At 41.1% G+C, this 51,080-nt stretch overlaps 1 protein-coding gene and 1 long non-coding RNA gene across 5 annotated transcripts; both read left to right on the forward strand.

Annotated features, from left to right (window-relative positions):
• Positions 1-5,840: 5,840 nt before the first annotated feature.
• IFT52 (intraflagellar transport 52) lies at positions 5,841-27,234 on the forward strand. 4 transcript variants are annotated; one of them, XM_078862620.1, is made up of 14 exons: positions 5,841-5,897; positions 7,627-7,751; positions 10,917-11,004; positions 13,631-13,760; positions 14,995-15,070; positions 16,081-16,152; positions 17,197-17,323; positions 18,420-18,506; positions 19,196-19,264; positions 22,447-22,601; positions 22,989-23,076; positions 24,599-24,707; positions 25,072-25,217; positions 25,559-27,234. In XM_078862620.1, exons 1-14 carry the CDS (start codon positions 5,871-5,873, stop codon positions 25,595-25,597), a joined length of 1,338 nt encoding a protein of 445 aa, XP_078718746.1. In that variant the 5' UTR covers positions 5,841-5,870; the 3' UTR covers positions 25,598-27,234. The 4 variants fall into 4 exon arrangements, with proteins under 4 accessions (XP_078718746.1, XP_078718745.1, XP_078718749.1 ...); XM_078862619.1 differs by having other exon boundaries at positions 25,072-27,234; XM_078862623.1 differs by lacking the exons at positions 5,841-5,897; positions 7,627-7,751; positions 13,631-13,760 and having other exon boundaries at positions 10,935-11,004; positions 25,072-27,234.
• An 18,260-nt stretch (positions 27,235-45,494) lies between these two features.
• Positions 45,495-49,302, forward strand: LOC144935734 (uncharacterized). The gene is made up of 3 exons (XR_013637335.1): positions 45,495-45,561; positions 45,966-46,089; positions 48,215-49,302. It is a non-coding gene; the product is annotated as an uncharacterized LOC144935734 (long non-coding RNA).
• Positions 49,303-51,080: the final 1,778 nt, after the last annotated feature.

Genomic DNA, 51,080 nt, shown 5'->3' on the forward strand with positions numbered 1-51,080 from the left:
GTGATGTCTCAATGGGCTCTTAACTCGTGACATCAAGTATGCAGCTACAGTACTGTAGTAGATGCCATACAACCATAATAGGTGAATTATATTGTACAACCCTTTTTGTCAGTCCACTGCTGGATGAGGGCTTCCCCATGCCATCTAGGTCGCGGGGGGATGTTTTACCATACTTAACCACGCTGGTATTTATGGGTTGCTGAAGGCAGGGAAAATAAACGGTGGAGCATAGAAGCAAAGTCCAACAATGGATTATGGTCTGCTGCCCTCTGTTGCCCAACACACGGCCCCACGGCAGCCTATAACAACCCGTTCCATGCGTAGTGTCACCCATTCAAGCACGATCCAGGCTCAAATCTTATTATTCGAGGATAACGAGTGCATTCAAAGTTATTTGGTCTTGAGCATGAGCCACGTAAACATGAAAATGTAAATTTAAAAATATCGTAGACTTTATGGTACATTGCAGAGGTGGGACAAAGTCATTGTTATGCAAGTCCAAGTCGAGTCGCAAGTCATCAAATTCATGACTCGAGTCTGACTCGAGTCCAAGTCACATGACTCGAGTCCACATCTCATAGGTGGGACAAAGTCATTGTTATGCAAGTCCAAGTCGAGTCGCAAGTCATCAAATTCATGACTCGAGTCTGACTCGAGTCCAAGTCACATGACTCGAGTCCACACCTCTGGTACATTGTAAATAAAAAGTGAATTCTTGACTTAAAGCTTTCGTGACAGCAGGAATTCATATTCTTTGGGTCTTTCGGTAAAGTCGCGTAGATAGAAAAAAGAATTAAATAATATTTTATTATTATATATAGAAAAAAGAATAATAAAATAATATTTTATTATTATATAAAAGTTAAATAATAATTTTTTTTGTTATTATTTTTTCTATCTACGTGACTTTACCGAAAGACCCAAAGAATATAAAAGGTTAATAGAAATGAAGCATAAACACAAATACACATTTACAACGAAGCTAACATGGATATTTAGCCTCGATAGAAAAAAGGCAGTCAGTTTAAAGCTTTAAAAGTATCAGTGGAGGGGTGAAAGAGATTGATTGAGGATGTTGTGAGAAAAGCCAGTATTTGCTGAGGGTTGGGTAAAATTACATGAGAGAGGAGCAGATCCATAAGGGATGTATTAACAGTGAGAAAGCTACTGTAGCTGATGTTCAATTAGACAGATATAGGATCAGGTGTGACCCCAGGTATGAGCTTTACATTTAAAAAAAATGATAATTCGAAGTGTGTACCCAGCATAAAAAAGACACACAGAGGTGAAAAGTGTTCTACGTGATCTTCTTGGTTCTTTCGGTAAAGTCACGTAGAAGGAAAATAGTTAAACATTAAAAAAAATGTATTTCCCTTCCACATGACGTTATTATTTTAAAATATTTTATTATTTCCCTTCTACGTGACGTTACCGAAAGAACCAAGAATATGAATCCCTGCAGTCACGAAAGCTTTAAATAAAAATGTGGCCATATAACAGCAGTTTAATAGGCCTGATTCTGCTGATGAAACTGAGAAGTGTGAAACTGATTCAGTTTTTTCTTATAGAACATTAGCCATGAAGGCCCATTGGTTTATGAACTGGAAGACAGTATGTTTAACACGTATGCTTTCGCGACCAATATATAGGTTTTACAGGTGTTTGGGTTAGATCGCGTAAATATATAAATGTGCCATTAAAACCCGCCACCACCCGACACAGCCAACTAGTAAACAGAACATGCCAATTCGTGTTGGAGCCAAGCCCCAACATTTACAATCTGAGTACGACGTTTTGCCAGTAATTACAACTAGCTTCATCAGGCGACAGCCAGATTTGTGGAGAAGTCCACCTGTTTCGCTCCTTATATAGATGTGGTGATCACGCGTCTGTGCTCTTGCGCAAAGTGGGGGGGGGGGATGAGTCGACGTTCATTATGCAAGCGCATTATGCGAGCCCTTTGATCTTGTCTTTTCTGTCTATTGTGTGTATTAAAATAGCCGTACCAACGGTAATCCCTATTGAAGTATGGTGCCCTTTATAGGCATGCATTTAAATAATGTGTTCTTTGATGATTTGCGTCCATGCAGCACTAAGGTGGTAGCTTTCTGAAAGGTTACAATGATTTTTTTATTTTAATTTCGATAGATTCTCTAATTAGTCTTGGCCAGTAGAAGCTAATCTTGCACAGGACTTCAACATTATTAAAATAAATTTAGTGTCCTTGTTGGCACGCGTGTTCTGCTACTGCTGTATTCGGGAGAATTCAATATTTCTCTGATATTATTTTAGTCTCATGTTGATCATTCCTCCTGTTTGCCCAACATAACATTTTCCACACACACTGCAAATGAACGGTTACAATGATGCACAAATCAACAGGGCATTGAATGTCAAAACCAAATCAAATAACGTACATTGCGGGAGTAACTGATAAACTAGCCAGATGTTTGAAAAAACAAAACATCCGTGTCAGATTTGGCACGGTACATAAAATACAAAATTTATCTCTAATACAAAAGATGTATTACCGAAGGTATCAACAGAAGGTGTGTACAGGATAAACAGCACGTGTGGAAAATGTTATGTTGGGAAAACAGGACGAATTATAATGTACGTTGACTCAGTAATACGTCTCCACAAATCTGGCTGTCGCCTGATGAAGCTAGTTGGAATTACTGGCGAAACGTCGTACTCAGATTGTAAATGGTGTGGCTTGGCTCTCCAACACACCGGTGTGCTGTACTAGTGATGAATTGGCCACGTTCTGTTTACGTGACAACTCTGACTAGTTGGCTGTGTCGTGTGGTGGCGGGTGTTAATGACACATTTATATATTAACACGATCTAACCCAAAAAAACCTCTTTAATGGAAGACAGTATATATTTTTACGGGTGAAGAAAGATTTTGTCATTCATTACAGGTATTTGGGCTTAGATCGCGTAAATATAACTGTCTTTAAACCTGCCACCACCGACACAGCCAATTGGTAAGGTTGTGGTGGGTAGTGGCGGGTTTATATTTACGCGATCTAACCCAAAAACACCTGTATTATGGATCAACCTGCATTGACCAGCATGGTGAGGTACGGTCAAGCAACCTCCATGACCAAAAGGCATCATTTACTGTGTTTGCCACATATGCCATAAATCAACCCCGCACTGGAAGGACAGAATGTGTCAGTCCACAGCACAATAAACGGCTGTAATCCAGACCATCCCTCCTCGTCCACAAGAATCACACACAAAGGCTATCCACCCTGCAGCATGTCCTCAATAGTGTCTGTTGCTAGAGTGAATGTTTATCTGTTATTCATGATGGAATTATTTTCCAAGCCTGCAGCTAACTGCTTTCACATTCAAAATGTCGCCCCATGGCGTGCATGTAGGCAACACAAACCCAAATTCAGTGTCTCTTCATCAACTTTGTGTGGATTAATTGGTAATTCATTCATCACTCACCTAACAATGAATGGCTTGCGGGCAGTTTTGGCAAATGTAGGACCTTCCAAGCTTGGCAAAGGGAGTTAATTGGTTTGGTTACTCATTATATTTTTAATGAGCACACAATGAAGACCCATGGCATTTAAAAAAAATCAGTTAATAAGTATGCAGTATATATTAATGGATAATTTTATTCTGATGGCGGTACCCCGGGGTACCAAATAATACAAAATGGCCAAGGCAATTAAATATAGTATTTCTGGGACACTATTTTTTCCAGGGGTCTACTTAACTCCGCGACTGGGGTACCAATCAATCCGAAATCAGTGCTACTCCGCGATGTTGAAACGCCAAACATGAGCATAAAAAAAAATCTGTTATCAAAAAATTATACTTTGAAGAGTGCATCGTGTACAGCTCGTCGAGATGAGTCGATTGCCGCATCGCCGACCATCAACAGACTAAAAATGACTGCATCACGGACATGATGCGAGAGCCGGGGCACTATGGTAACCCCCGGGGTACCGCCATAAGGTTAATTTGTGTACTCTTGAAGATTATGGCACTGTCTACTTTGGGGTTTCTGTCTACTTTATAGCAGACTCAGAGAGTATATATTTTTAGCATTTTCATTACAATTTTCCCCCAATTTTATCCCGATTGTGCAATTGGCATCAGGCTGTGAGACGGCACACGGAAGTGGCTATAACAGAGCCATCTCTGAGATTCCTAGCGCTAGTGCGTTTGCCGCTTGTCGCATAGGTTCATGGTTTGAATCTAATGCCAACCATGAGTAATACTGCATATGTTGTGACGGTATTCACAATTTTCCTGAATTATTTTCCAAATGTAAAACAAATCACATGCAAATGACTCATTGGCGATTATACAGTACATACCAATTATATCTCTACTGTCAATTTTTGGCACCCTTTCCTGGCTGTCTTCCAGTTTGTGGTTTCCTGCCCTAACGACCGAGATGGACTGAATGGCTTCGTCATGTTCGTAACATTTCTGAAGTTCTGATTTTTTCCACCCACTCTGTAAATGAGAGTAATGTCCATTGGTTATACCGGTGGCATACCACGGGAATGGGAGTAGAGTCAGGATACAATGTATGGAAAAAGAAAAAAAGGAACAGGAAAAGGAGGAGAGAAGAGAAAGAATGGGAAGTAAGAGGAAACTCGTGGAGAAGGAACGGAAAAACGGGACCCAGGGGTCAGTAAAAGATGATAGGAATGGATTACAGAGCAGCGTCTTTTTTCACAGGGCGGCGGGCAGAGGGGATTGGTTCTGAGTGAGGGTAGTGATGCACAATTTACTTCATTTACAGGAAGCTTCAGCTGATTTAGATATATAGATGTTCGCGACCATATTTAGAGCATAAAACACACTGCTACATGGCACAAAACATTTACTGTGTTTTGGATGTGTAATTGAAATTGATTCTGTAAGCTGGATGAATTGGTTATATGCAAAGTGTTCATTATTAAGCGGCAATGCTTTTTTTGCTGAGGGTGGCTAGACAATCGAGGGGCCATTATGCCTTCTAGACATGTCTCCTGAACCCACTTATCCAACAGATAATGGCATTACATTTTCGCCAAATAATCTTATTTCAGATAACATGAAATATAATTTTGAGCCAAAATGACCATATTATTATTTAGCCTTCTGGTATTGTACTCTTAGATATATCATACGTCTGGCATGGGTGCTTTCATACAGCAGTGGAATGACTGTGGCTTAATATGTTGGTGATGGGTGCTTTTAGATTGGCGTTTTGCGTCTCAAATCATGGCATTAATGTTTAATTAGGACAACAAGCTCATGAAATGTAATGAATGCCTTCTAACAGAGCACAGTAAGAATTGACGCCTGCTACTTTACAGCAAATTGGATGGAAAAGCCACGATAAGGCAACCGCACGAGGCGTGTGGTACTAAATGAATATTAATTTGCTGCAGAATCTGGTCAGCAAATTTATATTTGTGACCTTTGCCAACAATGGCTCAGCGGTTACGCAGATGATGAATGGCATAAACATTTTTATAAGCGACGTTTCGGGCAATGAGCCTTCTTCATTGCACATACATAATATATACGCTTTACAGCTTATACTTTATTCAGTAATTGGCTTAAACTCTATACCGTAATGAATATTCATGAGTTACCGTGGTGACCGCTTGATTTTTTATGTACGCTGTTGCTAAGCGACGAACATACCCTATTTCATAGCTAACATTAGCAGAAGCCGAACTATCCGCGCATGCGATTGGCTAATATTGGAACTCGGTGGCGATTGTAACCAATCACACGCTGCTTTGAACGTCTCTTGCGCGAGCACCGACCAATCACAAGCGCGGCTTTGGCTGACATGCTTATTCGTAGTAGGATTTGTGACAAGGGCTGCGGGCGCGTCAGACATGAACATGGCTCCGAGCGGCGTTCAGGTGGGGGAATGCCATAAAGAAGCAGAAGTGTAACGATAAACGAACATTAACATCTAATGCTAACAATGCCGAACATGTGTTCTCACGGCAAACGTTTATGTTGAAGTTTCGTTTGTGGAATAAGTCCGGTGAAGCTGCACAGTGGGCCTCGGAACGGTACGCGGCCGAGTGCAATTTGTGATATAAACACTTAACTATTACACGAAAGAGAACACATTATTAACACAATATAAGGTTTCTGTTCTTATGCTGTGCATTCAGCCCATCGGTTGTCTTCACTAGAGGCTATCCGGCACAGCTTTGAGGGGGTTCGTGCGTGAGGTGGCTACGTACGGTGCGAAAGAAATTCAACGCACATACAAAATATTAAAACATGTTTTTATTTTAATATATAAAGTTACGGTCATGGCGTCATGATCTGATTTTTTGTTTAGTTTGTTTAGTTTATTGGTCTTGCCCCGCGCCTCCGATTAGCACGGCTGGTTACGTACGGTGCGAAAGAAGTTCAATGTAAAGTACATCTATTTTTTCGATTTAAAGCTTTCGTGACTGCAGGGATTAATATTCTTGGTTCTTTCGGTAAAGTCACGTAGAAGGGAAATAATAAAAAGTAACATGTTTTATTACAACCAAGAAAATGTAAAGTACATACTTAGAAGTCTTGTGAAGTCACCAATTCGGTTTAAGGTCCATAATACAGGTTTTTTTTTTACAAAACATGACGATTTCTACACAAATCTGGCTGTCCGCCTGATGGTGCTAGTTATAATTACTGGCGAAACGTCGTACTCAGATTGTAAATATTGTGGATTTGCTCTCCAACACACCGGTGTGTTGTACTAGTAACGAAATGGCATGTTCTGTTTACGTGACCAACATTACTAATTGGTTGTGTCGGGTGGTGGTGGGTTTTAACCACACATTTATATATTTACACGATCTAACCAAAAAACCTCTATTATGCACATTGTTCTTGTACCTCCCGTCGTTTGTGTGCAATAAAATATTACTAGTTATTGTATGCACACAGGTCATCTCCATTGATGTATGGTGACCTGTATAGGCATGCATTTAAACAATGTATTAAACTTTTGATTCATATTCTTGGTTCTTTCGGTAAAGTCACGTAGAAGGGAAACAATTATTACGTATTAAACCTTACTAATTGGCTGTGTCGGGTGGTGGCGGGATTAACGACACATTCATATATATATACGCGATCTAACCCAAAAAACCTGTATTTTGGATGATATTGGTCGCGAAAGCGTATGTGTTAAACTGTTTTTAATCTGCCGCAGTGTGCTGCGAATTACGGGAGCTGTCACAAACCGCCAATAATCTGCGAATTGCAGGGATTCGTGGATAATTATTGGAGTGCGGCTTATTGGATTTCTATATAAAGTAACCTCAATAGCGTTTTTCGTTCTAGAAATGGCTTGTGATATTTGGTGGTGAAACCATAGTTGCTTTAAAATCGGGTTTTACTATTTAAAAAATTGAAAGTTGTAAATGGTAAAGATTTGATCTTTATTGAAATAAAGGTGTTTTTAGTAAAATGGATATATGAGGGCATCCCACCCTTGAATCTGAATTAGCCTGGTATTTACAAGCAGTTTAGTAACTGTTGAATTCAGTAACATAGTGTTATTGGTGACAGCAGTTGCGTGTCAGACACATGCAATATACCAATGTCGCTGATGGAGTCTTTGTGTGTGTTTGCACTATTCAGGCCACTGAAAGCAAGGAGCAACGCAACACTGTTATCTTCAATGCCTCAAAAAGGGAACTCTTCTCTGCCAACTCGGGCTACAAAACGCTGCAGAAGCGACTGCGAACCAACTGGAAGATACAAACGTAATGAACACGACACTTTAACTAGTTATAAGTACTTGTAGTGACGTGGATTTTCTGGTGAGTGGGCCAGACCACAGAACCACTTTGCACAATGGATGTATGATTAGATCTGGAGTAAACTGCCTGTAAAATAGATTTACAAATAATTTACTTGGATATAAGCATGCTTAAAAAAATCAGACCATTAAAAACTTAATCTATTTTCTAAAAAGACTCACTCCATCAAACGCCTTATGTTAAAAAGTACATTATAATATAATTTTTTTGTTATATATAACAGTCATTTTAAAATGTACCAACAAACTATCTAATTTGCCAACGCATGTTGCAAGATAATAAACGCTGGGACATTTCAGTAAGGAGTCACTACCTACTGCATGTTTTTGTACAATACAGCACACCTATGCATTTTAAAAATGCCAAGTTTTTAAAAAACTTTAAAGGTACTAACAAACAATCGTATTTACCAACGTCATATATTTCAAAGATTGTAAACACTGGAAATTTTCAGTAAGCAGTCACTACCGACTGGGACCCCCATATATTTATTTATTTATCAAACGTGCCTCATATGACTATAAAAATAAACTTAAGGAAAGACAACCCATGTAAACACATATAGAAAAATGCACCATGCCATGTTCTATATGTGCATTCAGTGACAAAATGGTCTAACAACAGTGTTTTCAAACATCCCCATCAAATTAACATATAAAGCATTGTATAATGTTCATGTGGTTTTATTTAGAATGCAGTGATTTCTGTACCTTTTTAAAATGTCAGCATGACTGTAAAACCATTTGCTCCATTACTGTTTGGCAAAATGACAAAGTATTTGCATCCCAATTGAATCTCACCTCTTTAAATGAAGGGCATTTCATTGAATAGTCAAGTAGTAAGTATACTAGCAACTAAGCCTGCAGTGTCATTGGTGCAGTGGAAATTTTACAGAATGCCATGCTAACAGTAAAGCTGACCTCAAAGATTGTGATATCACATGTAAGAGCCAGTCACCGTGAATCAGTGTAATCGCCAAAATCTCAAATTTGAATGTTACCTAGCTTGTAAAAACTACGACTAAAACTACGGTTACATTAGGTATATTTTGCCAAAGCAATTATACTTCACGATGGGGGCTCACTTAGTTTTCAATTGTGAAAACTGTCCCTGTGGCAACCTGAATAAAGTAGATTATTTTAGTCACTAAATTATAATGTGGTCAGTTAGTCATAGTGTTGTCAGATGTATTGAAAGCAAATTTGTGGAATTTGGCTACATTTATGACATTAAAGGTATGTGCTACCTGCTGTACATATTGGATTCGATGGCCTTATTACCTTAAATCAGGGGTGGGGAATATCCGGCCCGCGGGCTGTATAAGGCCCGCGAAATCATTTGGTCTGGCCCTGCCAAGGTAACCGCAGGCGGGACTCGAAATTCAATACATCTAGGAGCAAACCTAGAAAAGCAGTTGTGAGTAGCAACATCATCAATACCAGCTAACATCACACGCCTCACCAAAGAGAAGCAGTTCCAGCCATCACATTAGGGGTGAGTTAATTAAATGTTTGACGAAATATAACAGGCTAATTTTTAAGTTGATAATTTTGTATGGGCCGCGAATTATGTGATAAATATCCAAATGGCCCTTCGCAGAAAAAGGTTCCCCACCCCTGCTTTAAATCAACAGCGAAGTTCTGAAGTCCTCTGTAGGCCCCACCCCTTTATTAGGCCCCACCTCTACTTTATCAGGCCCCATCTTTTCCTTTTTCAGACCCACTTCTTGTTCATTAGAACTGATCACAGTCTTCCTTATAGCACGGCTTGTCATGCTGGTTTATTATGTCATAATTTGTGTGTATTTCCATTGCTTAAGGGCTAATAATCAAACTGATAGTGTTTTTTGTAGCAAAAAATGTAACAAGTATATTTACTTATGGTGTTTGTGTGCCAGGGGTTGAGGTGGATATGGAGTCAATTGAGAGATCCAAACTCTAGGGGTTAATTTTCTTCCATGTAAAACTGATGTAGTATATCAGCAAAATATAATTAAACAACGTATCTCTTTCCATTTAACGAAATGGCAAAATGCTATATGCAAATATGTAAAAAAAAATTAACCAATCTATGTAGTAATTACAAACCATACTGTAAACGCAAATGTTAATACAATATACAGTATATAACTTTCAATTAAGCCATTGAAATACTTCACAAGGCAATGGATCATGTCTTACTAGTAGGTAAAGTTAAAAGAATCATGAAACAGCAATATTTATAATAAATAGTGAGAGTACTTACACATTTGTAAATAAACCAATGTGTGCATCAGATTCCTTCGCAGTGCAGGATGGAAATATAGTAATTCCTACACAATTGCAAATAAGAGGTATTTCTTAAGGTTATTTAGATGTTCGGACATACGCATATTTAATTCTCGAAAATTGCCAGACTTTAACGCAATCAATTATTTCTACAATAAGCGCAGAGATTGCCACGTGTTCTAATCCAGCCAATTCTAAATTGCTGAGCTATTGTGCACCAGGCGAAATATTGCAGACCCCCTTAGTGGAAGTGGACAGCTGTTTTTGACTACCTTATTCCTGCCTGAACTTGTGTGGTCACTTTGAAGGTGTCTGTTTTATTTTTTGTTGGTATGCATTACACTGAACACTAATAAATGTTGACACGTGATGTTTTGAAAACAGATGCCACCTAACGAGCCCAGTGTGTACACCACACGCATTAATTTAGCAAGCAGCTTGCCTAGTAACATACGTATGCACATCACAAGAGCTGGTGGCATTGATTAGAAGGTTATGCAATAGCATGAAACACCTTGCTGTCACCTGCCCTTTCACCACTTGGCAAGTTTATACTGAGTTAATGGTTTGATTTCCTAGAGTAGTCTCGTAATATATGTAAGGATTTTCCATAGCATAGCATCGTCTAAAACGTGTATATTCATGATCATGTAATTTCATTCATACGATTTTTTGTGGAAGAATAATTTCCAATCACTCCAAACCTTATAAAAATGTAAATGATTAAATATGAATAGTCCGAACACCTACAAAGCACAGCATATTACCTTGACAGGTGTGAGCATGTATGGTCATTTGATGCTATGAATTCTGTGTCCATTTGACTCTTGTGATGGCTCAGCTTGAAGGATGAGGTGTCGGAGGAGAAGCTTTTGGGAGCTCGTGTGTGGATCAGTGGAGGCCCACGAGAGAAGTTTACAGCAGCTGAGGTACACCATTTAAATGATAAAAACGCTGACAAAACTCTACGTACAGTAACAGCTTTATTTCCGTTCATGAAGTTGGGTGGCTCAGTATATATTTGTGGTGAGTTATGTTTTTATATGGATAGGAAGCTTGACACTCAATCCAGTCACCATCGTTGCACTACACTAACATCATGCAATTTATACACTATGTAATATCTGATACAAAACTAATACAATTGTAAAGACAGTACGGGGTAATGTAGGGACAGTACGGCTCCCCGGAACCATGGTTACTAATTAACGGAACAGGGTCATGTTAGGGTAATGTGGGACCTAAGTGGTTGCTAATGATGATTGATGGGACAAGAGTTGATAGGGTTACGTGAGGGTAAGCACGGGACCCAACGGTCTTAAAATGTAATAAGGGCAGATATTGATATGGTGAGCGAGAGTTCTGGAATAGGGGCGTGGCCGGGTCGTGAGAGGGATAAGAGCCGGCGAGAACCGGACCTCGCTGCTGTTGTTGTGGGGAATCGTCGTCGCCTTGGAACAGGTTGTCCTCATCATCCTGGAGTAGGCACCGTGTAGTCTTGAAGGGCTGGAGTTACGTTGTCTCAAAATAGAGTTGTATAATTACCCAAGTGTATATAGTCACTCGTAGTTACTCGTTAAGTTGTCAGCGGACTTTATTCGTAATAAATATACATCAAAGAACAAGACGGTGTCTTTGAGAGCTACATTACACAATTGTCTAAAGAAGTACTCAAATAGTAAATGTTGTGGATTTTCTCTCTAACACATGGGTGGGCTGAAGTAGTAGCTAATTGGTGTTTTGTTTACGTGACAAAATCCCTTACTAATTGGCTGTGTCGGGTGGTGGAGGGTTACGACACATTTATACTTACTCGATCTAACCCAAAAACCTTTTATGAATTTTGTTTGAGAAAGCCTACGTGTTAAACAGAAGTATCACTGTTCATTCTAATTGTCCTTTCGTGTCATCCAGTACCTGCACATAACCAATACCTATTTTAGTGCATAGCTTGTTGTTGCATAATTTCAGAATTGGAGCACGGACTGCATTCAATTCAAGTCAAAATGCTATTTGTGCCAGAAAGAGTATAAACTTAGTTGCCAAGACCAAATCACATGGAATGCTCCCTGTGTTGTCATATCTCAAGATGCTAAGCAGTATTGAGCCTGGGTAGTGACTGGATAGGTGACCAACATGCACAAACAGGTTGTCTTAGGGCTGCAGGGCTATGTGGTGGGCAGAATAGGGTAGTGCAGCAACGTATCTTGTTTTACTGTAAACATGCTCCCTGCCTTCACAAACCCGCACTGACTTACGTATTGAAGTATGGTCAAATGTTCCCTGCCACCTGTATAATGTGGGGAGACACTCATCCAGCAGTTGATGGACAAAAGGGACTGGATATAAATTTAGTGAAATGCATGCTGGGAGGTATTTGGCTACAGACATGTAGTCTGGAGTTTCAATGGGAACAATGTTAGTCTGATGGCCTTGGGAGTTGGGCTTTTGCCAGTTTTTCATACATTTACTGGTTTTCACTAAACTGATGGGCAACACTACACATTTCACCCACCTCTTTGACGAAACAATGTAATGCAGTCAGCCGCTATGACGTTTAAAGATGTTAATCCTATACAGTTGCGTGACCAGTCAATAAATGGGCTTCACTAGTTTTTTCATATAATTTTTGGGACTTAGGCTACTGGCCTTTATTAAACCAGGTGATATCCCATTGAGGTTATAGAGGGACAGTTATTCTTTCAGTTTCAAGTAATTTAGAATTTTATGACGCACATTTAGTCGCACGCCACTGCAAATTATATTACACGGGCTGTTATGTCTACTTTACGACAGACTTCCCACAGTAGTGATACACCATTTGATGCAAGACAGTATTTCACCTAATTTACTTTTATTATTATACTTTCTAAACTGCCAGAACTCTTAATTTTCACAGCTAATAATTTAAAAGAAAGCACTCGGCCTAATTGCATTGCACATCATTTATTTGTGTTTTGTCTCTGCAACCAGTTAATTGGTGATTACATTATTAACAGCACACTGCTCTCACTACGCATAAAAATACTTTGTTGCTCGGGGAGGCATACAGTTTGTGTGTGCCAGTTTCAAAAACACTAAAGCTTATGTCCTCTGCAGCTAATGAGAACCCACATCATCTGGATAAGCATGCAGGCTGGGACAAAAAGTCAAACAGACTACTTATAATGTATCATGTATGCTGCTTCTCACACATTTATGCAGCGACTAGCTTGGCCATGTAGGTATTTACAATTATATTTGAGGCATTTACATCGATCAAATCTTTATTTGTATAATGTTGGGTACTCTTTCACTTTTTTTAGCCTACATGGCTAATGTGAAAGAAGCTAAATTCAAATTGATGGGACTACATTGACAGTTGTAAAGCGCAGGTGGAAATATATTTGTACCATCATTGACAACCATTGATTTGTGACTGGATAAAATACACGCTAACGTTCTGCCCAATGTATGTGTGTTGAACTTCTTTCCCACCATAAGTAGTCAGTGGCCCTTGTTTAAAATAATGAAACATATGTAATGATGCATTTTTATTATCCCTTAACCTTTGAGATTGAAGCACTGAAGAGGTACCTGGACAGTGGGGGCACGGTGCTGGTGATGCTGGGTGAAGGAGGCGAGGCCAAACATGATACCAACATCAACTTCCTGCTTGAAGAGTTTGGGATTATGGTGAACAATGGTATTAATTCATCTGCCAGAGTGCTTGCGCGCACACCACCTCGCAAGACATTACATCTGTTCTCTTTTCTTTGCATTGGCTACCAGTCAAGTATCGAGTAGATTTATACGATTCTGCTGCTGACCTACAAGGCTCTCGGTGGGTTAGCCTCACAAAATTTGCAGGAACTAACCGATTTTTTTCGGCAATGATGTCCCTGAGATCTTCGGAATGCCTTCTAAGTACTCCGAGATCAAGGCTCTGTTCCTGGGGTGAATGGCCTTTTGGCAGTGCAGCTCCCAGAATATGGAACGCTTTACCTTTGGTAATACGAGTCTTTAGGGCTATTTAAGCCCTATCTTGAAAACTCACCTCTCTAAATTGGCCTTTACCATTTGGGGAGTACCCCTAAAATTTAAGAAAATAAAATAGAATAAAATAGAAAATTGCACTCCCAAAGCTATAACATACAACTTGCTTTTAGTTATACTCTTAGTTTTTTCGGTAAAGTCACGTAGGTAAAAAAATGAAATTAAAATTAATAAAAATAAAATTGCTTTTAGTTGCATTACCATGCTGCGTTGAAAGATGCCAGACAATTGCAGTTTAGTACTGTACAGTAACTCCTGGTGAATTCCTTTTTATGAGTGTCATGCATGTAAAAGGCCACCAAAATACCTGGAGAAAACCTACATATAGGATAACACTCAATAATATATATGGGCTCATGTACCAATTTACTGTACTGCCATAATTTGGCCTCCTGCAACTCAACTAATTTGGGAGTCTTACAAATCCACAGTTATCCACAAATATTTGCAATTTACTCTGGTTCTGTTCGTTTTCTGCTTTCCATACACGGTGCATTGGGATCTACGGATGAAATGCACCTCATAAATGTAAATTATTATTGTGACCTATAGTAAATGGAACAACAATGTCAACTACATGATTATTCACAACATCACAGGAAAATTGCACTGTTTAACGTAATAATTGCAAGACTCTTTGCATTTACTTGAAGTACACGTCTGTCATTAATAAAGCCTTTTTCCAAACTTGGAATTTGGGCACAAACTTATGTAAAAACTAATCATTATCACCAAATAAAATGATTTGCTCTTTGCCTGGATTGCAATGGTGCAATTGAGGTATAATTGGTAAAAACGTATTAAAATGTAATTTAAACATGTTAAATTATTGTGCAATGTAGATTGTGTAATTTTAATATAAAACGGTTCTGTTTTACCAACAGATGCTGTGATACGAAATGTTTACTACAAGTACTACCATCCCAAGGAGGCCCTCATATCAAACGGTGTCCTGAACAGGTAAATTACTACACTTGTCTGCTTGATAGTTGGAGATATATTGCAATGGACAGATATCTTTATGAAAAACAAAGAAAGTACTTAGTCATGCTTATGTTGACTAATGAGAGGAGTTTCTTTTTTTTTTCAAGGATGGATCTTGCATTGAGTGCCCAGAATGTTTTTACAACTCTACAGATTGTGATCAAAATAATGTTCGCGGATATACCGTGTCCTGCATATAAATTTACCATTTGGGGAGTACCCCTAAAAGTTAAGAAAAGAAAATAGAAAAAAATAGAAAATTGCACTCCCAAAGCTATAACATACAACTTGCTTTTAGTTGCATTACCATGCTGCGCTGAAAGATGCCAGATAATCGCAGTTTAGTACTGTACAGTAACTCCTGGTAAATTCCTTTTTATGAGTGTCAAGCATGTAAAAGGTCACCAGAATACCTGGAGAAAACCTACATATAGGATAACACTCAATAGGTTCTATATATGGGCTCATGTACCAATTTACTGTACTGCCATAATTTGGCCTCCTGCAACTCAACTAATTTGGGAGGCTTACAAATCCACAGTTATTCACATATATTTGCCTCCAGAGCACTGGATTTCAGATGTGGCTACAAGACATGGTGTAACAATAAGCAAATTAACATTCTGCTTTAACAGTACTCACGGGAGTAGCATTGTGGTACTGTACTGATAACTAAGCCTTATTAATTATGAAACAATTAAAATATTTAAAAAAATGCCCTAAAGGCATTTTACTTCCATTTTATTACCATGTGAAATATTAATGCCCAGTAATAAAACATCTACATAACCTTAGAACAAATGTATCCATTATTGATCACATTGGTTGAATGTCACGTATGAAATGCCTTGTTACTAAATTTTCCCCTGCCGATTTCCCCCCTCTATTTGTCACCCTGAAATGTTATGCTTGGTTAAAACTTTGAAGGGAAATTAGATCTACTGCTGAATCATGTGTTTTTGCATTGTATGCTTGGCTTGTTTTAGAGAGATAAACCGGGCAGCCGGCAAGCCGGTTCCTGGAGCAGGGGATGATGAAAACGGCAGCCATATCTCACAGTGAGCCGCAACCCTTTCCTCAATCATTGTGTTACTTGTATGTAAGTGAGGAACAATGTGTGAATTGAAATTAGATTATAAGGTTGACATTCCATGTTCTTATTCTTGGTTCTTTCGGTAAAGTCACGCAGAAGGGAAACAATTAAATAAAAAATATATAAAAAATAAAATTCTCACGACGTTTCGATTGCAACACAAGCAATCGAAACGTCGTGATAATTTTATTTTTTATATTTTGCAACACAAGCAATTGAAACGTCGTGAGAATTTTATTGTTTTATATTTTTATTTTATTGTTTCCCTTCTACATGACTTTACCGAAAGAACCAAGAATATGAATCCCTGCAGTCACGAAAACTTTAAATCAAAATTCCATGTTATATTTACCTATTTTTGTGCTTTAACCCATGGTAAATTTGGGCCAAAAGTGCAGAGATGGTTGACTTTACCGAAAGAACCAAGAATATGGTGGCTGATGCTTTACCATTTTTGGAAACAATTCCTAGGCTAGGTTGTCATATTTGTGACTTGATGGCGTTTGCTTGGCAATGACATTAACTTTAAAACCACTTGAAAGCCCCTTCATGTGCAACATTATTTTGCCAGAGAGACCTTAGTAATTTGACTTAAGAAGACGTAAAGTTGTTATTATTAAGTAATTAGAGTGCATTTTTAAGTGTGATATTTGTGTTCTGGCATAGGCATGTAAGATTATGAAATGTAAATACCATTGAAATTTAGAGTAATTACACAATTGAACACTGAGCTGTATATATTTTGCATTGCAATGCAAAGATACAATTGTTTTAATGATACATTTTTGGGCAGCCCATAGCATTTGTGTCACACGAAGAAGTTCAGAAGAAGTTCAAGTGCTTAAAATGATATCATGTTCTCAAGTACATTTTGGCAAAACACAGTCCTAGTTCATGGACATGACAGCGCAGTTTTTGCTAACCTCTGCTTGTGATCTGTCTGTATCGAATATGTTTTTGAAGCGGTTGTATTACCCACCCACTCACTCACCTCCCTTTCCACCTCTAGGGGTTTAACATTTGTGTACCCATACGGAGCAACCCTGAATGTCATGAAGCCGGCAGTGGCAGTGCTGTCTACGGGCAGTGTGTGCTTCCCACTTAATCGGCCTGTGCTTGCCTTCCATCACAACAAGGTGAGCAAGAGTCTAGAGCAGGACCAATGGGAGGATATATTGTAGTGTAGTTAGTACATGTTCAGCCATTTGTCAATTCACTGCTGGATGAGAGCCTCCCCACACCGTACAGGTTGTGATGTATATCTGCCCATACTTCAGTGCATGTTGACAGTGGGGAGCATAGACATAGAAGCATAGAAACAATACTGCTAAGGGTTTTCTGCACTGACTCTTGCTACTCATAACATAGAACTGCAAGTGTAGTTCATAGCTGCACATAAATCTGTAGCTTTAATCAAAGACTATTTCATAGTTACCGCATTATGAACATTGCCAGTTTCAAACAGTACACAAAAGCGTGTAAAAAGCAGTCTCTTGTTCTTATGGAAAAACTATCAGCATTTTCTGAATAAGTGCATTGTGGTCCATCAAAATTAATTTGAACGAATGTGACCAACTGACAGGCAGCAGTGACACAGATAGACAACAGTAGACCAGTTTTGTTCTTATTAGAACTCAACAGCACAGTTCAATCGTCACCAATACTCACGACTGCAAAGTCTGCCTTTGCAACCATATTTGTAGAGTCCCCACTTCTACACTATTGAGCAGATGAGCTTGGCTAATATAAAATAATAATACCTGCATATGAGAGAAACCCATAATAACAGAAAAACTGTGCATGCTGGAACATTATGGTTTTCCAGCCAGCACTTTTATTGATTTGAAGCTTTCGTGACTGCAGGAATCTGATGATGGACGCTTGTGTTGCGCCCGAAACGTCGTGATTTATTTTATACCTACGTGACTTTACCGAAAGAACCAAAGAGTATAGCACTTTAATTTTTTTGTGATGGGTTTATCTCATCCATTACATATTAGATTTTTTTTATAACATTGAAATAGATGCTAGAAGTAGCTATAGGTGTCTCATGAGCGTATTTGCTATACCTGATAAATGTAGTGTTTGATCATATTAATGAATGTCCCAGCGATAATTGTATTAAAATTGCGAAGCTGTAACTTAACTTCAACATATATATTAACTGGACATGCATCGACATTTAAATAATTACAAAAACTGAACCTGCATAATTTGTTTTTCTTCAAACAGCAAAGTGGAGGGAAGCTTGCTGTACTGGGCTCATGTCACATGTTCAGTGACCAGTACCTGGACAAAGAGGAGAACAACAAGATTCTGGTAAACACTCTCCCCTGACAGGTGTTTGGGTTCAATAATAATGGATGATAACGCTCAGAGGCAGGATTTTATTGAATGGCATTAGTCACAAGACAAATCTCTTTCAGATTACAATGCTGCCATCTGCTGCATGACCCAAGCCATTACACTTGTGATATATGCATTAAACACTGTGAGAATTATTTACGATTTATGCAATGAAATAAGAATAATTTGACTTTACGGTTAGGTGTATAAAGTAAACCGACCTGTATAAATGTGAAAATATGTAGATAAGATGGTAAAAAATAAGACGAAAAATATTTGATTCTTAAATTGTTACCTTGAAACATACAATTTCATCAAATTACTTAGGCGAGGCTGTGGGGGTAAATAGTTATATGCCTACTTACAGTACTGTCACAAAAATAGAATAAGTACACGTCTTTAAGCAGAAAAGGTGCATTGTCTGTTTTGCAAGTGAGGTCTTGCAAATGTTAGTTTTTTCAGAATAAAAAAATGTAATTTGACTATAAAAATACCATTATGCCTATAAATCCATTTGACTGATCCAGTACAAGTTTATAACCATCAACAGTGCATAATCACTATTCATAGGACTTCTAAATATATTACTGCATAGATCATGCAAATCAAATAATGTGTTCATGATTTTTGCTGTTTCTTTCGATATTTAAACCCTTTAACAGGATGTTTTGATGCAGTGGCTCACAACGAAAGATGTTCAACTCAATCAAATTGATGCGGAGGACCCAGAGGTATTGACATTATACTCCACTAACACAGAAACCGCTACGTTGCACTAGTTACTTAGATCGTGGCAGTGAAATGGACATGATATAAATGTTGGCGGAGAAAAACATTGATTAAGAAACTTTTTTTTCCAACCAGTACACTGGTGGGGGGAGCGCAGTTCACAAAGACCAATACAAACACATTTCCTACGACCATGGGAGTGCACTGCGATGTCACCATCTCGCGATAGCCAATGTCGCATTGCTACCTGCTCAGCTTTTTTTCCCGCTATTGTGAGTGAGTAGAACACATTTTTACTCTGCTCCTTCAAGCATATTGACTTTATTGGTATTTTATCTATTTTCTCTACAGTTTTTCGGTACGGGGATGAAGCCGTTATTTTTTTCACACTGCAGGGCCCTCTTTGTAGGCAAATGTAGTAGTTATTGGTGGCTGTAGATGTAATTTCAGAATCACTTGATGATGGTGGAAATTTAAAAAGGCAGGAAAGGCAATCTATGTTAGATTTTCTGCTGGCCACACAGGGCTGCTGATCCTCATGAGCGGTGTGGCTTGTGCCTTGCAGGCTGACCATAATCCCCATGGGTGCATGGAATGTCAAAGCCTGTCTCTTAAATTCGGGCAGACTCCAGAGGAGCAGTGAGCAGCCTGCTGTGCCTGCCCACCTCTTATAAATTTGGCAGATTCCCATGTCCTTCATGGTTCATTCCACAAGGGTGGTCTCCACATCCTAGGCATTGGCAGCCTCAGTTTCGATTCCTAAGATTTGTAGGGCATCCACTTTGGCTCACCCAAAGGCTTTCATTAAGCATTATAGACTTTACAACGAGGCCTGCAATGAGGCTAGGTTTTGCAGACCAGTTTTGACTGCAGTAACTCAGACCAACTTCGGTTAAGAGCTCTGGTATGGTGGCACTTATAATGTGATGGTGTGTATGTTCATTTAGTATAACATTTGTTGGGGTGCTCGTTGCTCCTGAACTTTTGTAATTCTAACACACACACACATTGCCACATTACCAAGCCACCCTTCCTCCTTACTACGGGGTGCAGCATTATCGGCTGTGTTCTCCTCTGGTGGTCTTGGAATTTCTGTTTGTTTCTGAGGGAGAGGAAGCTTGCCTTGACAGCCCTTTGAAGTCCAAGCTGCATTCCCTACCCTCGTGTATTGGTTTGAATGAATATAATATAAAAACAATTCTGCTATGGTTAATTTTGTGTCCAATATGATCTTCGGGTATGTGCCACTGTGTGTGTGTTAGTTTTGGGGAGCGGTCGTGTAGTGGTCGTGTAGTGGTTAGCACACTGCGCTACGAACCCGGCAACGCGGGTTCCATTCACGCTCATGGCCATCACCAGTGACGATTATCTCAACCGGTCCTGGGCCTCCCGTAGGTTGACATAACAGCAATTGAGTACCTGGTGCGGTGTGTAAACATTGCCACTTGGGAGACAGGTGGCTGGGCATGGTGCTGACCACCAACCCCTTGTTTGCCATGCCAGACTTCATAGGTGTTCCCTAACAGCACTTGCTGTTACAGTATGTTAAGGCTATATTGGGGATCTTTGTGTGAGTTTCACAGAGTATTCTTGGTTATTTTGGTAAAGTCACGTAAATTAAAAAAATATATAAAATTTCTTTTTTTAATAATAAAAATATAATACAAATGAAAATAATAAATTGAAAATAATAAAAGCAAAAAACCCACAATAAAAATGAAAATAAAATACAATTTTTTAATTAAAATAAATACATTTCAAATAATAAAAGGAAAAAACCCACGAAGTTTCGATCGCAACACAAGCAGTCTTCATCAGGCGGAGAGAAAAGAGGGGGCATGCCTCCAAATGTAGCTGCTTATAACGGTTCCAAAGTGATTGGGCGAGGGAAAGAGCTGCGCAAGCAACACGAACGGCGCAAGCATCGCGCTAATGTAGGAGCAACACAAAGGGGGAGTTGGGCGGAGGAGAGCTTGTGCAGCGCAAACAGCATGGGCGGAGCAGCCAGTCAGCCAGCGTTAACGTAGGAGCAGACAATGGTGGGTGGAGGAAGGGGGCAGAGACGGGGAGAGAGAGGCAGAGATAGGGGGGGTAGAGATGGGGGGGTGGCATTGCACCTCGCTACACACAACCACACTGCTGACAGTAGAGGTTGACAAGAAAACACAAATCAAGTCATGACCCAAAGTGGTTGATGACATCTTTCCAATGATTGCTGAGTTTAAAACCGTCGTCTCGGTTGAAATTGTGTCTGTCTGTGTATATTTTTTGTTTTCTATTTATGTGACTTTACCGAGAGAACCAAGAATATGAATTCCTGCAGTCACGAAAGTTTTAAGTCGGTATAACAGAGGTTCACGGGTGCTCAGCACTGCATCGAATGCTTCGCCATTCTTTGTTTTAACAAATTCCTTCATTTAGCTCAGTTATGAGGATGCCATGTTTTGATAATTGGTTTTTTACCCTTCTATCTGGCAACAAAACTGACACCTTTTTTACAAGGAGTCATGTTTGCATAGACCACAATACCTGCGGCCATAATGCAAACAAAAAACATAACTGATAATATATGCACTGTCCTTGAAGTTGATTGGTCCACACCCGAGACAGCTTTCCTTAGAGCCTAGTCTCACATGGGTTGGACCAGATGACGGATATATTATCAGAGTTATGTTTTTTGTTTGCATTATGGCTGCAGGTATTGTGGTCTATGCAAACATGACTCCTTGTAAAAAAGGTGTCAGTGTTGTTGCCAGATAGAAGGGTAAAAAAACTATTATCATATATATTACTGGCAAATGAGGTTCCAATGAAGCCATTTTTGATCGAGGAATGAGACAAATATGGATGGATTTAAATTATTCCTGATGACATGAGCCCATCTTGCAGTTAAATATAATTAGTGTATTATTTTTACAAGTGGTAAGCTACCATACTCACCAATTACATTATTTTCCCATATAATATAACCACTGTAGGCACCTGTACTAGAGTAATGCATTACTATAACATCGAGCATTTCAAAATAGGTTCACCTTGGGTCAGTACTATAAAGTCTTACTTCCAAACTCTTGTTAAAGGTATACTTTGCTGCAATATCTAGCCTAGCCACGAGATGGAACTTTCCCTTTGCAAAGTGAAGATTCCCTTTCGGGAATGGAATTGTCTGTTCTTCTCTTTGCAGATCTCGGACTACAACATGCTGCCCGATACGGGAAAGTTGGCTGAGAATCTGCGTGTCTGCCTGCAGGAGAGCGATGAGATTCCACGCGATTTTACCACCCTCTTTGACATCAACACCTTCTCCCTTGACATGACCTCGCTGCCCAAAGTTATTGAGTCAGTGACATTTACCTTCTTTTGTTTGAAAGTCACGCAGCATACAGATTCACATTGTATTTAAATGCAGAATGTCTTCACATATTCCAGCTTCAAAACTGAAGCAGGGTTCAGATGAGTGGGTGCGTCAAAGATCTAATGCTTTTCCAATGCCAGAACAGCTATCATCACTGCATTGATTCTACAGAAGCTGCCAGAAATAAAACAAGGGTTCTCTAGTGTTATGACTTTTGTAGTAACTACTGGTGACGACACCAAATATTAAAATCAAATTTAGTTTTGCAGCTTGCTTTGTATTATGTTTACTTTTTAACATATTTGATACCAGTATAAAGTGTGTGTTACCATATGGCCTCCATTATTCCCAATGTATTTTGTTTTTTCCAGAGCTTATGAGCAGCTAAACATTAAACATGAATCACTTCAACTCATTCAGCCGCAGTTCGAAACCCCACTGCCACCCCTCCAGCCAGCTGTAAGTACAAGTCCATGCAAAGAGTAAAAATTTTGGCTTTCATCAGTGCTAATCACTGCCTGTTAAGTGCATGATAGTGTGATCAATGTTTTTTGTAGGAAATACATAAATACATTTGTATTGTAATTAATGCGGTCGCATCTGAAGATGGCGCATAGAACAATGGGATGCCCGTCATAAGGGAAAAGGATGAATATGCTTTTTAAGGGAAGTCAGCCATAAACAGGAGAAGGTCTTTAGCCTGAACTTGGGACAGGCAGTTGGCCTGTGGCAGTACCAAACTACAGGGGCAGCAGAGAAGAAGGAGCAACGTTTAGAAAACCTTGGTTACATGAGTGGTTACATGAGAGGAGAGCACGTGAAGGAGTTCTATAAGAAGGGGGAGATAGATGGACCGAGTCCGTAGAGGATCTTGAATATGGTGAGTGTATTTTGTAGTTGATGAGAGACTAGATTGTGAGTTAGTGGATGTGTTGAGGCGTAGGGTGATGACGTCAGGGGGTAGTGGGATGAGGTCATGTCACGGGTATTGTAAGGGGGTACTTAAGGGGGACCCCGTGACGTGAGTGGGGTCGTTGTGGGAGCCCGGGATGGAGAGCGTCTGAAAGGAGGTCTTTCCTGCTCGTGACCGGACAGTGTTGGCTGATCCCCCGTCCGGGTTCTACGAGTAGGAGTGAGAGAGCCCAAGAGATAGCCAACAGATAGAGCCTGAGGGCCGTGTGAAGGACCGAGTGTAGGGACACCTACATCTGGTGTGGATTGTTACCCCTTGTGTTGATAAACTGGCGCAAGCCCTTACTAGGAGTTCTGTCTCCGAGTTGTTCTGCACTACACAACAGATGTATTGGAGTATTGGGATGATGTGGTCTTGTTTATCGTTGTGGTTGAGTAATATTGCAATGGTATTTGGCTTATCTGGAGTTTAGAGGTGAGCCATAGATAAGAGTTGCAGTAAAGTCAACAGGTGATATAGGTAGGCAAGGAAGTGGTAAAATGCAGATGGTTTTTCCGTTGAAGGTAAGAGGAGGTCCTGGAAAGTTGAGAGATAACTTGAGTTTGGGATTGATGATGGCCCCAAAATCACCACCAGTGTAATGCAGTTTATGATGTGTAGCCTTGAATTGGAGTCTTTATTTTGTATGGACATTTTGCCAATGATTACTTCAGTTTTAGAAATGTTTAGCTTGAGAAAGTTGGAACTAATCTGAGATCGCATCAAAGCAGGATGTGAGAGTGGACATACTACACCGACGTAGCCTTTCAGGTTTGCTCAGTAGCCTAGTGGTAAGTGTGCATTTCACCGAGTCAGTTTGCATGAAATTTACAAGTTACTGTTACTTCTCGGTCATTACTACATTTCTTCACTCTTAAAAAATCTTTGTTAAAGACAATTTTTTTTTACTGAAGGCCTTGGCAGTCAAATGTAACATCCCAATTTTGTCTCCTTTACAAAGGATGTAATTGGTTTGAAAATAATTCTCACCTTATAACATAAAGGATGTTTAATTCAATTTGTATGCAGGTATTTCCACCTAATTTTCGGGAACTGGGGCCCCCTCCACTGGAACTTTTTGACCTGGATGAAGCATTTTCATCAGAGAAAGTCCGTCTAGCACAGCTCACCAATAAATGTAAGCGCTGCATCTCACGTAATCACTGTGAAGGCCATATGTTGAACCTTTTAAATTGTGTATTTCTCAAGACACTGGAATGAACTTGCACCAAAAAGTTAATTTTTCTTTGCCCTGTATGGCAGAGACTTTCTTCCCAAGGCTTCTTTAAAATGCCCAAATAATGGCTATTCATTCCTGTATAAAATCTAGTAAACGTCCATGTGTAGTCTCGTATGGTTTAAAACTTGTTTTTTTTAAGGTAGGAAATAGATGTGATTAAATGTAAAATAAATAAACACTATACCAGAAACTTAACGACTGCGTCTGCATAACTAAAACAGTGATGTGCCATAAGTGCTTTACTGTGTGATCTATGCAACAGGCACAGATGACGATCTGGAGTACTATGTTCGGAAGTGCGGTGACATCTTGGGTGTGACAAGCAAGCTGCCAAGAGAGGCACAAGATGCCCGCCATGTTCTGCAGCATGTCTTTTTTCAGCTTGTTGAGTTTAAAAAACTGAACCAGGTACAGTGGCACTTTAACGATCGAGAATGTCATGATTGCCATCTTTCCGAGCACCTCCAACCTCTGCTCTCATAATAGTCATCTCCGTAAATTATCTTATCCTCATCAGCAATTTTTATGACCGACTTCACCATCTTCAATGGTGTCCTAATGTCTACAGTTATTAATTCTATATATGATTGGAGAACGTTGACTTAAATGTAAGCTGGGATTTGCATGGGTAAAAAAAGTATGGGTACACATTGGGCATATGCTGGGGTGAAATGTGAAAGTTTGAATCAGATGATTCTTGACAATCTAATTCAGATGTATTTTCTTCACTCTGTGCCACAATTGTGCAGGAGCAGGACATTGACACAGCAGAGTCATTCCAGAACTAACGACTGGCCGTTCATCATCCAGTCACATCTGCTGGGCAGCAGGGCCTTCCAAAGCTCTTTTTGAGCACCACATTTTCTCGAGTAATGTACAGTTCCATTGTTCATCATTTGTAAGCCGACCAGACAATCCTAATGATCTCTGAAGGCACATGCATAATTGTGTGTATGTGCGTGAGAGGAGCAGTGGTGTAGTTGTTTGTGTGCTTTCTTACCAATATCGTGACCTGGATTCAAGTCCTGGTTATGGATACCATCATTGGCAAATGTTATCTGTTGTGGGCCTCCTCTAGGTCGAATCACCCATATGAGAACCTGATTCAGCACCGAGAAGACAGGCATTTGGATGTGTTTATTGCCACATCACTCTGTCATTTGAGCCTGAGCAGGTGCATACTTACAGCACTGGCCCTAACATAACGTATGCTTTTTAGGAAAATGTTTGTCTTAATGTGAGAAAAAGGCACGTTTATGCTTGAAAACAAACATGCATAAATCAACACATTGCAAATATCGCTTTTAATCGAGTTATACTGTCATGTAAAATGGTTAATTTGGTCAATTTACATCTTTTTATGAAATATTCCCTGTGAATTAGACATTGTGTTGCTGGACTTATCCAATACAACCGAGTGAAAAAGAAATATGCACACCGCTTGACATATGCACATAGAAGTTGACAGGTTAATTACCCTTCAAACTGCCAATTTGATCCAAACATTCCACCCAAATTATATTGAGACTGAAAGAGATAAGAGACATTCAGATAATAATAATGTACAATGCATGGTAAGTGTAATTGGTACTATTTTTTTAAAATGCAAAATGAGTTTTGCAAAGTGTGAAACATCACAATATTTCAAATTCTGCCCTACCATTTTCATTACCTTTATGGAACCCTGCGGCTGATTGCCTAAAACACTTGACGTTTATTTTTTTGTTATTTTACGTTAGTTATTATAAACTAATGTAAAATGTCACTTATGGTGATTTATTGTATTTCCTGGAGGAAGGTAGAGAGAAGAGATTGGACGTGTGAAAAGTCCCACTTGATTTCATACATTAAATTGCAAGTACTGGAGGTAGTTTTTTTAAATGTGGCAGTCGACCACAGGGTTTTACAAATTCCCCACGTGAGCATGTCATTAGTTTAAACTTAAGCACTAAAAGTTTTGGATGACTTGGGAGTGTGAGCCACTTTACAACTTTCATGTATCTAATTCTTATGGATGTGAAGAATATAATTATAGTACTGATCGAAAAGGTAAATTGTTTACGTTATTAAGCAGGGAATATTGCATCAAGTTTCACAAATGAGAAGTTATAATTGGTCATGATTTTAAATGGTACAGGACAGTATTCAACAAGTATAAGCACTGCACGGTATAGCAATCTGAATTACATTTAAATTATGTTATCTTGTATTGTGCATCATTTAATTAAACGTGTAGGATGGTGCTTTGCTAGACTGTTGCATTATGGGTAGCTTTACTTCTGACGGGTTGTAAATAAATTTATAACTATAAGTGTGGAATGTTGCACCATATTCGAATACTTTCATACAATTATCTTTGCTATATATGCATATATTTATAATAAAAATTCCTGAATCAAATTTTGCGTGTGATTTCTCATGTATACTCCGCCTGATTAAGACCGCTTGTGTTGCGATCGAAATGTCGTGGGTTTTTTGCTTTTATTATTTTCAATTTGTATTTTTTTATTTGATTCAATTTTATTATATATTTTTTTTCCTATCTATGTGCAGTTTACTGCTAGACAGCCAGTTTATATTTATTTTCATATCCATATTCCCAGTCTTCTACTCCCAGCTTTACACACTACCATCATTGCCACGTTATTTTGAGTGTGCAAGTTTAGCTTGCGCCATTCTAATTTTCCAGATATACAAACATAGACATAACTTCAACCGAGATGATGGATTCAAATTGAGCAATCATTGGAAGGATGTAATTAACCAAGTTAAACTTTAACTGCCATGCAGTTTACTGCTAGACAGCCAGTTTAGATTTATTTTCATAATCATATCCATATATCCCAGTCTGTTACCTCCAGTTTAACACACTACCATCACCATTACCACACGTTGTTTTTCATCTTGCACATTTCTAATTTACCCCGCCGGCAGCATAAAAGGCTGCTTAATCTTAGCTTTCTTATCTACTTCTGCCCCCTGCATCACAAAGCTTCAGTTTGAACTCCATGCGTTGCCTCCCAGCGCCCTCCCCGTTCCTCACATCGTTGCCTTCCAGTCCACAGCCCGCCCACACACTCACCATGGCCCCTCCCCTCCCTCGATCCCCCGCGACTATATAATTCCACAGCCATCTCTTAGACACACTTAAGCGGTTGTGCTTTCGCTACGTTGTCCTCACCTGAAGGACGCTTGTGTTGCGCACGAAACGTGATTAAATTTAGTTGTTTTCATTTATTTTACTTAATTGTTTTTACCTGCGTGACTTTACCGAAAAAAACAAAGAGTATGAATCCTTGCAGTCACGAAAGCTTCAAATCTAGAGATAAAAAATGGTTGCACCAACCCCGAGTTAGGCTTGTTTTGAAACATTGCTATTATGCACTCGTATAGATGTGACCAAATCACCTGAAATGTGCACAATTTATTCAAGTCTCAGAAGTGACAAAGAGACTTAACATGTATTATACGTTGTGGGGATAGGTATTTGGCAGCAGAAGGCAGTGTAGCAAATATGTTTTACTGTTCAATGCTCCCATATGCTCCCAGCCCACACCGGTGTGTCGGGGTCCTCCTCCAGCAGTGCATTGACATGAAAGGTTGTACATATACACAATTGTGCGGGTACTTACAGATCCCATTTTCAATATAGTTTATATAATCATTTGTATGCTCTTCAGTTAATTTATATTTCTTAAATATTGTTTTATAATGAACTTGTATTTGAATATATGGTTCAGCTCAATGAAGGTAATTGCTTCCTTAAATGCAATCTTGGGTATGAATTGAACACATACACTCTAGTACACATGAATGTTGGATGACTTTATATTTTTCATTATTAAAAGCAATCACATCCAATGCCAAGTTGGTAGATAGGTTGACCAAATAAGGCTTTGCATTGAAAATGTTTTACAAACTGATTATCCAAAAGGTGCTTTTTTATGTTTACAAGATAAAACAAAAACATCGAATGGTGTATTTGTTAACGTAGGACCCTATTTACAAAGGTTTACCATTCAGACCTGCCTCCCCTTGGGGAATTTTTTAGATGCACCTCTGGTTACAGCAAAATAACATTCACCAGTGGATAGAGAATGGTCGCTACTGAAATAGTGTTACTTCCCGAGATACAATTATATTTGAAGAATTCAGGAATTCGGTTTTCAACGCAACCATTATGCTGGTAAGCCAAAGCGATGTGGATAATGTATTTATTCAGTGTTAAAAGCCTCCCTCAGTCACGACTTTTCCAGGAGGTTTCTGCATTGGCTTGTTCAGCCATTCGCATTTTAATTCGTATTTGGAGGTGGAAAGAAAACAAGAGTGTCCCACATCAATAACCACACGTTGACAGAATTGAAATATCTGCTCAAACAGATTCGCAAATTCATTTGTATCACCATCTCCTTGGCCATCCTGCAAGTCACTTATGTATGGGAATTTCGCAGATCAGAGGGCCACCAATGCTTTCCGGGAACGTGCTACATTGCAGGCGTGGGTAACTGCGCTCAGCTCTCTTACCTTGTAAGTCGAAATTGTGTATCATTCAGTAACAATGCAGGGAGCAGCAGTTTATAAATAAAAATGCAGTACCGTGCTTGTATGTCAAATGCCGATTTAGAAATGTTCACGCTATGGAAATTAAATGACAACAGCGCCCCTAGGAAAACATCTGTACGAAGTACTGCATATTACATCGCTTTGTATTTCCAGTAATGAGCTAAGATTCAGGGAAAATTATACACTCTGAACTGGTGAGTGAGGACATGGCGTAACTCAAAGGAGATGTACTGCTCTGTATTCTTCAGCTGTACAGGTTCAACTGCTTATCTTCTTAGACAATTTCAGGCGTATATAACTCTAGGCGAATAAGTACGCATTGTGCACATTCCGAAAAGTATTGTCGTTCTTAGAATCCATGTACAGTACTGTATTATGCCTTAAGTCACACCATACCAACGTAACCCCTTAGCCTATCGTTAAAATAGCGCACGAGCAAATAGCTTTCTCTAAGAAGCATACCAAGTGAAAAGTTACAGATCTTACTTGTAACATTTGTGTAAACTACAAATAATACATATAAAAGAAAACATTGCATAAGCTTGAGAACACTGGGTAAATACGTTTGGCTATACATGTTAACGATAGTACGTACATCTTATGTGGGGAGCGGTGGTGCAATGGTGAGCGTGCTGCACGTTAACCCAGCTCCCAGTTTTCAATCACCTGCCACAGTTATCAAAACCGGTTACCATCAGAACCGGTTAAAATAATCAAATTCGACGACATACAGCGTTAGGGGCAGGTCTTCATCCAGTAGTGGATTGCCAGAACACTTTAAATTGATTGAATGTAAACTTACACAAAAAAGTGCGATTGCCCACAAGGCTGTATGGTAAACCCAAACAATTGAGTTGTGGTCATAGCATGTGCTTCACCTAAATAGACGGACGAGCTTCAAACTAAAGTAACTTTTAAAGTTTGTGCTCTTATTGTCAAATAATTCTGACCAACGCTTTTGTGGGTAGTTAAACATTCTATGAGCAGGGGTAGTAGTCAATATGCAAAGTTGTCTTGATACCAGGCATGAACACACGAGGTGACATAGGGTCATTAAACCAAAAGATACGCGTATACAAGTTTCGTACTAGCTAAAGGGCTTTCCGTGGCGTGTGTGTGCGTGCTATGTATGATGGGGAGCGGTAGTGTAGCTCACGGCCAACACCAGTGACGATTATCTGAACCGGTCCTGGGTCCTCCCTCTAAGTTGACTCAGCCTCAAAACAAAAAACATCGCCACTGGGGAGACAAAGGCGGCCGCGCGTGGTCCTGGCCAACCCACCCCCGCGTGTGCCGTGCCGGCCTTCAATAGGTGCTTGCTTAACAGCACTTGCCCCGACAAGCTTCAAATCTAGAATTAAATAGTCTGTTAAGGCTACGCGGGGGATCTTTGTCTTTGTGCGTGCTTGTATTTGATGGGTTCGTATGTGTTGGCCAAAGCAGGACCGTGGGATCAGAGATATACAGCACCGCAATTCATCTCGCTGCATTACTTAGGGGCCGTCCATAAATGACGTCATGCGATTTTTAACCCCCCCCCCCCCACTTCGTCACACGACGTCACAAAAAGTCAGACCCCCCCTCAAATATGACGTCACAAAGCTCTGCCCCCCCCTCCCCCAAATAAAACATGCTTCAAATCGCTTTAAATTATTGTCATTGTCGTGCGTATTTAACGTGGCGCTGCACTCTGATGTTGTAGGAGAAACATTTATTAAAATTTTTGATTTAAAGCTTTCATGACTGCAGAGATTCATATTATTGGTTATTTAGGTAAAGTCACGTAGAAGAGAAAAAAATTATTTAATTGTTTTCTATTTTTATTATGTTAGTTTCCCTTCTACGTGACTTTACCGAACCAAGAATATTTATTAAAAGTCTATTTAATTAAGTAGAACGTGCTGTCTATATTTATTTAAAGTTGCGCATTTTGATGTGACGTCACATTTCTCACCCCCCCCCCCCCTCGTCACAAATCGTCACAAATGTCTGACCCCCCCTCCTAGGTGCGTGACGTCATTTATGGACGGCCCCTAAGGGGTTGACGGGATATGCGTACTGCAACAGAATTGTTGGTATGAGCACTATCCAGGCTGAAGCCTGCTTTGCTTGCGAACAGAGGTTACTTGCGTTGGGGGTAGCGTTTACATTACGCGTCCATGTGCTCAAAAATGAATATTTACACGAAACAGTGTCATTCTTTGCAGTTAAATCTGCTTCGTAATTCTTTTGTGCATGTCTAGAGACACACGCCGTGAATTTGATACGGAATCGCGGACTTAAAACACATTCCTGCGGAGGGAGCTGGTAGGAACGTTGGGTGGCTCGGTCAATGGCCAGTGTCAACGGCGGCGTGGTGTATTCCGCAAATATGCCCGACTGTGAGGGCGGGCACAAGCCGGCGTGAGTAGGTTAAACGTTGAGTTTTATAAGGGCACCACGGGGTGACCAGCCCCTCCCCACCCAGCCCCACCCCCCACCCAGCCCCACCCTCCCCACCCAGCCCCTCCCTCCCCACCCAGCCCCTCCCCACCCTCCCCTCTCCACCCAGCCCCACCCCTCCCATTTTTGGATGCACGACGGACGGACACAATAATCCCCTGTGGGCTGGTGTAACATGGAGGTTCCTATCAGTAAAAGGCCGTTTTAACAGATGTGCTACGAATGCGCACATTCGAATTATTATCGATATTGTTCAAATCCTACACACACACAAACAATCAATAACAGGCAGACAGGGCTCTGGAACTGGGCCAAAGTGCAAGGTTATGAAAGAACAAAATTTTGGAGCAGTCCATTGAGATACGGGGAATTAGGTGGGGGTTGTTAAAAGCTGTGCAGACAGGGACGCAGTAAAAAAACACCATTCGCGAGACGGAACACAATCACCGCGTTGTAGTATAAACCTCTAACCAATTAGCAGTGGAGTGGTGATAAGTAAAGTGCCTGCGGAGACTTGCGTAGGTGATACGTTTGACGAGCCACCCCTACAGCTTCGCAGTGAGCCGTACCACACGTGTCAAAGGCAGCTGCTTAGCTTGGGGCAATGGCTGTGGCCAAAGTTTCCCGAGCCAACTTTTAAAACGTCTCTCTGCTGCTGGTGCCGCCGCCGCTGGCTTATGTTGTTAGGCACATCAGTACATTCAGCAGGTTGATAGAGCCATCGTTTGCAGTGTTGTCCCCCGTTCACTGCCCGAGTGGTGAGTTGGTTGCGTGTGCACGTCCTGTCGTTCGCGTGGTCAAGGAATGTGTCAAACCAAACGGATGTGCCGTGCAATGGTAGCAAATTGAATTCCTCGTTGTCATCTACTGCACTCGCCGTACCTTTAATTGTGCCTTGAATTGGTAAAACTGATAAGTCGTGGGGTTTTCTCGAGTTCGTTCAGTGGTCTGATTGGGTTCATTGACTGAAATTTGGCTGCAATGTATTTTTGTCCATATCTCTTGTGTTAAGATTAGCTACTTTTTTTTAGAAAAAAAAAAGTTATGTTTGAGTACCGTACTGCAACATCATTGTTTTATTCGTGTTCTTCACATTGTAAAATAGCTATTCATGTTGTTGATGATTTTTATTTCTGCTGTCACGTGACGTTAGTGGATAGCGCACCGCGCCATGACAGCCGGGTTAGATTCCCAGCCATGGTTCATGTATTGACATCTAACCCAGACCCGGGCAGTGCCATTCACCAATATGCCCTGGACAAGCATGGTGCAGTCAGTATATGAAAGCGTGAATATGCCTCTAAGCAGTGGCTTTGCCAAATGGCTGTCAATTCTTTTTTAAAATACTTTAACGTATTATCTTGTACTTTTACGTTGTGTTATTCGTCATATCACGGTGTGAATGCTGCACTGTCTCACTGATATTATTTTCAACAATATGCATTTTAGTTAAGAATAATATTTATAATAAATTGTAAACGATTACAGGGGTTAAATCTTGATTTGAAGCTTTTCGTGACTTTCGGTAGATAGAAAAAATAATTATTTCAATTTGTTTTTCTATCTCCGTGACTTTACCGAAAGAACCAGAGAGTATTACAGGGGTTATTAAATTGCTACGTAACGTTACATTTGTCAGCTTCTGCAATGTTATTCTTGTCTTTACGTGACATAGCCGTTAAATACAATTTCATACGGAATAAACTTGGAAGGGATCATAGTAAGCCCCATTCACTTGCCCCACGTGTTGGGTTACATTTTAACTCTCGTGCATTGCCTACACTGGTGAATTGCTATGCGATATATGAGTGCTATCAAATTATATAAAACATTCTAAACACATTTTGGAGTGTTCCTTTGACGCCCAAATGCAATTTGAACCCCCCAAAAAATCGGGTTGATTATAATGATTAATGACATGAGTGATTAAAGCAGTCTGCGGTTGGGAAAGCACCGAAATTATCATTTACCATCCACATTTCTAAGCTTTAGCTTAGGAGTGATACCTTCACGATCCTATACGGCTTTTGTTTTTGGAAACATTATTTTGGGCTCCTCCGTGGCATGAAGCACTGGTGTTTACCGGCTTAATAATAGCAGTCAGTAATGGGGTGGGAGCAGGGATCAATATCCCTATTACACAATGGGACAAGACTACACTCAGTGCTTGCTCAGTGTACAATGTAAAGATGGGGTGGCTGAGTGGCGTGAGAGTATGCAGTTTGCGTAGTGGGTTTGGCGTGAGCCCGAGTGCAGGGAATAACATGGGCTTCTGCTATTCAATTTCCCCCCTCTTCGTAATCCGTCCCCTGGTAGTCCGATCCCTGGCCTGTGTGGCCCGGTGCAGTTACACCGCCTGCACACTCGACAACTATGCTGTCAGCATGCCTGTCCACGATCTGGTTCTAGCAGCTGTCCAATCAATTTCGTAGGGCTGTATCCCACTGCACTACCGTCCAGCGAAATAATTTTTCAAAGGTTCTTTGAACTTTTAAAGGCGTGCATACGCTATGTATTGCAATGCCCAGAAATTAGGATGTCCGTCCATCCTTACATCCATTTTAGGATGCTTCACATGCTTTCGTGAAAACGTCAGTATTCTGAAACCAATACCGATAAAAACGTAACACGCTTTACCACTGCCCAGATCTAGATGCTGCTTATGCAATATTTCCATGTTATTAATGTAAATAAAAAAAAGTAACACTGTGCTGTGTGTGAATATTAGGATACGTGCGTATGTGAGTCTTAACATACTTGCCATGTGCCTCTGCAGAGCTTTAGCGCGTTTCCGGGCACGTTTCCCTGTGCAGTTTGACCCCCTAACTAATGGCGGCTTCCTTGATGGGCTTCCTTGCCAGCTTGGCTCTATTTGAAACGATCACCTGTGAGACATTCTGCTGATGAACACAAGTCTGGAAAGCCATTAGGCTGATCGAGTATATATATGAGGAACTAAAGAACACCTCTTTCAAGATGCCTGTCTAGCATGGAAGAGTAGGCCAAATACCCTTTAGAGAGGCTCTCGAGAGCTTCCTCTAGTAGAAGTCCTTTTGCAAGCAATGACTTAAGAATGAAATTGCAAAGGCTGTATCTTTGCCCTTGGAACAATGTAGAGACATTTAAATATATATTTTATTACCCATAGAACATGTTCAATATAGTTTAGGGCATATATTTTTTGGATATTACCCATACATATGAGTATATAAATGCAGTGATGTCAACATAGTGCTATGAAGGTATTCTCTAAAGTAATTTAAGTGTGTTTTTTCCGTAACGAAGCTTCAAACTCATGTTGAATAGTCGGGACACACTGCCTAAATAAGAACACTCGCTATTTAATCTTCCTTTGAATGTGATCCTGGATACCACAGTTACACATCAACAGGTTTAATTCACCAATCTAGAATTGAAGCTTTCGTGACTGCAGAAATTATACTGCAGTTTGCCGTTCTCTATGTGCTATGTACGTGTTGTCCCCCTGTGTGTTCCCTCGCTATGTGCTTTACCCCATTTCCACCTGATGACGAGTGCTTGTGTTGCGTTCAAAACGTCGTGATTTATTTTAATTTAATTTATTTAACATTTATTTTATTTCTACATACGTGACTTTACCGAATAAACCAATGAGTGTAATTCACTGTTGGTGTGGTGTCAGACTGGTTAGTGAACTGCACTATGAACCAATACCTGGGTCTGCCCTTCACCAACAGGCACTGAAAAGAGGAGGCAAACAACCGTCATGATTGACACGGTTTTGGGGAAGCCTTTATTCTGCAGTGGATTGATAGGGGGCAGTAAATTATGAAGTTAATTATTATTCACATTTTTTACTTTCTGGTACAGAATTTCACTACGTATTTCAAGTCGTGAATTTGGCTTATAACAATGACACGCGATGGTTGACCACATCTGAAGCCATATTTATTGGGCAGGAGACACACTGCCAAATCCTCAAATCACCAGGCGAACGGATCCACTCAAACCATCACTGCTGTGTGAAAAATCACACTCGGTAACCAAGCGTGCCGACTGCTACGCTGGTTGGCTGCCTATTACTTGCCAAGACATCAACGGGAAATGTATTCACGTGCATGGAAACCCCGATGCGTTCATTAACTTCCGCAGATTACTGCCAGTCAGATCAGGTGAACTAATGGCAGCAGACAGGTTTGCTGGCTGGTTCGCCTGGCTGGCTCGGTAAGATTAAACCAGACTGACACGCCTCTGTCTGGCTTGGGACGTACTGATGCCCTGAGGGGGCTGGTATCAGGCAGCTTCGGAAGGCCCGAGCCAGGGTTGCGGTACTGTGCCAATTTTACTGGTGGCAGATCCATACATGCGCTTCTACTGTGGCAGCCGATGCACTCCCGTTGCATTAATGCCAGGCGTGCACTCACTCTTGAGTCGATGGGCTTCAATCGCAAGAGTAGGCAATTGTGCGTCGGTGTCAAAGGCCAATTGATAGTAAATGCCATTAAGATAATAATAATAAAAAAACAATCATCGTCCTATGTTATTCGTTTCAAAAGTCTTCTTTTTGCAAGAGGTGAGCTTAGTCAGCTTCTACAAAGTGTTACCATCGATTCACAAAGTAAAATACACAGCGATAAGAATAAATTAACCTTCGTGGCCTATCAACTGGTTATGTATATTGCACTGAATTACAAATACAGCAAAGTTCTTTATTTTTGCCAAAGTGTAGTCTTTGATCTTTGTTGAGACTTGCAACTATTACAGAGGTTTTATTATGAAGCAAATGTTCACTTTCGGCCTCAATGCGTGCTCTGTCTTGAGGCACATCTCGGTAAATCACAACCTCAAGAAATATTTGCAATGCACTCATTGTCATGGGTTTCATCCCAACCCTGACGCCCGTATATTTAGAAACATGCGTTTAGAATATTTGGCTTCTGCTATATATTTCCAGGTGATAGGCCACTTCATTGAGCTATCATTTGTGGACAGGTTGCTTCTGAAAATAGAGCTGTATAGCTCAGTGGGCCTTACCTGGTAAAATAAAAAAATTTGTTTATTGTCCGCTCATCACGTTCATAGTCAAGCACATCAGAGGTGCCCCCAGTGAGCAGTGGAACATTCCGTGTCCGTGTCTGTGGGTGGGTATGTGCCTCACGTGCAACAAGCCACATTGACCGGACTTAAGGTCAGTCGTCAGAAAGGACCCACACTAAGAACAATGCGTTACATAACGCCAGCCAGATAAGCGAGCGTAAACCTGTCTTATTCTCTTTTTACATTTGAAATATTTTGTCTTGTGAGCAGGATGTATCGGTCTGTGTGATAAGCAACAACGTGCGCTTTGCCCCGTGCATGAGGTTGAGGGCAGCTACGAGAGACGTTTATCATCGTGGCCAAATCAGTCGTGAACCCAAGTACACACAGGCATTTTTATCGTAAAATCACAACTATCCAGACTAACGGTGTAACAATTAATTCCCACAAGCAATTCTATGAATTGTGGCCATTCAGTGTCACTATTTTTTTTAAATATTTGTTTTACATATGTATAATATAGATATATAAATGTAGGTATACAGTGCTTTACGTAAATGCAGGAATCGCATTAACATATTACGTAATGTACGTCTATTGTAAAAAGATTTATTATTTTAAAGGATCATTCCATGCGTGGCTCTTGGACCTCGCCACTTAATATTAATCAATGAATCAGTGCATCGTGACAATCATGACGAGGGCGACATGTGTGTGCTCTCATCTTCCTAGCTACAACATTATCTTCGATTGGCTGGCCAAGACGTAACACAATAAACATTTATTATAAAGCTACGGCAACACTTAAAACTATTTTGTGACTGCCACAGTCAACAAAAATAAGATGTAATCCATAGTGCCGTCCCAGACCATTCGACACGAGGTACAGTTTTTTTCTATAGTTATTAAAGTCATCTGCCGCTCAAAGCAACTCATGTGTAACAAGAGTTCGCGGTGCCCATGCATTAATATCAACAAGAAAACAAACTATGCTGCTACCTCAAATTATTTGACTATTTTACACAAATAGTGTAAGGTTGCATTGATGCCACTGATTTTACCAGCGTCAACAGGTTAGACTTCTATTTTAATGCTTTACAACTAAGGTTCAAAGCGGCAATGCGTTATCTTTGTTCGTCTGTCTGTCCGTCTGTCTCTCTGTTCGTCTGTAAAATGGTGCCATGATAACTGTCGTAAAGAGATAATCCAATGTAGTTAAAACGTTAGTATTTGGTTGTGTTGCTTTTACAGACTAATCCTAGAGGAAACCAGGCAAAAGTATTAGAGAGTTGCCTACAACTTGTCAATAATGTGATACATCATGTGATTTTGCTAATACAACACTGTGCTGGATGTACTTCTGAGGACAAACACATTTTGAAAGCATCACAGAAGCCATGCATTTGCGTAATTGGTCTTCCTTGTTTATTATTGATCTACTTAGGAGATTCTCTTTTCAAGTGGATCCTGCTGGGGATGTTTTTGCCGAGTAAATCTTTTCATACTTATTGGGCACTCCCACCGTCTACATTGTCTGAGTATCCATATAAAATCACGATTGCAGGAGATACATACTCAATTTCAAAGCAGATAGGGTGATAATCTGGACAGCTAGAACATCTCCCCATGCAGTTGGAGACAGTACAGCATATGGTAGTAATGGAACAGTAGATGCAGGCCCATGTCCTTGACCTACCGCGGAGCTGATCTGCCCACTGACCATCAACTTGTCATTTGTAAAATGCGCCTACCATTCTTCGACTGCGGTGGTGGGTGTCCACCTAAGACCCCATTTAAAACCACAGTGGCCTGGTCTCAGCTAGCTGATGAAAGTTTCAAGCGAGAACTTCATCATCGCTTGCACTTGGGGTTGGCAGCATCCCCCTCTCATCCTGATGCCGAGGGGAAATACCTGAGGTTCAGAAATGTGGCTCATGCAGCTGCAATGGCTGTTTTGGTGACACAGTCCAAACCTCCCCAAAGACTCTTGCTGATAGAAGAGGTGCTCGAACAGGCCCACTCCCACCGTCTACAATACATCATCCCACATTGGGGAATGAGGAGGCTTACTGCAGCCTTCGCTCGGAGGTTCGGAGAACCGTGTGGCGCTGCAAGGATAAGCGTTCGTCATGGGTTGCTGAGGAGATGGAATCTGCCTCAGCCAGCAATCACAAATCACTCTTTAACCCTTTCCCATTCCGATGACGTACGTGTACAGTTCTAACTTTTTTGGTACCGAGGCTCCCACAAGGCCATGTGGGCAGGCGTATTACACAGTTTGGAGCCAGCTGTCACATAGTGTGGTCGTGTTGCTACAGTTGTCACTGGTGAGTACAATGTCTTTAAAAACAAATTCGGATGTGCCTCTCTAAATAAAATTAACGCTGAACCACTTGTGCGTTCCGAGATTCAGCGGTGAATGGGACTCACCCTCCAACTTGCAGTCATCTCCAAACGGGAGAGGATCAATTGAACAAATGTGGCATAGGTGATGCATCTGCCAGTCATCTCAGTCAGTCAACTCCTGGCACCTGGTTTTGTCCCATGACCTCCTACGACCGAGCCTTCAACACTTGACGTGGCCTCAAAGTGCATATAGCCTGCCACATGTGCCGGATCGACATCACCGCCACTTCGTGGAAATTGGCGGTTGTTGTTGTGTGTCTGTGTTGTTGTGTGGAGTGGTGTGTGATGTGTGTGGTGCTGTGTGGTGTGGGATGTGTGTGTGTGGTGTACGATGTGTGTGTTGTATTGTTTTGGGCTTTTGGGGGGGGTGGGTGGGACTAGTACTGACAGGTGGAGAGGTTAGGTTATGGATAGAGGTGTTATGATGGATTATGTTGTGGATGGCTATGGTGATGCAGTTTTAGGAGATGGTGTGGATGTGTTGTATGTCAGGCTGAGGGGACAGGAGAGTGACGGAGTGGTATTGAGGGGAAGGGTGACTATATTTATCTACGTATGATACTCTGAAGATGTTAAGTTGAACATTGTGTGGCCGCCGTTGCCTATGATTGCCATCTTGATGGTTTGCCATTGTTGATAACCTAAACAACAGGACTGAAATGTGGAAATCTACATACCTATGTATGAGATCATATGCTAGTGACGGAACATGTATATATGGTGTTGACCAGACCAATTTACATTGTTCTAAATACGACTCAAAGCACCTTGCCTTGCTGCCCTTCAACTCCCAATGTATATGAGTTGGCCTTCTAGACTTGACGTGATTCTCACTCACCAAAGTCCTTGACTCTGCACATGTGCCTCCTCCTTTTCCCCACCTCCGATTGGCGCGGTTGGCTACGTAAGGTGTGAAAGAAGTTCAACAACATACATACAACAACTCCTTCCCCTGTCACGTGTCTCCTCAACTGTACATCTCGCTTAGGCCTCAGAAAACCTTAACACCCTCTTCCATATTTACTGCACAATAGTTAAACTCACGTTTCTACAACACTGATACCAATAATGATAAAAAAAAACACGGCCTCATGTTCCCAGGGCTTAAGGCATTTGTACGGTATTGTGACAACAATAATCCACTTACATAGAGCTGTGTGAGTCTCAAAGTTCACTGTCAGCAGAGCAGCGTTAATGCGGTAACTCTCTCAGAGGAAGGCCGGCTGATGGTCACGGTCGCCAAATCGTCTCTGAAATGCGGGCAACGTTTAAACTGGGCCATGGCTCCCAGCAGAATGACACTCATTTGGCACGGGGCTCGTAGCCTTGTCATGTGCCGATATGAAACAAACCGGGCCACGTTTGTATTTGTTTATCATGGACAGTGTTTATCGCACAAACAGGTGGCTTGCGTTTAAAGCCAAGGGCCCCATGGCACCTTCTCGGGAAGCATGTGTGTGTGTGATGTAGGTGAGATTGTGGAATCTTAATGAGCGTTCTAATTTAATTAACCTGTGGGTTTCTCTGCAAACCAGTGAGCGTTTCCAAATGAGAACATCTCTGACCTGTTTACAGTGTGGAGACAACTACAGGGCAGGCCGCTAATGAAAAGAACTAAGAGCTAATCAATCATCACAATTCTTTCAGGCACTGCACTAAATATTTTCCATGATAAAGGTATAGCAGTTAAACGAAAAATTACGAACTATAACAGCTGGTCGCACAGAGTTAAATGTGAACAATTGTTGACATTCACGGATAGACGAAAAGCACCCAACATCAAATGCACGTTCCCTGAGCAGTCACTTGTATATTTGGTGGTAACAGGACACTGATTTTTCCCTCTGCTTTGTTTCCTGTCCCTGATGGGGTGGTTAACCTACAGCCACTTTGTTTTTAAATCACAGTCGCTTTTTCAGTTTTCTAGATGTGTTTTTTTTATATATTATTTTATTGATTTGAAAGGCATTGATAAACAGTAAGTCCATTTTAGACTCTTAAATAAATGTTTAGGTTACAGCACTACATTTTAAATGAGTGTATTTTTTTAAATCAACCACGTTATGTTCTTACTGCTCCCCTGCATAAGTCAGAGAGCAAAGCATCTTTATTCGTTTCACAATACCCTGCATTAAGTAGAGGCTACACATTGATGTAGAACACACACACACGCAATCAATGCTATTCGGCCCTTCCTAATGTCTTCAGCTGGCCTTTCTTGACAACAATCACCAGACACTGCTCTTTGACCTATGGAGATGAATGGTTCAGTTTGTGTGTTTTTACAAAGACGCATTAAAGGCCTCAGCTAGAATGTGTAAAATTGTGTACAAATGCAAGTTGAGCAAACAGCCTCCTCTGACACGCGCGGGCTATGGGGCTGCGTATTTCAAATATGTTCTCGGTAGGGAATTTACCCTCTCTCTCCTTACCGCGACATACTGTTCTCTTCCTGCTCCGCACTACACACTCCATTTGTTGACATCAGCATGTGCTTTCCTATATTTGCCTTGTGCTTCGATCAGCTCTTGTGCATGAGCTCGCAGTGATTAATGCATTATGATCTCACGTACTGTGACCTATGACCAGATACACCCGGACTGTAGAGGAATGAGTTGTTTTCCTCGCACGCTTTGGGTTCTATCCGGGTGCTCCGGTTTTTTTTCCCACGTGTATAAACATCTATTGCCTGAAAACATCTTCGTGTATAGAGGAGTGAAGAACTTGGGTATATGTTGGCGTCTTCTCACCAACTGGCTGCCTTCCAACTTGTACGTGGTTCTTGAGCGATTGTGAGATGAAATTTGTATGGACGATGCTACATAAAACTAAACATTATTATTACACCATTGGAACCTCATTTGCCAGTAAAAAATATGATAATTGTTTTTTTTACCCTTCTATCTGGCAACAAAACTGACACTTTTTTTTACAAGGAGTCATGTTTGCATAGACCACAATACCTGCAGTCATAATGCAAACAAAGAACATAACTCTGATAATGTATGCACTGTCCTTGAAGTTGATCATCATTGTTATTTAAAACTAAATGTTACTGTCCTCTGCCAGGCAGGGAAATAAAGACCGACGCAAATGCTTACAACTCACACTGCTTAGAAAATCTAAACACATCTTGTGACTGACTTGCATTTTACTGGGATGATCTCTGTGGGTTGCGTGATGGCTGTTTTGCACAAACGCTGCACAGTTCAGTTCTTTGAGGCTACTTTTAAAAGCCACTGACACATTGCAGAGGAGAGTAGTACACTGATAGTAAAAGCAAACAACTCTGTTATGCATGATACTGCAGCAGTCACATTTACGGTCTGTCAGATATGTCAATCAGTTCTTCTGCACCTATACGATTAATTAATGGACATATTTTTTTATCAAGGAGATGCGTCATTTGATAAAATTATCTCAAGAAATTTGGATTGCTATATTTTTAAAAGGGATAGTAATTTTGATTTAAAGCTTTCGTGACTGCAGGGATTCATATTCTTGGTTTTTTCGGCAAAGTCACGTAGAAGGGAATTTAATATAAAACATTTTTTTATTTCCCTTCTACGTGACTTTACCGAAAGAACCAAGAATAGGGACAGTATTGTCAGGGTATTTCATTGTCAATCATTCTGTGAGTACGGTAATGGTTAAAATGTGAGATTTGTGCTATGAGAACACCACACTGGCCTTCTCTCGTGAAAAATAATGTCACGGGAGTCATTAACATTCACTTTCGAGGAGACATAACGTTTTGACAATTACCCATAAAAGTTACTGCTGGGATAAAAAAAAAACGCCATAAAAAGTGGCTTAATGATGAGGACAACAATCACTGGTCTCCCCAGCCATCAAAATATCATCCATTCCATACAGCACTGTATATATGCAGTGCGTTTTGAAATATGTTCTGTCGATTCTATCCGTAATGGCACGGCACTTGCTTTGCTTCGATGTAAATGAAATGTGGCAGCTCAGTGGTGCGTGATGGCACATTGTGACATTTGTTTTGAAGAGGCTGACAGGATGACAGACACGCGGAGACGGATAGAGAATTGGATAGTGAGTGTTGTATTAGTGCTCTTGTTAGTACGAGTGTATCGATACAGGCAGACAACTGTAAAAAATATACGCAAGGACAACGATCTGTCCGTTCAGCCTCATAAAGCACAGGGTCAACTGTTGTGAGTGAGCACCTATTACGATCCACACTACACTTATTTAACTTAGTCTACGCAATGCTGATGCTGCCACAATACAATAGGTACTTATTAAGGCTAAGTCAACCACGCACACAGACACACATGTATGGGCATGCAGGAATTCATTGATATGAATGCATAAACATGTGCGCAACATACTTTGTATATTTATCAGATTGGACGCAGGGCAAAGGCAGAGGCTTAACGTGAATACTTTTACTATATTGCAGAATATATTACAAACAACTTGCGCAATAATAAAACAGAAACATGTTGTGCGTATTGAAATTGAAATACCTATGCTTGGCTCTTATTAATTGCAAAACATTGGCATGGCATAGCATCCATAGAGTTGTACATATATTTTCTTATTTGTTAAATCTTTTTCCTTCCCCCCCCGTTTATTACATTTTTGCGATCGGCATCATGTCAGAAGACGAATAATCCATTAGACAATCTTACAGAGTCGCTCTCAGTCTCTCAGAGAACAACTACGGAATATATTTTTTCAGGTTCCTCTCCATAAACACTTCAATTGGCCTTTTAATCTCTGCACAGTAGGGGGCGCACTTTCCCACACACTGCTATATGACAATTTTTTGCATAACTTTTAAATCGGTATTTTTAATGTGTGCATTTTATTACATACATAATTCAAAGTTTTACTGAGACACTAAAAATACTATGTAAGGTACTATACACGTGCTGTATGTGTGTGTGTATATAGAGATTTGGTGAATGAGCAAAAGGCCTTTCAATTTAACACGTAGGCTTTTGCGACCAATATTATATCCATAAGGATAAGGCTTTCAATTGTGAGATCTTGAGTTCAAATCCCAACCAAGGTCAATGTAATAATTCCAATCATCACTATAAATAATGTTTACCATGATGGCCATCATCATCATCCAACTGGGCACGACCTGGTGGGTCTGCACAACTCGGTGGTGCTTCCCTAAGATCACAACAGGGGCTCTCTCACGTGAATATTTGTACTTTGGCCATGGGAATGTGGCATGAGTGCATCGCCGCCGAATCGGAACCAGGAATGAGAGCCACTTTCAGAATGCCTATGCACAACTAACATGAAATAGACGTAGGCACATGCACAATAAGCTTGTGAATATACAGATCAACAAAGGAAAAGATCCCCACCCCTATAGCCTTAACGGACTTTTTGGTAAAGTTAGCAAGCACCTCTGAAGTGTGCCACAACACAATGAGGGTGTGGGTGGCCAGGACCACGCCTGGCTGCCTTTGTCTCTCTCGTGGTGACCTAGGGGAAGTCCAGGACCGGTTCAGATAATCGTCACTGGTGTTGGGAGTGAGCTGGAATCGAACTCGGGTCTTTGGGTTCTTAGTGCAGCGCACTAAGCACGACACTACATCATCAACGTAACGTACACACACACATTTCTAAGCTTTGCTACACCATGCCTTAAAGCTTGTGAATACACAAATCTACAACAACAACCACTATTGAGTGGTTGGTGATGTCACCACCACGGCACTTGTGCCAGGCTATGTGCACCTTGAGGCCACATCACGTGTCACAGGCTCGCTGCTGGCAGGTCACGGGGGAGAGTCCCAGGTGTTGTAGGTTGACTGACCGAGATGACTGACAGATGCCACGCCACCCCGTGCTCCCCACTACAAATCCACACCACACATCTATCAACGTTCTCCCCATGCGCCTTTTGTTCAGTGTTGTGCTAAAAGATTGTGAATACACCAATCAAAATCACACACACACATTTCTAAAATTGCCTCCCCCCCACCCCACTGCTCCCATCCACCCCACGTGGCTTTATGCAACAGTGTGCTAAAAACACGCACGCACAAGGCTGGCGTTGTAGGGAGTTGCCAGTGCTCAAAGGGATACCGGGGAGACTTGGTTCGTACTGGTTTGGGCAGCGTGGTGGGAGGGCAGGGGAGGGACACCTCGTCCCCATGTCCCCTGCCTCTTAAATAGACACCGGCGTGCCGAGTGTCCCCCCATCCGTGGCTCAGAGAGAGAGAGAGCAGGGGGGTGGGGGGCAAAGGGGGTAACACGGATCACCGTCATAGCTAGGGGGGTAGGGTGGCAGCCCAGAAGCAATAACAACCCGTGGGCTCGCTTGGAGGTGAGTGTAGGGAGCAGGGTGCGAACGTTCGTCGTCTTCAACGGTGCCTGGCATGTCGTGTAAAGTTCATTGATGGCATTGTCATCATGGACTGTGTTGTTGTTACCTTTCACAGTATTGAGGTTTTTACTCTATAACATCAGTATGCTATAACAGTGCTGTATATAAATACTAGATTCAATTGGTTGGACATTGCATCACACTTTTGTGTCATTGTTATTCTACGATTACAAGTATTACACCGTACGGTGTTGCATAATAAAGCGATAATGTGTCACATACATACAAAGAAATACGGCATGCTTTATCATAACTGTCTTACGGAGATAATTGCTGCCATTCGAAGCGGCATGACGATCAGCCACATTGCGTATATGTAGAGAGATCTCCCAACGTTCATTTAGACCAGAAGACGAGAGACGCGGAGGGTGAGGGGCACGCTCTGATCCAAGCCCTGCTGCCTCACCTGCGCCTGCGATGGTGAAGCGGTTCAGCCGTTTGACCCCCGGCTACTTTCGCCTGCTGCAGGTAACCACGACATTTGTATACATCGACAATTTAGCTGGCCTGTAATAGAGCACGGTGGAGGTGGGGGTTAGTGGATCGCACAAAAGTTGAGAAACTCCATTCCCAGTGGGCGGCGAGGTGCCAGTTCCTAGCTCGTCGGAGAAGGGAGTAACAGCAAAAAATGTGGACCTCCACCTGGCATGGGATACAGTGAATCCCCCTCGCACGCGTGAATTTCTCCGGGTGCTCTGGTTTCCTCCCACATGTAGAGACACGTGTATTGGCTGATAACACCTTGATATCGAGAGTACCGCAAAGCTTGGGCAATTGTTGGAGCCTGCTCACCGTGTGGCTGCCTTCCTGCTGGTCTGTGGTTCCTTGCGCATGTGAGTCGTTCTCTCTTCGAGAGTGAGCGAATACTCATACTGTTCCCGTTCCAAGTTGAAATGGTTATTAATCTGCTCAAACCTAACATGCCAATGGGCAGGCAACCTCGAACTTAAATAACTACGAAGGAAAAGGTGAAGCTCAGAAATCACTTGCTCACGCCACTCCTAGCTGAAGGGTCTCCACTAGAGACATCTCTACATCTAAAGTGTATTTTGGTTTACTCTTCCACGCTGGTCAGACGATTGAAAAAACCCACACTTTACACCACCATTGCAAGTCCAGTGTGCTAACCATTACTCTCTGGTAGTATTCCTAAATAATGAATGTTAATGTAAAATCCCTCTCGTTTGCCACATCGCCATTGACGGGTAGTTGTTTTCAATATGACACAGTACTTGGACATAGTGTATCCATGCTAAAAACTGTAGCTTTTTGTACGCATGTGTGCGTATGTAGCTGCGTGTGTCTGTATGTGTATAGGAAGCGGTAGTGTAGTGGTTAGCAGAGGTGGGACAAAGTCATTGTTATGCAAGTCCAAGTCGAGTCGCAAGTCATCAAATTCATGACTCGAGTCTGACTCGAGTCCAAGTCACATGACTCGAGTCCACATCTCATAGGTGGGACAAAGTCATTGTTATGCAAGTCCAAGTCGAGTCGCAAGTCATCAAATTCATGACTCGAGTCTGACTCGAGTCCAAGTCACATGACTCGAGTCCACACCTCTGGTGGTTAGCGCACTGCACTATGAACCCGGCGACCAGAATTGGATTCCTGCTCACGGCCAACACCAGTTATGATTATCTAAATTGGTCCTGGGCCTCCCCTAGGTCGACTCAGCATTAAATAAGTACTTGGTGTGTAAACATCGCCACTGGGGAAACAAAGATGACCGGGCGTAGTGATGGCCATCAACCCTCTCTCGTGCAGTGTCAACCTTCATAGGTGCTCGCTAACTGCGCTTGTTTCAATAGTCTGTTAAAGCTGTAATTGGGGCTTTTCGTCTTTGTATGTGTATTGTGGGGAGGAGTGTTTTAATGGTTAGTGCACTGCACTAGAAAACTTGGATTCAACTTGCATTCAATTCCCGAACGTGCCTGACACCGTTGGCAATGCGTGATTGGTTCATGTCCAAGGCCTCTCAAGTCAACTCAGCCGTATATGATTAGCAGGTGCAGCATATTCGTAAATACAGTGTCATCAATGGGGAGTTAAAGGTTGGGGGGGCATGCCTGACGCTGGCCACATTTACTAAATGATGAACATTTGTCTTTTGTGAGGTGTTTCTGGTTTGTAAGAACTCTAACAATTAAACCTTTGTAACTTAATATTTGCCTCAAAGTTCAGAAGTTATGGTCCAAGAATAAATGGCAAATATAGAAATTGTTCTTTCGACCCCAATGCTCCTTATGGATGGAACTATATTGCATCTCATTAACCCTAAATAATATTTCCCTCCTTGGTAGTTTTATGAATGGGCAATTTGACTAATTGTTTGGTCAATATTAATGTAAGTGCTTTTATGAGCATACCATAAAATAAAAAATAACTGCAAATTAATTGATTTTTAAAATATTTATACAGATCAATGTGCATTTTATTTACTTAATGTTTCATTTGATTTAAGGTCTTCACTACTGAAAAAAATTGCGTGAAAGAGTAGGCCAAAATCCCATGTAGAGGGGCTCTCCAGAGCTTCCTCTAGTGGAGGCGATAGGGGAACGTTGCCTTTGTGTGCGGCCGCGTGTGCCCTGTTCAGCTGCAGACCCAGTCGGCACAGGAGCTGGCGTGCGGGCACGCTGAAACCCGCACCAACCGCGCCGCCTTGCTTCTCAGCCTCCTGGGCCTGGCGCTCAGCTCCTACAGCCTCAAGCGCATGCGAGCGCTGCAGCTCACGAGCGAAGAGTGATGGCTTGCCCGCTCGCCCACTCGCTCGCTCGCTCGCACGGTACCGCCTCTCCTCCTGGAGATCGACCCTTGTGTCAATGACTACTTGACTGCGACGACAGCGACGCTGTTGTCGCCGCTGTAACAATTGTACAATCAACCCCAAACCCCTTCCCCCTACACCCTCCCCGGATCCTGTTCCGGGGAGGGTCGGGGGGGGGGAGGTGGGGGGGAGGTGGCAGGTTCATATTTTCTGTAGCTCAGCCCCAAACGGCTCCGGGTGAAATTAAGCCCTGATTTAATTAATGCAATTTCTATTTTTGTATCCCCACCCTACCCCCCCCGCTCAAATTAGCATTGGGCAGGGCTCATCTCTGTTAGGATACTTAAGTCACTGGTGTGGAAATTCCACATTGACTTGTCTCCCCATAGGGTGACCATAGTTGAACTATCATAGATCCATAAAGAAAACACGTTGCCTATTACTGCAACATTAATTACCAGCGAGGCTTCTGTGCATGTCGATGCACTGTGTAGAGGCTTGCAAGGCAGTGTGGGTTGTTTTTTTGCCAAAATTCCATGCAGCTTAGACACTTACCTTTTTTTTATGCCAGCAATGCAAATCATATTCCTTAGAAATGGAATGATTAGACATGTTAACTATGTTCTGTAAAATGTTAGAAAATGAAAATTATCCACAAGGCTTAAGCAATTCAGGTTGCATGCAGCCTTCAATATAAATCAAATGTAAATGATATGATAGCCACAGCAATAATTCTGCATTTAGACAATAAACATCCACATATTGCATTGGCACTTTATTGGGCTTCCTCAATGTAGCAGAGGGGACTCAAATTCACATCTTGACGAAACAGCTGGAAAACAAATTACTCCATCTTTTCTGAAATATACATTGAATAAAAAACACATTGTCTAACATGTAAATCAAGCACTGTGTGTGTGTGCAAGAACATATATGCACACACAAAGCATTGTGGTTGCTGTGTTTGTTTAAGATTGGGTGTGCAGTTTTTAGTTGTATGTAGAGTTTTATTTCCGGTTTTTTTCTGGCTGTCTCTGTGATTTTGTGAACAAGAAATGATTAACTCTCACCTGATTAAATAAAGGGCATTTAATGCCATTGAACTTGTACGAGACATCGTAATGCAACACTCACATGGCTGAATAAGGACATTGGATGGAATTGTGGACACCAAAGTGAAAACACATGGCCTGAGTAAACTAAAAGCAGTTGTTTCAGTCTCTGCTTAATTCCTGCATACACAGAGCTAAAATACTCATACGTTTCTGCCTTATGAGAGTCCTCTTGAACCGTTAAGAATGCAATGTCCCTCTGCTAAACCATGACAGGCGTGCAGAAGACGGAATGCGAAGTCACGAGGCTTTGCACTGGGTCACGTGTTACAGACAAATGGGGCATGAGGGCGCTATTCTGGCAGGTAAAAGCAGCGTGAACCAGCCAGTGGTCACCTCAAACGCAACCCTCGGCACGATGAATCGGCAACGGCAACCAAACACTGCACGGAGATTCTAGATTTGAAGCTTTCGTGACTGCAAGGATTCATAATCTTAGTTCTTTCGGTAAAGTCACGTAGGTAAAATTAATAAAAATAAAACAATAAAAATCACGACGTTTCAGAGGCAACACAAGCTTCCTGAAGACGGAAGCTTGTGTTGCCTCTGAAACGTCGTGATTTTTATTGTTTTTTTTATTAATTTTACCTACGTGACTTTACCGAAAGAACTAAGATTACTGCACGGAGATGTTTTTAATTGGCCAAACAAGTAATATTTACATTCAACCTGGCGTTCTATAACTTAACCCGGTTAAGTTATTGAGATTGACTCTCTCTAGCAATAAAGGCCTGCGGGATAATTGTGTTGATATTCAAAATTTCGAATTTGTGGATATTGTACCGGCACTCGGTGACGTTTCCTCGTGAATGACGTCATAGTGTCATGAACACGCTTTCGACGGCGGACGGCCTTTGCTTATAGCTGCTAATATCTCGCGAAGACTACCACGCAACTGCACGAAGTCGAATCATTAATGGGCCGAGTGCAAGCCAGCGCAGTTTGTGAGCTCGCGAACCGGTCTGCTACCCGGCGGGTTATTCGTCATCGTAAGAGCCAATACATCATCGACCAAACCTTAATGGTGTTACGTCTCTGCATTCACGATATGCGGGTGAGCCACTGGCATGGTTACAGCTGACCACAGCAGTATTTCTGTTACATTTTTTTTTATTGATAATTACAAATAAATAAAAAAATCTCAAAAACAGCCTCATAAAATATTCAGTATGAAAGTAAGATAACAAACTGCAGTTTTGCTTATTTTTAATCGACGTGGCTACTCGTGAAGAAATATATATTAATAATATTTTTTAATTTGTGCTACAAAAAGTCAATAGGGTCTATGATTACATATAAGCCATTGGTGGTGCTCACGACTGCTAGCAGCTCTGAGCCATTGTCAGAAATTCCACATTTTTATGACGGGGGTTAGTCCACCCATAACAAAACAACTGTGGACGTCCCATACATTGGTGCTCGTTTTTTTTTATCAATTCCAGAGCGACGATGGACTGAGTTGATCTCCGACCAGTATTTGTGCTCACAACCTTTCGATTTGGAGTTCTGTGACTCATGACAGGGACCTGGCCTCTCTCTATGCAAATAGTGCAGAATTTCGTGACTCCTGTACAGTTGATCAA

The sequence above is a fragment of the Lampetra fluviatilis genome, chromosome 14 (assembly GCF_964198595.1).
Source record: "Lampetra fluviatilis chromosome 14, kcLamFluv1.1, whole genome shotgun sequence".
Lineage (NCBI taxonomy): Eukaryota > Metazoa > Chordata > Hyperoartia > Petromyzontiformes > Petromyzontidae > Lampetra > Lampetra fluviatilis.

Excerpts from the sequence above, each read along its gene's own strand:
- IFT52 (XM_078862619.1), top strand. The coding sequence starts at position 5,871 with ATGAACATGGCTCCGAGCGGCGTTCAG. Across the intron at positions 11,005-13,630 it reads AGAAGTTTACAGCAGCTGAG|ATTGAAGCACTGAAGAGGTA; the intron begins GTACACCATTTA and ends TTAACCTTTGAG. Across the intron at positions 13,761-14,994 it reads TGGGATTATGGTGAACAATG|ATGCTGTGATACGAAATGTT; the intron begins GTATTAATTCAT and ends TTTTACCAACAG.